The sequence below is a fragment of the Hesperophylax consimilis genome, chromosome 17, assembly GCF_061612785.1.
Source record: "Hesperophylax consimilis isolate HC1 chromosome 17, BYU_Hcon_1.0, whole genome shotgun sequence".
NCBI classification, from domain to species: domain Eukaryota; kingdom Metazoa; phylum Arthropoda; class Insecta; order Trichoptera; family Limnephilidae; genus Hesperophylax; species Hesperophylax consimilis.
Window position 1 is genome coordinate 6,117,149 of NC_142852.1, and position 72,089 is coordinate 6,189,237.

At 34.8% G+C, this 72,089-nt stretch overlaps 2 protein-coding genes and 1 long non-coding RNA gene across 4 annotated transcripts; 2 read left to right on the top strand and 1 right to left on the bottom strand.

Annotated features, from left to right (window-relative positions):
* Positions 1–11,185: 11,185 nt before the first annotated feature.
* On the top strand, positions 11,186–26,349 carry LOC149415856 (uncharacterized). Its single transcript, XM_089641749.1, has 6 exons — positions 11,186–11,281; positions 11,664–11,756; positions 21,516–21,665; positions 21,806–21,932; positions 24,861–24,876; positions 26,269–26,349. The coding sequence occupies exons 2-6, from the start codon at positions 11,690–11,692 to the stop codon at positions 26,347–26,349; spliced, it is 441 nt and encodes a 146-aa protein (XP_089497875.1). The 5' UTR covers positions 11,186–11,281; positions 11,664–11,689.
* A 2,088-nt stretch (positions 26,350–28,437) lies between these two features.
* On the top strand, positions 28,438–30,750 carry LOC149415857 (uncharacterized). Its single transcript, XR_016303588.1, has 3 exons — positions 28,438–28,795; positions 28,892–29,105; positions 30,643–30,750. It is a non-coding gene; the product is annotated as an uncharacterized LOC149415857 (long non-coding RNA).
* On the bottom strand, positions 29,829–34,353 carry LOC149415858 (uncharacterized). Of its 2 annotated transcripts, XM_089641808.1 has the most exons (6): positions 34,032–34,353; positions 33,460–33,639; positions 32,100–32,276; positions 31,454–31,672; positions 31,010–31,259; positions 29,829–30,585 (listed from the first exon to the last, which is right to left on the bottom strand). In XM_089641808.1, exons 3-6 carry the CDS (start codon positions 32,178–32,180, stop codon positions 30,575–30,577), a joined length of 561 nt encoding a protein of 186 aa, XP_089497934.1. In that variant the 5' UTR covers positions 32,181–32,276; positions 33,460–33,639; positions 34,032–34,353; the 3' UTR covers positions 29,829–30,574. The 2 variants fall into 2 exon arrangements, 1 of the variants encoding a protein (XP_089497934.1); XR_016303587.1 differs by lacking the exon at positions 29,829–30,585 and having other exon boundaries at positions 31,143–31,259; positions 32,126–32,276.
* Between the last annotated feature and the right edge of the window lie 37,736 nt (positions 34,354–72,089).

The following is a 72,089-nucleotide window of genomic DNA, read 5'->3' on the forward strand; positions in this document are numbered from 1 at the left end:
TTGGATTGATTCTTTTTCATGTGTGACATTAGTATTTGGCCTGTTCTTCGTGTTTTTAATGTCGTTTGGAGTGTGTCTTCCTGGATTGCGTCGTCCCCTAGCTGAGTTTATTTTAGAAATTGAAGACAATTTAAAAAAAATTTATTATTACTTTTAATCTTTTAAAATTATTTATTGTCCGTTGGTACTCTGCGAGATTGGTGGGTATCTCGTATTTTTTTTTTATTGTTGTAAGTTGTTCCAGATTCCCACATCTGATATTATAGTATTGGTGAATGTCCATTTCTGAACTTTTGTCCATTAGATGTGTAGGTACAAATAATTTTACACCCATTTTTCCTCTTTTGGGAATTTTACTTTTTATTATTGCCGTCTTCGGACATGATTAATGTTGCCTGGCTGTTTTCTTTTTCCAATTAATCTTTAGGTACATCTAGTCACAATGCCTGATACAAGGAGTCAAGTAAAAGAATCTGCCATGTCTTCCGTCAAGGACTCAGACATTATTGTTCCCACATCTCCGTTGGTTCCACTGCAATTATGGAATATCAAGTACGATGGCACTACTTGCATTAGGAAGTTTCTCGAACGTGTTGAAGAACTCGCCCTGTCACGCTCTGTAAGTAAGCAAAATCTTTTTTTAGGCGCGTTTGAACTTTTTGATGGTATTGCCCTTGATTGGCTGAGGGTCAATCGCTCTCTTTTTGAATCCTGGGATGACCTTGTGGGAGGCCTCAAGGAGGAATATGAAATTATCGATTATGACCGTAGACTCCTTGCACAGTTGAGGTCAACTATGCAAGCACCTAATGATTCACTTGGTACCTTTATCACGAATGTTCTCATCCTAAATAAAAGATTAAACAAGAAATTGCCTGATGTAGAAATTTTGGAAATTCTCCAGTGCAATATGCTTCCCAGATATATTCAGAAACTTGCATTAAACTCCATTCCGGACATAACTACCCTAAAAAGATTGGGCAAACTTATTGAATTGGCAGACAGTCGTTCTGACCAGAGGAAAGGTTCAAAGTCCCCTCAAACCCCTTCAACTGCTAGCATAAAGGCGCCACCAATTACAAATGCTCCTTCTAAACCTAATTCTTTCAGGCATGCGAATTCTTCTCATAAAAACATGTCTTTCAAACGTTATAACGTGAATTCCAGGGAGGAGATTCATCAGGTTACGGAGGGAAGGCTGACAGGGACGGCCGTCCTTTCGTATCCTTTTCTACACTCGGAACTGTTTTTTCTGGCCTGTTGGACTCAGGCTCATATGTTTCTATTCTCGGTAATAATTTTCATTTAAAACTTTTAAAACTTGGTGCCAGGTTGGCTAAGCTCAATAATTCATTTTCCTTAACCTCTGCGACGGGTCATTCCGTTTGCTGTAACTTGAAAATCTCGCTTCCTATAACATGTAATAATGTTGTAAAAGAGTTTATTTTTGTTGTCATGCCAGATATAAAGACGGATGTTATTCTCGGTATTGATTTTTGGAAATCTTTTAACATTTGTCCGGATATTTCTAAGTTTATGAATACGAAGGTAGTAAAATCTGCTCCTCGGGTTACTTCTGAAGTCAGAGGTATTGTGGACAAACATCACTTATCCAAATATCAACAAAATTTACTTGATAATGTAGTTAAAGATTATATTTCAATTTCTGGGGACAAACTTGGTCGTACACATTTAGAGGAACATGTCATAGACACTGGTAATAGTATACCTGTAAAACAGCGTTACTATCCGATTTCACCTCACCTGCTCCCGGTTGTACACAAGGAACTTGATAGAATGTTGGAGATGGGTGTCGTTGAATCGAGCAGTAGTGCTTGGAACAGTCCCATCTTACTTGTACCAAAGAAAAATGGCACTCACCGCCTTTGCTTGGATTCCAGACGAATAAATTCGATCTCTAAGAGGGACGCATATCCGTTACCTTACATTTCAAATATTTTAGACAGCTTGGGGGGAGCTCGTTTTCTGTCCACTATTGATCTAAAAGATGCATTTTATCAAATTCCACTAGAACGTAGTTCAAGGGAAAAAACGGCTTTTACTATTCCTAAAAGGGGTCTTTTTCAATTTACTTCTATGCCTTTCGGTCTTCATGGAGCCAGTTCGAGAATGATGCGGCTCATGTGTAAAATCTTTGGCCCAGAATTTGATGGTAAAGTTTTCTTTTATTTAGACGATATTATTGTAATTTCCAGTACTTTTGAAGAGCATTTAGCATTACTTAAACTTGTGAAACGTAAACTGTTCGAGGCGGGTCTCACGATTAACATTGAAAAGTCAGTATTCTGTAGAGAATCGCTTAAATATCTCGGTTATGTCATAGATAGTAATGGTCTGAGAACTGACCCAGACAAAGTTAAGGCTGTGGTTGATTTTCCGGTACCTACCTCACAAAAGAGTCTGAGACGTTTCATTGGTATTATATCATGGTACAAGCGTTTTATTTTAAATTTTTCTATTATTGCTGCTCCGTTACACAACTTAACAAAAAAAGAGTTCATTGGTAAAAAAAATTTCTTGGAATAATCAAGCGCAGGCGGCGTTCTCTAAATTAAAGGAAACTCTAGTCGCGGCTCCGGTTTTAGCATGCCCAGATTTTAATAAACCGTTTACAATTTCTTGTGATGCATCAAACGAAGGTTTAGGCGCAGTACTCTCTCAATTAGATGAACAAAACAGGGAACACCCTATTTCCTTCATAAGTAGATCGTTATCGGCTCAGGAAAGGAACCACTCTACTACTGAGAAAGAACTTAATGCGTTAATTTTTGCTTTGGAGAAATTCAGGGGTTACATTGAAGGGTCACCTATCCCTGTAAAAGTAATTACGGATCATTATAGTCTGAAGTGGCTAGTAAACTTAAAATCACCTTCTGGAAGATTAGCTCGGTGGGCTGTCAGATTGCAGCAATTTAACTTTATTATTGAACACAGGAAAGGGAAGGAAAATGTTGTGCCAGATGCTTTATCTCGCGATCCTTTAGTTATTTCATCTATTGTTCAATCTCCCATTATTAGTACTGATCGGTGGTACAATAAAATGTGTCGTGACGTTTTAGCTAAACCTGAGTTATTTTCTAAGTGGAAACTTGTAGAGGGAGTTTTATATAAGCATGTGCAGAGTATGGAAGCCCTGCATAAGCCTAATGATTGGAAGGAAGTTGTTCCTAAGGATCAAAGACAAGAGTTGATTGCGTTACATCACGTACCTCCTACATCTGCCCATTTTGGGATTATGAAAACTCTGAATAGGATTTGTTTGAAATTTTACTGGCCTAGAATGTCCTCAGACGTAAGGAAATTTGTATCTAAATGTCACACTTGTTTAGGACAGAAAAGTTCAAATCAGGCTGCACCCGGTCTTATGGGAGATCCTAAGTTGGTCCAGCGTCCTTGGCAGGTTATCTCGACAGATTTATTGGGACCTCTTCCCAGCTCCTACAAGAAAGGTTATAAATATCTATTAGTTGTCGCTGATTTCTTCACTAAATTTACAAAAATTTTTCCGCTGAGAAGTGCGAATGGGAAAAATGTCTCTGCTATTATAGAGGATGAAATTTTCCTAAAATTTGGCGTTCCGGATTGCATCATCGCAGACAATGGTCCCCAATACATTTCGAAAGAATTGAAACATTTAGTTGACAGATATCATGTACGTCACATGTTTTTTAACTGTAGATATCATCCACAGAATAATCCTGTAGAGAGAATTAACAGAGTTTTAGTTACAGCCTTAAGTTCGTACGTGGGAACGGATCATCGAACTTGGGCAAATCATTTACCTGAAATAGAGCTTGCTATTAACACTGCTGTACATGAGGTAACGGGTTACACCCCTTTATTTTTAAATTTTGGCAGGGAAGCCATTATTTCAGGCAAAGATTACAAATCACCTGATTTTTCTTCGGAAGATTTAACATTCTTGAAACGTGACACATGGGCTCAAGATGTTTCTGAGCTTAATGACATTTTCTGCCAAGTTAGGACGTGTTTACGTCAATCTTACGAACGGAATAAAGTTCACTATGACCTTCGTAGAAGGAATGTGGAATTCAAAGTTGGTGACATTGTTTGGAGACGCTCTTTCGTGTTGTCCGATGCTTCTAAGCATTTCTCCGCTAAACTTGCTCCAAAATTTTTAAGAAGCAAAATTATTGATAAGGTCTCGGCTGTCGTTTACAAACTGGCAGATATGAAGGGAAAGCCTATTGGAACATTCTATATTAAAGATTTAATTAGGGCAGAAAATTAATTGTTTTTATTATTATTTACAATGGGAAAAGTGAACGGGTTTCTGGTACCTACACTGATCACGTGGGTATAGGAAACTTATTTCCTTTTTGTTACCTTGTTGATTGGGAGTAATGGTTTTCTTTTCCCTGGAGAATTCCATTCCTCTTTTCAACCTGCTTTGTATGTTACTATGTCGTCATTTCTAATGATTATTATGTATCTATTGTTATTTGTGTTTTGTCTGAAAATTTGTTATACACATCTATATCTCTTAAGAGGATCCGCTCTCATCGTTATGATTATTGTTTCCCGCTGTTTTCTCAGTATCATTGATTAAGTTGTGCTTATTTTGCGCTCTACCTTACTTATTAAGTTGTCATGTCTTGTTGAATGACCTTATCATAAGCTTATGAGCTTCGAGCTTTTGTTTCACACATTAGCTTACCAGCTCTTCTGTTGTGTTTCAGTATGTTGAAGGAAATATACCTTCTATCTAGATGCTGTCATTTCAGCACTTATTTTGGAGAGTTGTTGTGGGGTTATAATGGCTTAGGCTCTTTAGCACATGATAGCCCTCATCAGGCTTACAATCAAGATATTTTTGTTGATTTTTTTATGAAAATTTCAATATCAATAGTCGGTAAGCCATTATCACATTCACAGGTTTATGGTGGTTGGTTCTCTCATGGGTTTTATGTTTTACATATTTAATCATAGTGCATGTCCTTACATTTTTCTTCGTAATTTGATTCCTTCCCTGCTTTTCTAGAGCTCGGAAAAGTATGGAACGAATCAGGTGTTTCGTCAATTTTCTACGGTATTCTTCAGTCACTCACTGGTTCGCTCTGTGACGGAAGAATATGTGCGTGAAAATAATATAATGATTAGATTAATTTCTTTATAATTTTTCTTTAAATTCTGTATTCTCATTCAATATCTTTTAACAAGAAGATTTATTATTGATTTTATATCTAATATTCATCTCTACACTACTGCCATCTATTGTCAAGTAGTACAAAACTTTTATTACCATTGCTTTTGGTTTGATTATTAGCTTCTTTCACTTGTATGGTTATACATTATTTAGCTGGTATCTTCGATATCACGGTAAATTCTTCTTATTTAAGAAAATTTCCCTTTGAATATTAATTGCATTTGTCATCATGACGTTTTACTATTATGGTGCTGCCAGACGCAAAGCTCACATCAAAAGTTAATGTACAGCGCATCATCTTTTCTACCGACACACGACGCTATCAAATATTTCTTCCTATGGTAGGAGAGGGGGTCAGTTGAATTCGAGAGCGGCCGAGGAACATAATTTCATCTGTCAAAGTGACAACTTTACTTACTGACAGCTTGAGCACGTTTTCGAAATGGATGATACTTGTCGCCTATTGCTGGATCTGTTGGACAGCTCATCCTCAGATGATGATGCCGCCAACTATATAATTATAAATGCTATTTATAAACTTTTTAGATTTTAAACAATCTGCGCGTAAATAGCGCATTTTCACATAACCTCTCCGTCGAATCAGGAAATTCGCAGTTCGCACGCCGATCGACGAAAGCGACATATAATAAATTATTGTAAAATAAGCTCAAGTCAAAGTCAAAGGGCGAAAATTTGTTTACTTCAAATTCAAATATTGATTATATTTATATTTTAAATATATGTTAAGTATGTTTGCCAAATAAAGTTTTTTTTATGTTTCTAAATTTACTAGCACACATGACGATATGAGCTAACATAATAAATAAGAAATGCATTATTAGGCTGCTTATGTCATGGCTGTCAAAGGGAACACGGAACTTAGTCGGTAGCTCCGCAATTAAAATGACCCCCTCTCCTTTTTACGGCGGAGAGGGGGACGCATAACTTTACAAATATCGCGTCGGGAGCGGTTACGTAAAATAAATTCGGTTAGCGAAGTTCAGAACCACACTTATGGCGCGTTATCTTTTTACGTGTGTCGGGTCTGTATGGGATTGTATGGCGAGCGCTATTGTGCTTTATATTATCTGTTGATGTGAGCTTTGCGTGTGGATGCACCATTATTCTTTTGTTTGGGCCTTGGAATTTATTTTTCATTGTAGGTTACCTCGCCTATTTTACAACTGTCACTTTTAGTACAGAACAGTTTGTTAGAGTTTTTAATCAGGTTTTCAACTTTAGCATCACCTTTTTCAATTAGTAAATATATTATAATTCTTGCTTGTAAGGTGTGTACCTTCTTTCCTTGAAAAGGGCTTGCTATTTTAATAAATTTTAGCTTCTTTCATCAATGACCAGTTCGGGTAGGCTAGACATCGAACATTCTCACGAAGACTTCTTCTGCTTCCGCTCATCCTACTACATATTGAGCTCATCAGGATCATCTGGATTGCTCTGCTTCTTCTTCATCGCCATGCTGTCCTACTGAACAAGTAAATCATCATATTCCCTGAACTTACTACACGATGCGCTCATCAGGATCATCTGGATTGCTTTGCTTCTTCTTCATCGCCATGCTGTCCTACTGAACAAGTCAATCATCATATTCCCTGAACGTACTACATGATGCGCTCATCAGGATCATCTGGATTGCTTTGCTTCTTCTTAATTTCGTGCTAGTGCGACTGAAGTATCACTTATCATCTTCGTATGCTGTCCGTCTTTGCTGTCCTTCTCTGGCAACCTTCTGATACTGAAATGGACGGGCTTGTTTGGACAACTTGGAGCCTGAGGTGCTCTACCACATGCACGTCGGAAGTCACATCGTCATTTTGAAGCCCCTTGCTGCCCTCCTTTACGCAACTACTGATTTATACTGCAGGAGTGGTTCCAAGGCCAGTTGGCCACGAGGTGTCAGGCGAACCTCAGACTTATGGGCATAAGTCTTTTGGCTGAGGGGGCATTGTAGCAGTTCTTCACTACCCGCTACATTTTCAAGATTATTCGGAGTGTGTAAACACTGGACTCCACTGGCAAGAAGAGAGGGGACGGCAACTCGAGCGAGCCCGAGCGGCCAGTACCAATACGGCTCCCGCCGGCTGTGGACGCAATCCCGGAAGACACAGCGAACGCTACAAACGACATTGGACGAACATTCGAGACATCGATCTTTTGGGGAAGAATGACGCAACATATTATAATCGTCTTGCTGGTCATTGCTTTCTCATCTAAATTTAACGTCATGTAAAATGATGTTTGGCGCCCTCTACTCTTTATAACAGGTCAGAATACTTTTGTCACACACACACACGTTTTCTTATGTTATTTATTCTTAATCATTTTCTAGTCACACTATCTATCATTGCTACCTATTATTAAAAAGTCCGATGCGCACGACCTTCGGTCGACGCACATGCCCTGAGATTAAATTCAATTATGAAAATTATAGAGATCTCTAGATTGCTCTGGTTTTGTACGCTGTAGAAATAAATAATATGTTGTAATTCATGACTCTTTTTATTACTACTTTTTTATCATCATGTTTCCTATTGCGGGATTATATCCCGACATAATGGCGCGCAACGTGCCCTTAACCTTGAAATCTGGTTATACAGTTAGCTAACAGCAGTGGAAGTGAATGGTTTTCTACTATGGATTTAATAAATAACGAGTCAGATGAAGACTTTGAAGAAGATTGGATGCAAATTATGGGTACATATATGATACTTAAACGACTCAAGAAAAAGAGAATAACTAGGCGTTACTGGGTTCATGAAATAAATCAAAAGAGAAGTATGTGTGGTGAATATCATACTCATGTATCCAGACTTACTTCAAGATAATGAAAGATTTCATATGTATTTTCAGGTTACTAAAACAAAATTTGAAGAAATACACGAATTTATTCAAAGTGACATACACAAGATTATTTGTCACAGTATGATCCCTGTATATAGCTAAACTCATGTCATATAGAACAAGATATTCTCACAGTATGATCCCTGTATATAGCTAAACTCATGTCATATAGAACAGGATCGATTTACCAACTCAATTAATTGTTCGTCGGTCATTTCGCTAAATAAATGCAAAAATAATATTAAATTGGCATAAATTCCGTATATGCTCTGTGACAGTTCTCGAACGACTGACGCGTGGCGTCGGGTGTTGTCTAGAAACATACTGCGTAGGCCGCGTCGGGTGGCGTGTTTACCCCCACCATGGGCAACACGCCGACCTGGCACGTCTGGATCGGGTGGCGTGTGCGCGCATGGCGTCGCGTCGGATGTTCATAGTGTGATTCTGGTCTATAGAAAACAATACAGGAGGAAACACATTATTAAAACGCGACGCGACGCCACGTCTCGACACCCGATGTGCACCGTGCACATTACCAACACGCGACGCCACGACATACTAGCAATTTCTGAATACAGTTAGCTAACAGCAGTGGAAGTGAATGGTTTTGTACTATGGATTTAATAAATAACGAGTCAGATGAAGACTTTGAAGAAGATTTGATGCAAATTATGGGTAGGTACATATATGATACGACTCAAGAAAAAGAGAATAACTAGGCGTTACTGGGTTCATGAAATAAATCAAAAGAGAAAAATTTGTGGTGAATATCATAATCTGTATACAGACTTACTTCAAGATAATGAAAGATTTCATATGTATTTTCGGGTTACTAAAACACAATTTGAAGAAATACACAAATTTATTCAAAGTGACATACACAATATTATTTCTCACAGTATGATCCCTGTATATAGCTAAACTCATGTCATATAGAACAGGATATCGTTTTACCAACTCAATTAATTGTTCGTCGGTCATTTCGCTAAATAAATGCAAAAATAATATTAAATTGGCATAAATTCCGTATATGCTCTGTGACAGTTCTCGAACGACTGACGCGTGGCGTCGGGTGTTGTCTAGAAACATACTGCGTAGGCCGCGTCGGGTGGCGTGTTTACCCCCACCATGGGCAACACACCGACCTGGCACGTCTGGATCGGGTGGCGTGTGCGCGCATGGCGTCGCGTCGGATGTTCATAGTGTGATTCTGGTCTATAGAAAACAATACAGGAGGAAACACATTATTAAAACGCGACGCGACGCCACGTCTCGACACCCGATGTGCACCGTGCACATTACCAACACGCGACGCCACGACATACTAGCAATTTCTGAATACAGTTAGCTAACAGCAGTGGAAGTGAATGGTTTTGTACTATGGATTTAATAAATAACGAGTCAGATGAAGACTTTGAAGAAGATTTGATGCAAATTATGGGTAGGTACATATATGATACGACTCAAGAAAAAGAGAATAACTAGGCGTTACTGGGTTCATGAAATAAATCAAAAGAGAAAAATTTGTGGTGAATATCATAATCTGTATACAGACTTACTTCAAGATAATGAAAGATTTCATATGTATTTTCGGGTTACTAAAACACAATTTGAAGAAATACACAAATTTATTCAAAGTGACATACACAATATTATTTCTCACAGTATGATCCCTGTATATAGCTAAACTCATGTCATATAGAACAGGGTATCGTTTTACCAACTCAATTAATTGTTCGTCGGTCATTTCGCTAAATAAATGCAAAAATAATATTAAATTGGCATAAATTCCGTATATGCTCTGTGACAGTTCTCAAACGACTGACGCGTGGCGTCGGGTGTTGTCTAGAAACATACTTACTGCGCAGGCCGCGTCGGGTGGCGAGTTAACCCCCACCATGGGCAACACACCGACCTGGCACGTCTGGATCGGGTGGCGTGTGCGCGCATGGCGTCGCGTCGGATGTTCATAGTGTGATTCTGGTCTATAGAAAACGATACATTTGATTCGACTCAACACGCATCGCGTTTCATCGGGTCGCGTCGGGTTTTAATAATGTGTTTCCACCTTTAATTTGATTCGGCTCAACACGCATCGCGTTTCATCGGGTCGCGTCGGGTTTTAATAATGTGTTTCCACCATAAAGGAAACTAAAAAAAGGCGCGACCATAGACAATATAATTCTCATTCGCAGCCTACCCCATTCATTATCCTAAAATATTATTTAAAAAAAATATATATTTAAAAAAAAATGTTTAAAATGTTGAAATATTCCATCACAACATGAAAAATGTATATGACATAGTCCTGTCCTGCAAAAATGAGCTTTAAGTATCCTTCTTTACTGCTCATTTTCTCAGGACAGCGCAAGTCAGGTAGAATCTTGTTCCAAGATGAATAATCAATCTGTCTCAAAAATAATTTAAGATTACTTGAAATTTGAAATAAATAAAGAATTATATTTGAAATCACTTATAGAGAAGCATTATGATAGAGAATTTGAACAATTGATCAAATTTCAAGGTTCATTTTAAGGTTCTGTGAAAGTCCTATACAAATTCTGTTTTCATATATTTATGGGCTAGTAGCTTGACAAAACTGAAATAGTAACAGAAATTGAAAAAATATAGCACAGAACATGAAAATTAACTTTCAAATTTGAAGAATTATGAAAATTCTCCGAAACAACCCTTTTTTTAATTACTTAATATGATATATGGAGATGGGCTTTTTACGACAGCATCGAATTTTGACATTTCTCTGCTTTACAGGAAAATGAAACACTCATTATTTTTTATTTCGTTTAAGAGTTTAATTTATACATTTATATAAGGATATTAAATTAAAGATAATTATTGGACATGTAATCTCTATATAATCAGAAAAAAGAATTTCCTAGTCCTGATAAGAAGGGCGCCACGATTCTTTTTTGTTTTGTACAAAATATAATTTAATTAATGCATTTTTTTGTTAGAAAATGATTAATGTATACTGTACTACTATTAAGAGAGGCGTATTTATCGTACCCAGAAAAATTAAAGTAGAAACTATCTGGTTCTTAAAAGGCTAGGTTCATGAAAATTTAATTATTATCTATGACTTAATTCTTGTCTATGCTTAACCTGTATATTTTTTGACAAGTGCTTTCTTCTCCGACAATTTTTCTTCCTGTTTCTACAGTCTGTTTATCCCGCCCTGTTAAACTTATTATACCATGCATTTGAGGGTTATTGGTAAGAAATAATACTAAAATTCATTGCTATTCATTTTGGTAGCGGCCGTTCTTCCAGTTTAGTTAGTGAATCATCGGGCGTTTTGTCACAGCAGAATGTTTTAAACTGTCAATATGACATCAACCTATTAAATGATTAGTATTTCAAATGCATTTTATTAAAATGATAACAAATATACGGATAACAGTTGTTTAATCACAGGTGGATTACAACGGAATGGCGCTAGAAATAGACAGTAAATAAATAAAGAGTTTTCCCAAGATAAACGACGTTTCTCTCAACCTTTGTCATAACTTCAAGGTTTTCTATTGTGTATTTTTGTTACGACTTGAGAAGCCAAATTTTAAAAACTGAATTCCGTAACAACTTTTTTCTGTTTCAGGGTTAAACTAATTACCAAAGCAGACCATGGATCTACTGAAGCCAAATACTATATCCATCAAGACGGAACCAGGGCTCCAGGAAGAAGGTGGAGGTGAAATTGCATTTTCGGATTTAGATTTCGACCACCCAGCTGTAACGAAGGAAATCTTGCAATATGCGGAGAGTACTCATACAGCCAGTTGCATTACATACGTGTAAAATATATAACTTTAAATACGGATGTCCGTAATCCATGTCTGTTTTGAAATGTCGTGCAAACAGGACATATGCTTGTTTCATCCTGTCTTATAATTAGGTGTATTGGGTATTTACCCTAAAATGCGTCCTTGCCGGAAACTACCAAAATACAGCACTATTTTAACATAATTATACTGTTCACAATAATTTGTCGGTTCCTCTATTTTCCCCTAATTTTATTGAAACATGATGTAAATTACACGTATTTTTTATACGTTAAAAATGGTGAAATTTAGTGATTTGTGTATGAACCAGCGCAAAGGATAGAAGTTTTTTATTAATTGAAAAAATTATTGTTAATTTAATTATTTGAAGGTTAAATTGTTCATTATAGTCGATATATGCGTGAAATTCGCGTCAGCCGTGCTGCTAGCGATAATTGCCTGTAGGTAATAAAAAATACTTAACTGGTTACAAATTTGTTAATATTTAAAATAAATTGTTGTATTCTCTCGGCATTGTTTGTGCAAATTAATTTCTCAATACAATGGCTGAGAAAAAAGTACTTTTGTTGCAAGCCCGACGTGAGCGAATAGTATCACGTACTCGTATCACGCAAGAGCTTATAGCGAGCATTTATGATGATAGTAAGAAAAAATATACGTTTCTTGCTAGATGTGAAAAGATAAAAGATTTGGTACAAAAATTTTTAACGGTTCATAACGAGATTGAGGAACAATTAATGTCGTTAGACAAGATTACAGAAATGTCAGAACTAGGAATCATTGCGAATAATGTTGATTCAATGTATTTCGAGATCATGCAAATGAAAAGCGTTATCACTAATAATAATGAAAATTCAATTCCTAAAACGGCAAGTAATTCGGTGATTCGTGCACCAATGATAAAGCTACCCACTTTTGATAGTGACATTAAAAGTTGGTGCTCATTTCATTCCTTATTTAAAAGTCTTATACATGACAGCAATCCATAAATACTAATGTAGAAAAATATCATTATCTTTTATCATTTATTACAGGGTCGGCACTGGCACTTATAAAATCACTGCCTCTTATTGAAGAAAATTATGACATTGCATGGAATATTCTGGTAAATCAATACCAACATTCTAGAATTCTTTTCACGCATTATGTTGATGAAATTCTTAATTTCAAAATTTTACAAAACGAGTCAGCGTCAGGTATAGCGCGGTTACTCAGTACGTTTCAAGAGAATTGCGCCGCTATAAAGGCGATGAAGATAGAAAATATATTTGATAAATTTGTTGGTCATATTATGATACGATCGATGGATCTGACAATTTGAATCCAAATTGCCCGGTGAAGAGATTCCAGGGTTGGATTCAATTTTCGAGTTTTCTAAGAAATCAAACGCGTATTTTAGAAATGTTATCTCCACATACTACAAAAGAGAAAAAAGGGTTCGATAATAACCTTCATTGTCCATTATATAAAGGTGCACATTTTCTTTCCAAATGTCGATCTTTTACATCTTTAAGTCCCATCAAAGGAGGGACGAAATTAAAACTTTAAACCGTTGTTTCAATTGTTTGAAACAGCACCATGTAAAAGATTGTGTATCAAATTTAACATTCTTGGTTTGTAATAAAAAACACCATTCAATGTTGCACATTACCGCCGAACCATCGGGCGAAAATTAACTAAGTAATTCAAGTGCAACCAACCCTGGCCGCAACAACGATTCCGAGCGTTTCTACCGTTTTGTTAGGAACTGTACAACTTGAGGTCCGAAATCCATATAATGATTTTATTCCTATTCGCGCCGTCATGGATTGTGGGAGTCAAGTCTCTCTGATTACGGAAAGATGTGCTAAGCTCTTAGGTTTGTCTATTAAGGCACATCGTATTTCACTGAATGGCTTAGGCAATTCTAGTATAAATTCTTGTCATGGAAAAACAAAATGTTTTATAAAACCTCGAATTAAAAAAAGGGCCTATTCTTCAATGTTAAACTGTCGTGATTACGGAAATCAATTCTACTCATCCGTCATATGATTTACCATTGAGTGTGACGTCACAATTTAAAAATTTAAAATTAGCTGATGAATCATATTACATGTCGGGCAAAATAGACCTTTTGTTAGGAGCTGACGTGTACTTGGATATATTTAATAGTGGCCATGAAATAATTCACGGCTATCCATTTGCTGTAAACAGTGTATTCGGTTACATTATAATGGGGAAGATGGAAAATTTGTTATTGAAATCGCCTTCATCTTTGTTGAAACAAATTCGTTAAGCAATACTCTTAGAAAATTTTGGGAAATTGAAGAAACACCTTCAATTATGACGAGTAATCCGGACGACGAATTAGCCGAAACAATCTACGCTTTGAATCACTATCGAGAATGTGATGGTAGATATGTTGCGCCATTATTAACAAAATCTGAAATAATGCCTTCTCAAAATTCGTTCAAACTTGCGGAATCGCGATTGAACAAACTAGAAATTCGTTTTAAAAGGGATCCCATGTTAGCAATTAATTACGGAAATTTTATATAAGAATATGAGTGTCTGGGACACATGACACGGGTACCTCGGAATTAAAATTCATTTTTCATGTATTTACCTCATCATTGTGTTTTGAATCCTGACAGTAAAACTATAAAACTACGTGTGGTCTTTGATGGGTCGGCAAAAACCCAACCAAATTACTTATCTCTAAATTACCTTTTATTGAACGGTCCAAAATTGCAATGTGAAATTCAACGTATGATTTTAAATTTTCATAAATATGTATTTACAGCTGATATTCGTAAGATGTATAGGCAAATATTAATTATTCCATCTCAGCGTAAATTCCAAAATATTTTGTGGAGAGAATCTCAGAATGAACCGTTTATTGATTTCGAGTTACAAACTGTAACGTACGGGTTGTCTAGTTCACCATTCTTGGCCATTCGTAGCCTTCGCCAGATAGCACAAGATGAAGGATCAAAGTATCCTGACGTTGCCAAGGTTCTATGCGATGATTTTATGTAGATGATTTGGTAACGAGGACAGAAACGATTAGCACAGCCCTAGAAATCAAACAATATATCATTGGATTGATAAATCTTGGGAAATTAAAATATGTAAATGGTTTGTAAATGGCAATCTAATACACCTTCACTTTTGGATCATGTTTCACAAGAGCACCAACAGGATGGTCATTCTTTTGATAACGCCGGAACTGATCAAATTCTTAAAATATTAGGCATTCAGTGGAATCCAACGACTGATAATTTTACCCACAAGGTCGATCTACCTTCAAATGAGATATACACAAAAAGAACAATTTTACCAACGGTAGCTCGTTTATTCGATCCACTTGGGATCATCACCCCAGTGACATTTTTTGCAAAATGTCTATTACAGGAACTATGGAAGTTAAGTGTCGATTGAGACGATCGTGATGTTCCACCACATATTCATAATACGTGGAGTAAATTTGTAAGTCAGCTTTCATTACTTCGAACACTGAATATCCCTAGATATTATAACACGGTGATCACAAGTCTTCTTTTCCTCGTAGGGTTCTGTGACGTTTCACAATTAGGTTATGCTGAAGAAGTATATTTATTAGAGCGTAATAGCAATACCACTCACATTTTATTGGGAAATCGAAGGTCGCTCCTTTGAAAACCCTGTCAGTTCCACGACTAGAATTATGTGGGGCTGTTCTCCTCACGAAACTTGTAAAGTATATTATGTCATCTGTAAAATTTGCCGAACAAATAGAAAACGTTTTTTTATTTACAGATTAGACTATTGTACTAAGCGTGGTTTAAAACGCCGCCATATTTATTGAAAACATTTGTTGCTAATAGGGTTGTACAAATACTGGAAAATACACCAAATGCTGTTTGGAAGCAAGTTGTCTCGGAGGAAAATTGTGCCGATTCCGGTTCAAAAGGGCTTTTCCCAGCAGACATTATATCTCACCCTTTGTGGTTTACGGCACCAAATTTTTTTTTTTTTTTTATTATTTATTGAGTTAGTTTATACATTTGAATATAAACAAGATAATATTTCATTTTGTAATTTTACATATTTTTACAATAAATATAACATTTCTTTTTAAATACATTCATTCTTCCTTCATTCTTCAGACTTTCAGGCATTTCATCATACATTTTTATTCCTTTGTACATTAGGCAGTTCTGTGATTTTGTTTTTTTCATATGTGGCAATCTAATCCTATTTAAATTTCTGGTTTCGTAATTATGAACATCTCTATTAAAAACAATTTCATCCTTAAAATATTTTGGCATTTGGTTGTTCATGATTTTATGTACAAAAATTAACACATTAAATAATAGTCTCTTTTTTATAGAAATCCAATTTAGCTGTTCTCTCATTTGATCTATGCTTGCGTATTTTCCTTTTCCTAGTATACATCTCATAGCTCTATTCTGTATAACATCTAGCTTGTTCAAGTTTCCTTCATTGGCCAAATACAACATAGTAGAGCAATAATCTAAATGTGGAGCAATTATAGTTTTATAAATCAGCTCTGTAGTGTTTCCATTTAGTTTATTTCTTAATCTTCTAAGAAAATTGACTTTTTTAGATACCTTCTTTAGCACATATTCAAAATTTGCTGCGAAAGTTAGTTTTGAATCTAGTATCACACCCAGGTACTTAATTTCATTTACTTTTTCAATTTTTTCGTCATTAATTGTCAATTTTAACTCTGTGTTATGCGTTTTGTTGCCTATTTCCATATATTTTGTTTTGTTGACATTCAGTTTTAATTTGTTTAATTTCAGCCATTTCGCTATATTTTGTAGGTCTTCATTTAATTTATTGATTGCATCTATGTACTCTTCACATGAAATATAGATTAATGTATCTTCTGCAAATAATCTAATTTTGCAATGTTTTATGGTTTTAATTATATCATTAATGTAAATAATGAATAGAATTGGACCTAATACCGACCCTTGTAGAACACCGAGGTTGTTTTCTATCGGTTCTGATTCTGAGCTTTCCACTTTTGTTACCTGTTTTCTTTCATGGAGATATTCTTTGAAAAGATTTAGAGCTACTTCAGAAAGACCTATATCTTCTAATTTTTCCAAAAATTTTTTCCTTTCTATCGTTTCAAATGCTCTTTTAAAATCTAAGAATGTTGCAATGGTGATTTTTTTATTATCTGTTTCTTTCTTCCATGTATCAATCACAATGTTTATTGCAGCTTCACAAGAGTTATTATTTCGGAATCCTGATTGTTCGTCACATAATATATGATGTTTTTCCAAATACTCAACGAGTTGTTTCTTTATTACAATTTCTTGTACCTGTTCGTATTTTGGTAACATATTTATCTTCTTAGGTCTAAATTCTTCACATTTTCTGGTATTCACAACTTTCGGAATCGGGATCACAATAGATGTTTTCCATGTGTTTGGAAATTTTCCACTTCTTAACGATTCATTTATTATGTTCAGTAGATGAGGTCCTATCACTGGCATTGCATCCTTTAAAACTGTAAAACTTATTCCATCTGGACTCTCTTTTGATTTGGTGCTGTTTAGAATCTGTAAAAGATATGTTTCATCAATCTCTTTAAACACAAGTTTTTCTCGGTTTAGGGGAACATTTCTCACGCGGTTGTCTTCCTTCAGTATTGGTATACTCTGATGTAATTCCGTTATGCTGTTTACAAAATATTTGTTGAAGCAGTTCTGTATGCTACCCTGTATCTGATGTGGAAATTCAATGTCATGTTTCATCTCTTTATCTTCAGTTTGCATTAATCCTTTTATGGTTTTCCACATTTTTTTAGTGTCTCCTTTTTCACAGATAATTTTATTTTTGAAGTTATCGTTCTTACAAACTTTCAGTTGTTTTGAGTATTTATTTCTTGCATTTTTGAATGCTTTCCAGTCTTGTGAGTTTCTTGAGATTTTTGCAATTTTGTACAGTATATCTCTTTCATATTGTATTGATTGTAGTTCTATGTTATACCATTTATTTGTTCCTCTTATTTTAGTAGTTTGGATTGGTATTAACTGGTCGATTACTTCTTGAAGGTTATTTATTAATGATTTAGACTTTTCATTAAATTCCATTTGATGAAGTTCATTCATATCACCCAGAAGTTCAATTAACCTTTCACTGTTATATTTTTTATAATTTCTGTATTTTATTACTTTGCTGGTTTTCGTATTAGTTCTTTTTGTGTTATCTGTAATGTGGATAAGGTTATGGTCGGTTATTTTTGGCTCATCTAGAACTTTTACATTCAAATCTAATCTGTTGGATATGACAAGGTCAATTAACGTCCTGGATTTATCCGTTATTCGTGTCTCACTTTTAACAAGTTGTTTCATTCCCGATGCTTGGATAATTTTTTTAAGTCTTTTAGTATATGTATCATTCAAATTTTTGAAATTTATATTAAAGTCACCAGTTAGGATATTATCTTCTTCTTCTTCTAGGTTTTGGGTGCACCAGTTCTCTATAAATGATAGAAAGTCTTTGGTACTTGCATTTGGAGAATGGTAAATTACTCCGTATACTCCTTTCTTATATCCAGAAGTTATCCTGATCGCTAGTATCCAGCAGTTCTTTTCTTATTTTGTGTTAGAAATAACCTCATATATTATGTCTTTTTTGATAATTATTATTGCTCCCCCTGTGTGTCTACTGTAGGAATCACAGCGTATTGTTGTATATCCTTGAAAAGTAACTTCGCTGTCTTCAATATCGCATGTTATGTGAGTCTCGCTTAACATTACAAGTGCAGGATCGTTTCGTTGAATCAGTATCTGGATTTCTTCATTATTCGCTATCAGACTCTGAATATTTAAATAAATGATTCCTTGCAGTTGGTTGCTTTTTATAAAAAATTTACCTTTTTCTTCTCCAATTCCAATTTCCTTTTGTATACTGGACATTCGAAGCTCCACGCTGGATGATTTGAGTCTAGGTTTATCTTCAACTTGTTTTTAGTATTAATACAATTATTACACTTTTCTGTTCCTCTAATAGCCTTGCATTCTTCACTTTTATGACCACCTGTACATTTAGGGCATACAAAGGAGTCTTTTTTACATTCGCTCCCTTTATGGTTGAACCCGTAGCATTTATAGCAGCGCTTAATGTCAAATGCATCAAATACTCTGACCCTTTCCCATCCAATATTTATTTTTTGCATTTGCAACATTATTCTATGTGTTTGTGTATCTACTTCCAAATATATTATATATTCTTCTCCTTTTTTAATTTCTTGTTTTTTATTACAGTTACTTCCATTTTTTGTGGTTCTTCTGGAAACTCGTTCTGAATTTTTATGTTCTGAACGATTTCTTTTTCATCCATTTTATGTGTTACTCCAACGACTTTTATTGATGGGAATCTTTTATTCGGGATCTTCGTTGTATATTTTTCACAGAACTTTATTTTTATGTCTTCCTGTAGTTTTTCAATATGCTGACTATTTCTACATGTAACAATTATTTTACCATCCTTTGCATTTTTTATTCCCATCACTCCTGTTTCAATTGGATCAATTTGTTTTTTAATATCCTCTTCGGTTTTCTCCGTGGTCTGCTCTTCTTTCGGAGTGATAATAATTTTTTTCCCCAAATTTTGGTATTGCTTATTGTTACCCGTAATTTCCTTAAGTATTCTATTTTCTCCAGAAATATCGGCCATTTTTGCTGCCATTTCGCTTATTAACCCCAAAATTGTAATTGTTTTCGGGATTAATTTATTAATTTGTTCATTGTTTAGTTTTGTCGAAATGTCATTAATGCAATTTTGTAGAATTAGAACTGCATCTGTGGCTTTATCAATAAAACTTTTAGGATCCATCTTGAGTTACTTTATTTATATCACTATTCACGGCAAAAATCAAGTTTTATGTCCGTTTATCTCAGATCACCTGTCTATTTTAATGTTTTTCTGTGGTTTTCTTCTGTCAAAACTTTTAATGTAAACTTTAAAGATATATTGCACCTTGTTTACTCAAGACAACGAAAAACCAATTATTTGAATACATTCATTTACCACTTATTTTTAAAACGATATATTGCTTGATTATTTTGAAACACCAATATAGCAACACTTTAACATAATTTAAGGACAACTTTATTGTTATGTTCAGAGTTCAATTCCATAGATTTTTTGGCTTCACCAACCAATAGCACTCTGGCCTTACAATCAATCTGACGGAGAAATACCCGAAATCAAAACACGCAACCTTAAAACGTTTTTATCATCTCAAATAGTACCTAATTCGACTATTAGTAAATATTCTTCATTTTATAAACTACAACGCGTTGTCGCTTGGATAATGCGTTTCGTAAATAATTGTCAGAAACGTCCTGGTAGTGGAAATTCAAACTCGACTTATCTTAGTTCTCGTGAATTAGATCACGATTCGCTTATGAAAATCGTACGCATCGAACAGGAAACTTATTTTTCTGTTGAAATACGTAATATGCGAAATGGCAGTCCATGTTCAACGCAAATTCAAAACCTGAAACCGTTTCTTGATAATCACGGTATTATCAGGGTGGGAGGTCGACTCAAGTATTCAAATTTTTAATACGAAAATAAATTTCCGATCTTACTTCCGAAATTCTGTCATTTAGCTTATTTAATTGTAGATTATTATCATAAAACATATCTTCATGTTAAGCCACGAAGCCTTGAATTCACTATTCAGCGTAAATTTTGGAAAGTGGCTGCACGGAATAAAATTCGCTCACAACTGTCGAAATGCATTGTCTGCCATAAAATGAAATCTTCGGCGCTTCCTCCCCTAATGGATGATTTACCTCCCTATCGAGTGCAAGAAAGCCGTGCTATTTCTCGAGTCGGTGTTGATTTCGGAGGTCCTTTCACTTTAAAAGATCACAAACGTAGGGGAGCAAAAACGTCAAAGGGTTATTTATGTCTATTGTATGAATGGCGACGAAAGCAGTTAATTTAGAGATCGTGTCCGATTTATCTTCTGAAGCATTTATTGCAGCCTTTAGCCGGCTTACAGATCGTCGAGGGTTTTGTTCTGAAATCATAAGCGGAACCAATTTCGTCGGTACAAATTGGTACCTACTCGCTATAAATAAATTCTTGGCATCACAGCGTGATGTTATTATCTAATCATCTAACCCTCCAGCAAGTCCTTATTTCGGAGGGTTATTTGAGGCAGGGATAAAATCTGTAAAATACCATTTAAAACGGGTGATATGTGAGACCATTCTAACTCATGAAGAATTTGCGACAGTTCTCACTAGAATTGAGGCCATCCTCAACTCCCGCCCTTTGTTTTCAATGAGCTCAGACCCCGAGGATGTGAATGGACTCACCCCAGGCCACTTAAACAAAATGTTTGTTATGGTCCAGGAACCATTCTTCGAAATGTTATACTTAATTTAGTAAAAAGTTTTTTTTGAATGAACAATTTACCTATGTATTTTGAAATTTAGCTATTATTAAATTTTGTATCATAATTTTTAATTGGGCGGAAATCTTGGTACCTAGCATCGTGTTACCTACACCTTTCCTTTTTATCTCCTTTATGAATATTGTTGTTGCCCATCGACCCAACTCCTACCTCTCCTATGCCGACTAAGTGAATTTGGTTCAAGGCTGGCCATGCAAAGATCCATTCTATTTTTACCCCTTTTTTATTTCAGGAAGCACTAATGTGGAAACAGTTACCATAAACGCTGATCTTGGACTCCGACAAGATGAAGCGGGGCTTACTTATATGAAAATTGACATAGACCTGCCGGATGTTAAAGAGGAATGCTTGGAACGCTTTGGAAGAATTACTAAGGCAGCAGGTAAAACCAATTTTCATTGTAAACTTGAAAACTTCGGCCCCTCCTATATTTTATAACGTTTCTACGAACTTACTTCGCTTATTTACTCAAAGTTTAACTGAATAATTTTCATCCATGTTATTTTTCAAATTTGTTGACAGATCTTCGGACGCATTTTGTGGAAAAAGGGTTCACTCCTCCCCATCGCAACTACTCCTTCTCTCCTAAGTCAAATTTCGCAACGAACTTTCTCACCCATCTAAGAGAAAAACCTTTTTCTTGTTCCAAGTGCAACTATTCAAATGCTCAAAAGCGAAATTTAAAGAGACACATGCTGACTCACAGTGGAAAAAAACCTTTTTCATGTTCCGTATGCATCTATGCGTGTTGTCGAAAGGGTCAGCTAAAAAGGCACATGCTGACTCACAGTGGAGAAAAAGCTTTTTCATGTTCCGTGTGCAAATATGCGTGTTGTAAAAAGGGTCAGCTGGAGAGACACATGCTGATTCACAGTGGAGAAAAACCTCTTTCATGTTTGGAGTGCGATTATACAAGTTATAACCAGGGTAACCTGAAGAGACACTTGCTGACTCACAGTGGAGAAAAACCTTTTTCATGTTCCCTGTGCAACTATGCGTGCTATCAAAAGGGTCAACTTATGATCCACATGCTGACTCACAGTGGAGAAAAACCTTTTTCATGTTCCGTATGCAACTATGCATGTTATCGAAAGAACAACCTAACGAACCACATGCTGACTCACAATGCAGAAAAACCTTTTTCATGTTCCGTGTGCAAATATGCGTGTTGTCAAAAGGGTCAACTGAAGAGCCACATGCTGACTCACAGTGGAGAAAAACCCTTTTCATGTTCCGTGTGCAGCTATGCATGTTATCGAACGAGCGACCTAACGAGCCACATGCTGACTCACAGTGGAGAAAAACCTTTTTCATGTTCCGTGTGCAAATATACGTGTTGTAAAAAGGGTCAGCTGAAGAGACACATGCTGATTCACAGTGGAGAAAAATCTCTTTCATGTTCGGAGTGCGATTATACAAGTTATAACCAGGGTAACCTGAAGGCACACATGCTGAATCACAGTGGAGAAAAACCTTTTTCATGTTCCCTGTGCAACTATGCGTGCTATCGAAAGGGTCAACTAAAGATCCACATGTTGACTCACAGTGGAGAAAAACCTTTTTCATGTTCCGTATGCAACTATGCATGTTATCGAAAGAGCAACCTAACGAACCACATGCTGACTCACAATGCAGAAAAACCTTTTTCATGTTCCGTGTGCAAATATGCGTGTTGTCAAAAGGGTCAACTGAAAAGCCACATGCTGACTCACAGTGGAGAAAAACCTTTTTCATGTTCCCTGTGCAACTATGCGTGCTATCGAAAGAGCGACCTAACGAGCCACATGCTGACTCACAGTGGAGAAAAACCTTTTTCATGTTCCGTATGCAACTATGCATGTTATCGAAAGAACAACCTAACGAACCACATGCTGACTCACAATGCAGAAAAACCTTTTTCATGTTCCGTGTGCAAATATGCGTGTTGTCAAAAGGGTCAACTGAAGAGCCACATGCTGACTCACAGTGGAGAAAAACCTTTTTCATGTTCCGTGTGCAGCTATGCATGTTATCGAAAGAGCGACCTAACGAGCCACATGCTGACTCACAGTGGAGAAAAACCTTTTTCATGTTCCGTGTGCAAATATACGTGTTGTAAAAAGGGTCAGCTGAAGAGACACATGCTGATTCACAGTGGAGAAAAATCTCTTTCATGTTTGGAGTGCGATTATACAAGTTATAACCAGGGTAACCTGAAGGCACACATGCTGAATCACAGTGGAGAAAAACCTTTTTCATGTTCCTTGTGAAACTATGCATTTTATGAAAAAACCGACCTTCACGGAGACATGCGGATTCACAGTGGAGAAATACCTTCTTCATGTTCCAAAAGTCACATATTAATGTTTTTTATTTATGTATTCATTTTTGGGAAATCGACAGTTTACATTTAATCAGTTTGTACATAAGTGTAATTTAGTAAAATAAAATCAATTATGGATTTCCTCCTCGTGACTTTAACTGAGACAACATAATTTAATTTTGTGAGAAAGGAACCTGAATTTAAAAATTATACAAATTTAATATTTAAATTTGTATAATTTTAATTACAAATTTAATATTTACCAACAGATTACATAAAGCGAGGACTTCTGCCTGTCAGAACGCTCCAATAAAGAGAGCGACTCAACTGCTTAACGATTCTGCATTAGCCATCGCCATTTTCAATGTCACTTACAGACAATTCAGTAACTATCTTATAACATATGTCACAAAATAGTAAAACTGCCTGTGTAAACCTTTAATTTGTATTCTTCTCCATAATATATTGGTGTATAACCGTTTTATGGAGAACATGAAAAAATAAATAAATAAAAAAAACGAAAAATTTACGAAACAATACATTTATAGCCATGGAGATTGTAGATATAAATCAAATCAAAATAGAGATATAAACAATAAAGACATAAACACTATGCACAAACCATCAGAGATATATTTTTTTATGGACCTCTTGTATTTGGTTAGTTCGCAACTGAATATATCAACCTTGGTTAATACGCTATTATAATTATTGCATAGTCTGTTCAGGCAAGAATTCTGCTTAGAGTTGGTTTTGCTATGATCAACCTGAATAGGATACAAGAGCGTGTTGAACGCGCAGGTACATTGAATGGAATCTTGTTTAGCACCTCTGGGCGTTAAATATTATTGTTAACTACTTTATACAGGAATAGTGCCTAACAATTATGATGCCTCCGTACACACAGTGAATCAATTTAAAGTATGAAGCTGCTTCTGCATAATTATTAAATCTTACAAATGACTTGTAACAAATATATTTAAGGAATTTGTTTTGGATTGCTTCGATGTTGTTTATTTGGTTTTTGTAAATTGGAGACCAAACAACTGAGGCACACTTAGGGCTGCCACCTTTCAAAAACAGGTTTCTTCAAAAACTTCAAAAATTTTTGGCAATTCATATTGTAATTAATCTTCAAAATTATCTCTGCCTTCACCATGTCCACTGACAAGTAATTTCGCTCGTCTGTCTACAAATTTCCCATTAAAGAAATCACGCGTTCAACAAAAGCATTGTTTATAGGGATTGAATAAAATATCCAATTATTTTTTGCAGTTCGGTGAAGGTTCAGGTGACTTTGAATAACTGAACCCATCGTTAATCAACAGGCAATATTGAATCACTAGATTGTACGAACTGAGGAAATACTTGATTTAATTTTCGGGTCTCGTCATAAAGTTTATCTTCGTCGACATTTTTCAAACCAAGTGATTCGACAGCTTCCACAGTATCTTTGTAACTTACTGCACTTGTTAGATCGAATTTGGAAAAGATTTTGAATACAGAATCCTCAAAATTACAATATTTCTGTAAACCTCATTGGCTTCTTTTTTTTAATTGATCCTGATCAGAAGGCCTTAAAAACTCTCATTATTTTGGCACCGTAAAATTCATCATGCAGTCGGCTTTCAACCTTGTCTTTTATGTTTCTCATAATTGGGTGCAACTCAGCAGCTGTCACGGAGCAATAGTATAGCTTCTGTCAGCATATTCATGTAATGATGAATGAAATATAAATAACATTCCTGTAGTGTGATCCTTATAGATAAACTTCCAGCGTCATTGGATTCGCCTTCGCCACACTCTTTTGCAAATTCCCGTATTATTTTATGGCATGCTGCTTCACCACGTCTTTTAAAATACGCTGATACAGCAGGCCACGACAATATCAATCGGTCAACAGCTCTCCCCAAACTTAACCATCTAGTTGGCCCATGTCGTAAAACTTTTCTGTATTTAATTTCAAAAAATTATTGTAATTCTCTCGTCCGTTTTGCACTGTTCGAAAATTCCGCATACACTTTGATAAAGCTTTGATGGCGTTTCTTCCAGCTTTGTGAAGATGGTGACAATTACAATTTGCTTTAACGACTTTGGTGTCAGAATATTTGTCATTCATTTTTTGGTGCACCGAATTGTGAGCACCATAATTCACAGATGAATTGTCTGCAGCGAATGCAGACAACAAAGTTGTGTCTAAGCCGTGTTGAAGCATGACATTTTCAATGTTCTCAAAAATCTTTTGAAATGTTTCGTTGATAAAAATAATTTTAATTAATTATTTTTAATTAATTTTATTAATTTTAATAATTTTAATTTAATTAATTTTCCTGATAAAAATCCATTATTTATTTTGAATACCTTTTTCTTGGTCAAAGTAAATTTCACGTTCCAAAATACACATTTCGCGTTTTTTTCATCTAATTTTCTCACCCATTTTCTTTACGTCTCATTTTCTGGCCACGATTGTTGTAAATTAGATTCGTACTTTTTTTCTTCGATTTTGATTCTCCGTCTTCTATTATGCTAATTATAAATCAAAACACTTCAAAACTAGGGACTTTTAATAGAAAAACGATCGAAAATAATCTATGATTGAAATTTAAAAAAAGAAAGCATAAAACACTGCTGTTTGTGCTGACTGAGCTGTGCTATTGTTTCCATTCTAATGTTTGTCCCGCAGATGTTCCCCGCCCCGCCCCTGCCCCTGCCGACCGGGGCGCGATGCACTCAGTCAGACAGTCACGGGTATAACTCCGCTTAAAAACGTCAACACAAACTGAAGCCATTTTGAAAATCTATGTTTGTTACGTCAACGATGTTTTTTTGTTTCTCGCTCACTTTACCATAAGACTCGTGTGCCAGAAAGAGAGTTCGCAAACCGTGTAATGCGTGTTCTCGCCGCTAGGTGGCCGACTCATGCTTCCCGCCATTTCACTTCCTCGAAAAAACTGTAAACAAAGTTTGACGGACGCCATTGTTTGTCATCATAACATTGCTAAACATTTTTTAATATCTGGTTGTGTGAAACAGTAAAGTTGATTTATGTGTGAAAATGCCTACCGATAAAGTCCTTAAAACGTGTTGTGTGAAAGGATGTACGGACAGAGACTATTCGACACAAGTTTCCAACCATAACCTCTGAGAGTCCATTTCGAGAATGGTGTTCAGCACGTATCATGACTACATCCTAAAAGGTATTCTATACTGCATCAGCCTATAATAATAATAATATGTTTTGTTAATTCGGTTTATGTAATAATTATATTTATTTCAGAGCGTAAAATCTCAACCAGCAGCGTACCCGTTGCTGCACAGGGGATGCTAGTAAAAAATGAAGGTACATATCTGTTTTATATTACTTAAAAGGGAATAGTTTTGTTCCTATAATATTTCAATCTTTTCTTCAATAACTATGATATATTTTTTTCCAGAAATAAGTGCAGGACCCAGTCATGTCTTCTCTGCAACCAGCAGCGTTGCTCTTGCTGCACAGGGGATGGCAGAACATAGATGTAAAATATCTTGTATAGGTGACCCATATGATCCCATAAATTCATCAATCCTAGCAAGCGAGTACCGTCCCACAGAGAGGTTTTGCTTAAATTATCCCACTAAGAAATTTGCTATCAACGCTCTTGAAATTCATTATGTCGTCGAGTATGTACTAAATCATAATTGCGAAAATTTATATCTTGTGCCCATTATTAAAGAAACCATTGCCAAATATATATGTTTTGATTGGCTTAATTGTAACGAACATAAAAAAATTTGATTTAATTCATTATCTTAATGACTGTACCATTTATAATCAATGCATGCTGTACCGATGTCAATAGAAAATGAATTGGCAAAGATACACGACCATACAATGGACCTGACTCCATAAAGAAAATGGCGGTACTGCGACATTTAAAATATGCTAAATATAGGAAGAAATGGTTGTCATAACTAATTTCTTTATAAGTTAAAACCAATTAGGACCACAATTTTTTCCTATAAGCGTCTTTTAAATATCGTAGTACTGCCATGCTCCTCATTAAATTAGGTCCATTGTATGGTTGTGGTGTATCCTTGCCAATTCATTTTCTATTGACATCTCTATAGGTATGAGTAGTAGAATAATAACGAAAAAATAAATATATAAGTCAAATATTGTTATCGTTTGTAATGTTAAGCCAAATATTCTCTGATGCGGCGTTTACATTTTTCAGTTTGGCCGTATTAGTCTGCAGCCCAATTTCAGTCTACGACTAGTGTTAATATAAAAATAGTCAAATTAGTGCAGTGCAGCACTGCAATGCTGTCCACCACAACAACAAAACATAAAAAACTTTTGTTCTGCATAAATATTTGAATTCATATTCCTTTCTTACAAAATTTAATTTACTTACGGCCGTTGTGGCCAATCTAATCTGAGCCGAATACTCGACTCAACCCTGCTGAAATGCCCAAATCCGTTTTGCCCAAAGCATTTGATCGCCACACCACTCAAATTTAAGGAAGCTAACCTCGTGGATTAAAGACGCTTAAGGAAGACCTACTTACAAAAACCGACAACAGAGCGAAATACGCGAAAGCAATCGATCTGTCATCGCTGTCATCTGTCATCAGTTCACGCTCTTGTCGGTTTTTTAATTCGAATTATGAACATTTTGAATATAGTAGATGCGGTGGAATGGGCCGATATGCTTGATAATAATATTGGATTATATAGGCGGCGACAAGACGGCGATATAAATTTTATACATATATTAAAAACGTGTTTTTTATACATTTTGAGCCAAATAGAGGATAACTTGACTTACGCAAGCGAAAGGGAAAATTTTGACTTAGGTATTCGAGTGTCATTGAATATATTTAGCACTTATCAGGTCTGAAAACCTTTTATCTAATGTTATCATGCTTTGTTTATTTCTTTTTTAGAAACTGCCCAGTTTTACCATGCAATCAATTGCTTGTTGCTTTGCGTTTCTACGCAACTGGAAGTTTCCACATAACAAATGGAGACTTTTTTAAAATTTCCCCATCTACGACCAGCAAAATCGTAAAAAATGTTTCTCGTGCCTTGGCAAGTTTAAGGCCTGTCCACATTAAATTACCAATAGGGGAAGAGGTGGAAGTAGTAAAAAGGGAGTTCCACGAAATAGCCGGATTCCCCAACGTAATAGGTGCAATTGATTGCACTCATGTCAAAATTCAATCCGTGGGTAAGTGCCAGACAAGCATGTGTTTTAGTTTTGTCTGCATGTTTTTCTGTACTGTACCAATTAAGTATTGTGTTGACCATCTGATTTCTCCGAAAGGTGGACCAGAAGCTGAAACGTTCAGAAATAGGAAGGGCTACTTTTCCATTAACGTGCAGACCATTTCAGATGCCAGAATGAGAATAAGAGACATTGTAGCAAGATGGCCAGGATCTACACATGACTCTTTCAAGGCTGCCGAGCCAGAGCAATGTTCGAGACAGGGCAGTACCCAAATGGAGCACTTCTTGGAGATAGTGGATATCCATTAAAAGTATATTTATTGTTTAAATATTCAAATACCTTTTTTATAACTTAACTTTAAAATGAATGTGTATGATTAATGGGTACTTTATATTTAATAGGTAAATGAGAGTGTATTTGGGAAGCATGTTTATGAGAATTGACAAGGTTGTAGAGATATTGAAAGAAGGGATAAATGCAGATAACTCGATTAATGGTGGACTGACATGCTTCGCTCTAAATCTCTTAACGTTCCAAACTCCGAATTGGCGCACTCAAATAAACCCTTACTTTTAGTACTACCATTACGTAGTGGAATCCAAAAGCTTGTCAATGCATTGTCATTGTAGTTCAACAATAGCTGAAAAGCGCACATTACTTATGACTTGTTCATGTTTTCAGTTGGTTGTTGGTCATTCACTGACCCATAAGGGTTGGGAAATGGAAGGTTAGGTACATTTATAAATTAAACAATCTCTTCTTGCTATACAAATGTCTCATATATTGCAATAAATGAATCCACGCTACTAGAAAAAGCTTTATTCTCTTTGTGGATGGATTTGGCAGTTAATTTACTGATTTTAAATCTATTTTTGCTGTCATGTTTCTCTAAACTGTCGGCCAGTGAAAATACATGCAGTTTTGTTAGGTTTTGATGAGCAAATATTAAATATTCAGTACTCGACGTAAAATGTGTTACGAGGTTGAACTTTCAGGAAATTTAAAAAAAAAAAACAAAGAAAAAACTGTTTTGTTAATGAAGGTTTTTTGAATCTAAACTCTTAACTGTAACCTTTGATAAAACTACAGAAAAAACATCATCCACATAAAGATTCAGCATTAAAAAACTAGGCAGAAAGTTACAAGTTTTACATAAATAATAGAATAGTTTACAGTTTATAGGAACATAGTATGGAATGTGTTAGTATGGAATGTTATAGGAACATAGTATGGAAGCAACACCAATAAACCGGAGTGACCAATCACAGGCATCCGGAACGTTGGTGTTGGCAGCTCTCTATGCCGTGAAGGAGCGCATCTAGTGGAGTATCCTTGTTCATCAGAGCGTTTGGAGTGGGAGTCGTAACCCTCGGCAACAGAGACTCGAAGATGTGGGCAACATGAAAGCAAACCAAAGAAAGATTAAAAAGTACACATAAAAGGCATTATTATTGATATTGGTCTGCGAAGCTAATGAACGATGACCAATAAACAAGAATCATAAATCATAAAGAAAATAGTTCCCACAAAGCAAAACTAGCAATTAATAGAATATAGGGAGAATTTGATATTGTTTACTGTGACATACATATATATGCACATTATGAGAATATTTGAAACAACTGAAAATAACTTAAGAAAATTGTGACATACATATATACGCACATTATGAAAATATAGGAAATAATAAAAAAAACAAGAAAAAAATCCTTTAGTGCGGGAATACTTAGCGCGTGCACCATTCTCGAGTGCTCCAGCCGAACGTGGATTTACTTGATTTTAAGGACATTCTGCAAAAGAAAACAGTATAACATTATTACAAATGTATGTTTTATTTCATATTTTAGACATATCTGCTGACACCATATCGAAATCCGGAAACACCCAACCAGAACAACTACAACACAAAACATATAAAAACAAGGAACGTGGTAGAAAGACAATATGGATTGTGGATAAGACGATTTCCGGTCTTATCCAATGGCCTACGACTAAACATCGACACCACGATGGCAGTTATAGTTGCATGTGGAGTTCTTCACAACATATGCATCAATCGTGGGGAGGAATATCCACAAGATTGGATCCACGGTGTTGGTGATGAACCCAACAATGTGGCATTCAGGAACAATGCAGGGAACAACATCGCCCATTTAAATAGAGACGTTATTGCAAATAATATGTATGTACAAGCATTATAATATTAACAATTACCACTTTCTAATTTCTTTGTAATTGCCTCCTGAGCTCTCCTCTCCAACTTCAATATATCCAGTTGGATTTCCCATCGGATTTCTGCTCGGGCTGCCTCTGCGACCTTCTGCTTCCTGGCATCACTAAGGATTTGCAGTTGTATATCCGATTGGGCTTCTTTTGAGACCCTCGCCGCATCGAGCATTTCCAGTTGGACTTTCAAGTGGGCAGTCTGCATACTCAGGAGGTCGCATTGCAAAAGAGACTGGACCTGTTTATTGTTATTAGTTAATTTTGTAGAACTCCATTTCAATTTTTATTTATTTTATATATTCAATAATTTGTTATCTAATGTATAAAAACAGTTTGATAATGCCTTCAGAGGGCGAAACAGCTGTAACGCATAATAATAATTACAAAGCAGAACTTGTTTATAATAAACTGTTTTTATACATTAGACTGGACCTTTTGCATTTGAAAGTTTTCAGTCTGGGTCTCTAATAACACTCTTTCCGTCGCAAGTTGGGTGGTAGCAACATTTTGCAGGTCACTAAAGAGCGAGTCCTTTGTTGATTTTCCCAAGCACAGTCGCCTCTTGAATGCCTTCCTTGGAACTACGGGTCGAACAGTTGATACCACTGGCATCACTGGACTTTCAGGAAGTGTGAAAACTGGATTTTCATCCTGAACAAAATATAAAAAGAATATCAAGTTTTATAACCAGCCACAAGTAATTTAAAAACAAATAATGTGTAAACCTTTCAAAAGACCGTGTAATAAAATAACATTTTACACAAGTATCTATGGGAAAATGAAGAAATTAAAATATTTTGCAGATTAGTTATTTCAAGTTATTGATGGCCGAGCGGTAAGGCTCACGACTAGCAATCCGAAGGTCGCCTGTTCAATAATAATAAATAGTATATTTGCAGTACATTACAGAGTGGAAGATACTCTCAGTATCACCCTGTTTGTTGTAACACCACCATTAAAGAATTGAAAGATGGAATGAAATGGTTTTAGCCATGCTTGGTGACCAGATTTGAATACCCAAGTACTTGTATAACCATCTTCCCCTTCCTTCCCTAATACCTTCAGTTTCACAACACACCCCAATTGGAGATGCCGCAGTCTCACCGTACTGACTCCCCGGAGTTGGGAGCAGTTGAGACACCAATGCGAACAATGCCATTATTGACAATTAGTCGGCTGCTCTACTTCCTCCCGGCTGTACCTGTTGCCTGTTGCCTGTTGATCATCTTGGACGGCAGGACCATTGCAATCAAACCTTTCAAAATAGAATACAAATATGTATGTCACGTTAAATTATATTAAATTCTCTCTATATTCTGTTAATTGCTAGTTTTGCACTGTGGGAACTATTTTCTTTATGATTTATGATTCTTGTTTATTGGTCATCGTTCATTAGCTTCGCAGACCAATATCAATAATAATGCCTTTTATGTGTACTTTTTAATCTTTCTTTGGTTTGCTTTCATGTTGCCCACATCTTCGAGTCTCTGTTGCCGAGGGTTACGACTCCCACTCCAAACGCTCTGATGAACAAGGATACTCCACTAGATGCGCTCCTTCACGGCATAGAGAGCTGCCAACACCAACGTTCCGGATGCCTGTGATTGGTCACTCCGGTTTATTGGTGTTGCTACTTACTGTTATGATCAATAATACATACTATGTTCCTATAAACTGTAAACTATTCTATTATTTATGTAAAACTTGTAACTTTCTGCCTAGTTTTTTAATGCTGAATCTTTATGTGGATGATGTTTTTTTCTGTAGTTTTATCAAAGGTTACAGTTAAGAGTTTAGATTCAAAAAACCTTCATTAACAAAACAGTTTTTTCTTTGTTTTTTTTTTTTTTTAATTTCCTGAAAATTCAACCTCGTAAGACATTTTACGTCGAGTACTGAATATTTAATATTTGCTCATCAAAACCTAACAAAACTGCATGTATTTTCATTGGTCGATAGTTTAGAGAGACATGACAGCAAAAATAGATTTAAAATCAGTAAATTAACTGCCAAATCCATCCACAAAGAGAATAAAGCTTTTTCTAGTAGCGTGGATTCATTTATTGCAATATATGAGACATTTGTATAGCAAGAAGAGATTGTTTAATTTATAAATGTACCTAACCTTCCATTTCCCAACCCTAATGGGTCAGTGAATGACCAACAACCAACTGAAAACATGAACAAGTCATAAGTAATGTGCGCTTTTCAGCTATTGTTGAACTACAATGACAATGCATTGACAAGCTTTTGGATTCCACTACGTAATGGTAGTACTAAAAGTAAGGGTTTATTTGAGTGCGCCAATTCTGGGTCTACTGCCATATACCGTAAACATAATGTATTCCTAATTGCTCCGGGTACTAATGCTGACTCAGTGGACATGTTCAGTCATCACCAAATACCAATTTGATTAAAAACAAGATATTTTAACTTACGAATTTACCATCCCGGAGGAACTTAATCCAATTGCTGCCTCAACCTTCAGCAGCACTGGATCTTCTATGTCTTGACTGGGCCCTCCACCAATTCCAAATATTTGGCAACGAACACTTGCCCTCTGTGTTCGGGCATCTCGTTTCAAGTTGTCCCACGCCTTTTTTAGAGCTGCTAGGGGTCTGCAATCATATATAAAATATTACGAGAAATCAATTGGGATGTATACAAATTCTAATTAACCAAACATTGCACTCTTCCTAGAAAGGTTACGCAGAGAGGACAGTCTGTCAAACCACTTGCCTCGCCCACAATCACACCATATATCATACATACTCTTCTGTTATTCGGACTATTAACATAGCCCTACTCAAATATCAGTTTTTTTTTTTTATCTTGCCGTGTCTTCCTCGGGCGTCCCCGACTTCTTCCACCATCCAAATTCGCGTAATAATATACTCTCCTTACACTCCTTAGTTCGTTCATTCTACGTGCCCAAACCATATTTCTTAATCGAGCTTCAATGGCATTTGAAGAACACATTATTATATGAGATAATCAGTATGTAACTTACCGGTTAATTGAGTTGCTGCTATTAAAACCGAGAACCACTTCGTTCCAAGCAGTTTCTTTAGATTTCAAAAGTGTGGCGTAATTTGGGCCGCCTGTAGACCTAGACAAAATGACCCGCGACGAGGTAACTAAATCGACAAGTCGCATTTTCTCATTTGGGGTGAAATTTTTTGAGCGTTTTGCTTTGTCCATTTTGTATATTTATGATTTTGAATCTAAAGTTTCAACTGCATAAAACGTCAAACTTGACGTAAACAAAAAAGTTAAGTCAATTAACACCTTATTTTTTACATATTAAATACGTTTGTTTTAAAAATATGAAATGTCGGTTTATGTATTACACTATTTAAAGTAAATTATCTGTATAAATAATAAATACAATTAATTAATGCTTCGGTATTAATTTGAAATGTAAAGTTTCTAATTTGACGTCATTTTTTTGTCTATGTAAATAAACAGTGCTACACACGAGGTGTTATGATCAAAATGTTAGCCTCAGGCGAAATGGAGCAAATCACTACGATCACTTAACTGAGCAGCGCCTGGCTCAGGCTCAGAATTCCTTTGATAATCCATCGAAATTGTTGGCCACAACGGCCGTAAGTGTCGATAAGGTAAGTGTCACCTGTTTTGAAATATAACGAACGCGTGAGTCAAAATTACGCATGATTATCTATTACGTTACTTTGATGATATGTGCCAAAGCTGTTTGTAACTGATTTTTATATAACCATATAATATGTTTCTAATATAAATAAGATATGCTAATTGTTGCTTTTGTACTAAAAAGGCTGATTATTGTAGTAAAAAATAAGTTTCGTATGAATGAGTAAGTGTTCAAAAATTTCGTTGATTTATAGAAGAAGTATAAAGTTTTTTTTTTCTTTTTTAATAAATAAAGGAGTATAAGTAAACTATATTTAATATAAATATTCTTAAATATGTGTTAATAAATAATCACATAAAATTTATTGAAATAAATAAATAAACCTCGACCTGCAGCTGCATAAAACATATGCGTCAATTTTACGCGTGAGTTTCTTTTCCGTACTACACAATATGATTATCTTTTTAGGGTTAAAACAAAGTGCTGTCCTGCAAAAACGAGCTTAAAGTATCTTTCTTTAGTGCTCATTTTTTCAGGACAGCGCAAGTAATGTAAAATCTTGCTCCAAGATGAACAATCAATCTGTCTAAAAAAATATTTTTTTTTTTTTTTAAATAATCTACGATGACTTGAAATTTGAAACTCTTTAAATAAAGGATTTGATTTATCATTCATCGGAAAGGGTTGTTATTGAGAAATCATTTTCAGCGTTCATGTTCGGGTTCTGTGAAAGTCCTATTCAAATTCTGTAAGTATATATTAATAGTTTAGTATCTTGACAGAACTGAAATAATAACAGAACTTGAAAAAAATCTTTCATAGAACATGAATTTAATTTTGAAATTTGTAGGATACTAAAAATTCTTCTAAGCAACCCGTCATTTAGATTATCAAATATGAAATATGAAGACGTGCTTTTTACGACGTAATCAAATTATGTAATTTCTTTACTTTTAACAGAAAATTGAAGAACACAAAATTTTTTATTTCGTTTACTTAGAATTACATTTATACATTTATATTAAGAAATTAAATTCAAGATAAGTCATGAATTCTTTATCGGAAAATAGAATTTCTTTGTCCTGCTAAAAAGGAAGTCACGATTCTTTTATGTTTTGATTAAAATATAATTTTATTCATTCATTTTTTTTCTTGGAAAATGATTAACATATATTGAACTACTACTAGGAGAGGAGTTTTTATCGTAGCCAGTAAAAAAACCGGGCATTTTCATGTGGTACTTTGTACTTTGGACAAATCAACATAATACCTTGTTCCAAAAAACTCAAAAGTAGTTTATACTGGGACCAAGAATTAAATACTTATGAGCTATTTACAACCCCCCCATGGAGTCGAATAAATATTGGCGTAAATTACTTCCTTCAGAATTTTTTTTTTCTAAATAACTGCCCCTACATGGATTTGAAAAATTACTGTGGGGAAGCAAATATCGGAAATTTTTGTGGGGAATTACTTTTCACAGAAAACTTCTATGAAAACCCCTTATCTAACTTGACTCAATTGAGTGTTTTGATGAATTTTAAAGGAATTTTGACCCATATGTGTAAAAGAAATGTACAATGGACAAAATCAGAATTGCTTGACCTAAATACCTATTCGATTAGAAACGATTTGATTTCGTTTTTCTTGTTGTGTTTTGTTTTAGGGTCACGGATTTCTCACTGTTAATAGATTAAAGATATGCTAGCGCTATAATATTTACAAGACGCAAGTCGAAAGAAGTTGTAATGTTCTTAAAAGGCCAGGTTCATGAAAATTATATTAATTGTCTATGACTTCATTCTTGTCTATGCATAACCTATATATTTTTTGACATGCGGTTTCTTCTCCGACAGTCTTTCTTCCTGTTTCTAAACATTGTTTATCCCGCCCTGTTAAACTTATTATCCCATGCATGTGATTGTTATTGGTAAGTAATAATACTTTAATTCATCGTATTAATTTTGGTAGCGGCTGTTCTTCCAGTTTAGTTAGGGAATCATTGGGCGTTTTGTCACAGCAGAATGTTTAAACTGTCAATTTGACATCTACATATTATGAGATTATAATAACAAATGCATTTTTTTAAAATTACAACAAATATACGTATTACAGATGTTTTATTACAGATGGATTACAACGGAATGGCGGTAGACATAACAGTTAATAAATAAAAGATTTACCCAAGATAAAACGACGTCTTTCTCAACCATTGTCAAAACTTCAAGGTTTTTTAATGTGTACTTTTGCTAAGACTTAAGAAGCCAAATTTTAAAAACTGATTTATATTAGAATTCCGTTACAACTTTTATCTGTTTCAGATATATTTGTTTGGGGTTAAACAAAATACCAAACTCAACCAAAGCAGACCATGGATCTACTGAAGCCAGATACTATATCCATCAAGACGGAACCAGAGCTCCAGGAAGAAGGTGGAGGTGAAATTCCATTTTCGAATTTAGATTTCGACCTCCCAGCTGTAAAGAAGGAATGCTTGCAATATGCTGATAGTTCTCAAACAGCCAGTTAGTTGTATGCTTCAGCGAGATTCTTCTGGTAGTTTCGATGGCGCTGGAATTATGCCTAGGCAATAGGCTAGAACCTTCTAGAGAATGCGCGAAATATACATAGTCCAACTCGCAAATTATTGTCGTAGGTAGCTCGCTTGGACGTCGCGAATAGGTAGCTCTTAGACAGGTAGTTGTAACCTATTACGCGATGAAATTTGTTGCATAAAAAGTCTCGTACATTCTCATCCCATGCGTTTTAAGCCGGTCGGCTTTCTCGAATACTCTAGCAGTATCGATCGCTACAAATTCATAAATATTGATTGAGAAAACACTATCTCATTGACTTAAAACTCTCTACTTACGGTGCTCTAGAGCAGTGCTCCGCAACCTTTTCTCACCTACGACACACCAAATTTCTTCCTAGAATTCCGCGGCACACCAAAAGCTAAAATATATAGATATTAAATTGATACGCAAAATTTACAATAATTTTTGTTTTTTTTATTTGAAAAGTATACATACATACATACTATTATAAGATATTTATTTTTACGCAATCTTAATAATTATTATAAAATAATAATAAATCAATGAGCGATTCATTGTTTAATTAACCTGCGCTTCTTTCAATGAACACAAAAGTTTTATATTCCGCTCGATTTTTGACAGCGTAACCCGAAGTTCTTGGTCAAGACCTTTTAAGCATGACCGCTTATCATTTTAATAAAACCGTTGAAAACCTTTGCTCACATAAATATGTCGTTGAAAATGGAAGTAGTGTTAAGAATGCTTTGACGGAAATGTGAGGATATTCTTTTTTAACGTAAATCCAGAAAACATCTAATTGATCTTCGGAGAAGTCAAGTTTTAATGTCATGTCATTATTTAAATCTGTAAATTCCACTCGAATTTGCAGAGGCAGTGCTTCCGTAGAATTTATTGCATTGGTTGCAAAAGGATTTCGAATCCAATCGTATTGTTCCGTATTAATGGAATAAAAATATTGACCAAATTTCTGATTTCTGAGGTGCTGATATAGTTTGGGCATATTTTGATTTAAAAGAAACTGACACACCTCGTGACGAAGCTCAAACAATCTAGCCAAAACTTTGCCTCGGGATAGCCAACGAATTTCAGTATAAAACAATAAGGATTCATATTCGGCTCCCATTTCTGCGCAGAGTATTCCAAAGATTCGCGAGTTTAGGGCTCTTGATTTAATTATGTTTACGATTTTAATGCATTCATTCATCGTGTTCAAAAGTTCCTCCGGTAAATTTTTGACCATCAATGCTTCTCGATGTATGCAGCAGTGTGTAAATTGTAACGTTGGATTTTTTTGTTTTACACAAGAGACAAAACCCTTTTTACTACCCGTCATTGCCGCAGCGCTGTTCCGTGTAAACAGCAATGCAATTGCTCCATTTAATATTATATATTTTGAAGAAATCATCGGTTACTTGAAAAAAATCTTCACCGGTAGTTCGCTCTGGAACCTCCTTACAAAATAAAAAATGTTCTTTAATAAAGTCCTCGTCAACGAAAAGTACAATAGCTATCAACTGTGCTTTATTTTTAATATCGGTTGTTTCGTTGATCTGAAGCGCAAATTTTTCAGCCAATAACAGTTTTCTAATCAGTGTTTCTAATATATTGTGAATACGTCTTTTAACAGCATCTGCAGACAATGAATAATATATTGTCACTGTGTATTAAATACATAATGAAATATTGTAAAATTTCAAATACATTGAATTTGACCGCGGCACACCTGTGTCCGGCTCACGGCACACCAGTGTGCCACGGCACACCGGTTGCGGAGCACTGCTCTAGAGCAAGGTTTTTATTTCTTGAAGAAGTTCCCTCAAGCGGACGTCTGAGGTCATTTTTATCTGATATTGGCCTTTAAAACTTCCATCCAAATTCCCATTTCTACATTGTTGATCAATGGTATCTTTATTCGTGAAAAATTAGTTTATTTTTTTTCAATTAAAAAAATGTTTCGTTTAATATCAATGGTACGAAGATACATGGCTGCCCCCATGTGGGTACAATTGGAGCAGTTTGATCCAGGCGTCTAATATTTTACCTAACACATGGCCCTTTATATTATTTTTTTAGCGTTACAAAAAAACACAAATCATCATTTTACCGATTACAGTGATATCCTGCCTTCGCGTGTGCTAATTTAGACTGTTAGGGCAGCCAAAATAAACTCGCGCCAGGCGCCGTTTGGATCGGGGCTGGCCATGCAAAGATATATTCTATTAATTGTCCTTTTTTATTCCAGGAAGCATAAATGTGGAGACAGTTACCATAAACGCGGATCTCGGACCCCGACAAGTTGAAACGGGGCTTACTTATATGAAAATTGACATAGATCTGCCGGATGTTAAAGAGGAATGCTTAGAACGCTTTGGGAGAATTACCAAGGCAGCAGGTAAAACCAATTTTCATTGTAAACTTGAACGATTCGGCCACTCCTATTTTTTTTACGTTTCTAGGAACTTACTTCGCTTATTTACTCTAAGTTTAGGTAATAAGTTTAACCGAGTCATTTTCATCCATGTTATTTATCAAATTTGTCGACAGATCTTCAGACGCATTTTGTGGAAAAAGGATACATTCCTCCCGTTCGCAACGACTCCTTCTCTCCTAAGTCAAATTTTGCTATGAACGTACGCACCCATGTAACAGAAAATCCTTTTTCTTGTTCCAAGTGCAACTATTCATATGCTCAAAAGCGAAATTTAAAGAGACACATACTGACTCACAGTGGAGAAAAACCTTTTTCATGTTCCATTTGCAATTATGCATGTTATCAAAAGGATCAACTGAAGAGCCACATGCTGACTCACAGTGGAGAAAAACTTTTTTCATGTTCCGCTTGCAACTATGCGTGTTATCAGAAGGGTCAACTGAAGAGCCACAAGCTGACTCACAGTGGAAAAAAACATTTTTCATGTTCCCTGTGCAACTATGCAGGTTATCGAAAGCATCATCTGAAGAGCCACATGCTGACTCACAGTGGAGAAAAACCTTTTTCATGTTCCGTGTGCAGCTATGCGTGTTGTCATAAGGGTCAGCTGAATAGGCACATACTGACTCACAGTGGAGAAAAACCTCTTTCATGTTCGGAGTGCAACTTTGCGTGTTATCAGAGGGGTCAACTGAAGAGCCACATGCTGACTCACAGCGGAGAAAAACCTTTTTCATGTTCCTTGTGCATTTATGCATGTTATAGAAAGTATTGTCTAAAGAACCACATGCTGACTCATAGTGGCAAAAAACCTTTTTCTTGTTCCGCTTGCAACTATACGTGTAATCAGAAGGGTCAACTGAAGAGCCACATGCTGACTCACAGTGGAGAAAAACCTTTTTCATGTTTCTTGTGCAACTATGCATTTTATTCAAAAAGTAACCTAAACGGACACATGTTGATTCACAGTGGAGAAAAACCTTTTTCATGTTCCGCTTGCAACTATACGTGTAATCAGAAGGGTCAACTGAAGAGCCACATGCTGACTCACAGTGGAGAAAAACCTTTTTCATGTTCCTTGTGCAACTATGCATTTTATTCAAAAAGCAACCTAAACGGACACATGTTGATTCACAGTGGAGAAAAACCTTTTTCATGTTCCGTGTGCAACTATGCATCGAACCAAAAAAGCCACCTTAACAGACACATTCGGATTCACAGTGGAGAAAAACTTTTTTCATGTTCCGTGTGCAACTATGCATGTTATCATAAGAGTAATTTAAAGAGCCACATGCTGACTCACAGTGGAGAAAAACCTTTTTCATGTTCCGTGTGCAACTATGCATCGAACCAAAAAAGCCACCTTAACAGACACATTCGGATTCACAGTGGAGAAAAACTTTTTTCATGTTCCGTGTGCAACTATGCATGTTATCATAAGAGTAATTTAAAGAGCCACATGCTGACTCACAGTGGAGAAAAACCTCTGTGATGGTCGGAATGCAACTATGCAAGTTATCAACAGGGTATCCTGAAGAGACACTTGCTGACTCGCAGTGGAGAAAAACCTTTTTCATGTTTTTTGTGCAACTATGCTTGTTATCAAAAGGGCCAACTGAAGAGCCATATGCTCTCTCACTTCGTAGGAAAACCTCTTTAATGTTCCTTGTGCAACTATACATGTTATCTGAAGTGTAACATGCTTACTCACGGTGGGGAAAACCCTTTTTCATGTTCCGTTTAAACATTTCATTTTATCAAAACGCCCATCTAAAGACCCACGTGCTGACTTATAGTGGCGGAAAACCTGTCTTTTGTTCCAAGTGCACATATTAATATTATTTTAAAGGCAATCTGAAGCGCATGTTGACTCACTACCAAAAAAACTTTTCTTGTTCCTTGTTCATCTATGGATATTCTCAAAACGCATATCTAAAAAGCCACATGTTGACCCACAGTGGCGAAAAACCTTTTTCATTTTCCAAGTGCACATATTCAGTTTCTAGGAGAGGCCACCTTACCCCCCATATAGGACATTTGTTCGAACGTATGCCGAATCAGAGCGGAGAAACACCCCCTTTTCTTGTACCGAGTGCAACTATGCAAGTTATCAACAGTGTACCTTGAAGAAAAAAAACTAACTGACAGCTGAGAAAAAACTTCTTCGTTTCCTGGCTGAAGAGAGATTTTAAAAAACGCGTGCGCACTCGCAGTTTTTTTTCATATGCGTTTTCTCGAAAAGACTCTTTGCCTGGACACTTTTCCTGTTCCTTGCGTTAACATTCACTTTCACGAAAACTATTTACAGAATAAATTTTAGTAAAAGATATTATATGTTTCACCAGAGAGTTTCCAGTAAATAAAATTAGTATAATTTTATTATGCTCAAAATATATATAACCTTGCAATTTCTTTGAAATTGTTCTGAATCGCTTTGTGTTATGTCTGTATGAATGTGTGTAAGTGCGAGCGAGATAGCATGCTTGCGAGAGCTATATAAAGCGATGCATACAAGGATTGTCCTGTTTTGTTGCAAGCAGCTCCCTAATAAATATCAGTACATAGATCAAGTATCATTATTGAGTACGACCTTCACCTGCTTCAATACACCATACATTACACATTGTAAAAGATTTGATTTTTTTTAAACTTAAATTTATGGATAAAAAAATTATTATGTCATACTACTAACACGAATATCAAAATATATATATGATTATGTGTACAGTAATGTATTTAATTATTTCTTCAAATAATATTTTTACACTTCTAAATTCACTCTCAAAACAGTAGAACTGTAGCAGCAGCTACTAGTGCGTTCTAGAATATTTTCTTTTCTGTTTACCCTGTGGAGATCGCACCTTGTACCTACGAGAATTATTTAGTTAACACGTGCTAGGTACTTCAACCGCTCGAGAACGTACTACTTAGGCAGACAGAAAAAAGTTTTATTGATTTGACTGATTTGACGATTTTCCTATCAGATATATCAAAATGTAATTATTTTTCTCTGTACAAAACAGAACCGACAAATTTTAACCTTAATTTTTTTTTTTTTTTAAGTGGGGTTTGTAAAGGCTCCAATGCCAATATAATATATTTTTTATTCGAAAAATACGGAAACTCTTTCATTAAAAAAAAAGTTGAAATGTTCTTGTTTTTGAAATTATTAGTAGTAAATTCAGATAACTACTTATTGGCTACAATTTTTCATTAAAATCTGACTTTACCAACCGCATTTAGCGTTGTTTACCGTAGTTAACATTTCAATTCTGATATTACTGAATATTTAAAAACATATCTTAATGCTATTTTTTTCAAGACCTCTTTTAGACCCACAATCCTTATAACACGGTCTAACTATTAAATTATTTTTTATTGAATATACAAACACATTACAATAATTTACAAATGTAGATATTTTGAGGCTGATTGCGAAAAAATTAGAAATTTTTAACAAAAAATTGCCCAACTCAATTGAGAAATTATTTCTCGTGTTTGAGTTGAGGAGTGTTGTGAGTCATTATGGTTTATAGGTTGTAAAATTTCACTAGTTGATGTAGCTGAAAATTAAAAAAATAGCTATAAAACTAGATGATAAATTTGATAACACTATATAATTAAGAAAATAAGAAATTTAATTACAAACTAAAAAATAAAAAATATAATAGTTATTAAACTTAGAAAAAATAAGATATAAAAATAATAATGTACTTATTAGGTACGAAATAATAGTAGGTAGGTACAGCACTGGTAGTAAATTGTTCAAAGACCGAGCTGGCAATCTTGTATGAAATGGGTACTTAATAAAATGCAACAACATTTGTGTATACATGTATGCATGTAGGTGCATACATGTACATTATTCTTTACTTATAGTTTTGTGTTCATCAATGTTGTGTTTGTCTGTAATTAGTGATAGTATCAACCAAGTTTAATTAGTGTAATTGAATTTCGAGAGCTTTGATATGAATCAAAAAAAAAAAACAACAACAATAAACGCATATTAGCACATACCTATTAGGAAGCGGATAATATAACTTTAGAGGATATGTATTTTTTTTAAATATAAAATTTTGTTTATATATATTTTTTTTTATTAATCATTAATCAATTTTCCTAAATTCATAACGTGAATTTTGGAAAATTTAATCAATAAAAATTACAAATGAGTTCATATAAACAATTATTTGAAAAATGTATCCAATGAAATTAAAACTTGTGATTACCGTTGGGTTTATCTAAAAGTTGTTTGATTTGTGATTTGAAAGTTTTGTAATTTTTTCAGTTTTAATTTTATCCGGAAGGGCATTAAACAATTTTATACCTTGATAAGTATAATGGTGTTGACCAGCACTAGTTTTACATTTATGAATTTCTAAGTTACCACGTGATCTAGATCGGTTACTTATTTTTGTAGAAATTGTTGAATTGAAATGGTCTTTATGAATTTGTAACAGTGCATTCTTTTTAAAATTTTTGTTTAAGCTAAGAACCCTAAACGAGTCAAACAGTTCCGTGGTTGGAAATATCGATGGTTTTCTTAGGATGACTTTTAAAATTAACCTCTGAACCTTTTCTACCGGTGAAAGGTTAGTTTTGAAAGTCCCTCCCCAACCGATTATACCATATTGTAATATGGATTGGGCAAGAGAAAAATATATAATTTTAATCATATTATATGAAAGGATGTTTCTCAATCTAATGAATAAGTAAATAAGTTTTCTTAATCTGGTTGCCGTATTTTGGACTTGTTCGTTCCATTTTAAGTGTCCATCTACTATGATACCCAGATACTTTATACTATTTTTGCATGTTATTGGTAAACAATTTACATAACCGCATTCTTTTTTATTTTCACATTGTGATGAATGGATTTTAATGGTTATATTGTTTTCAAAAAATTTATCCTGCAAAGAGAATGGGATGAAATATGTTTTCTCGGTATTTAGTGAGAGACAATTTAGGTCGAACCATGTTTTGAATGTGTATTTATTGATATTGGCTATACTCATTGTTTCCTCCCATGATTTTCCTTTTGTGATAACTACAGTGTCGTCTGCGTAAGATATGATATCTCCAACAATGGGAAGAGTGAACAATTCATTTACATATATAATAAAAAGGATTGGACCGATGACAGTTCCTTGCGGTATGCCAAAAGATGAGGTTTTGGGTTCACTAAGGGTATTATTGATTTTGACATATTGGAATCTCTCTTTTAGGTAACTTTGGAACCATGATAGTACTATTCCGTCCAATCTAATTTGTTTTAGTTTCTCAGTGAGTTTTGAGTGTGATATGCTATCAAATGCTTTGCGGAGATCAATGAAGATTCCAAGACACTTTTCTCCATTATCTAATTTTTTCATTATTGTTGATGTCAATTTAGCAATCGCATCCTGTGTACTGAGATTGTCCCTAAATCAGAACTGGTTGGGGCTCATTATCTTCTTATCTTTTATGTAGTTGTTGAGTTGTTTTTTAACAATTTTTTCATAGATTTTATCTATATTTGATGTGAGTGCTATGGGACGGTAGTTAGAAGTGTTTTTTTCGTCACCAGTTTTAAAAACAGGGGTCACAATAGTCTTCTTATAGTTGTTCGGGAATATGCCCTTCTTCAGACTAACATTTATTATATGAGCAATTGGTTTGCTGATTATCTCACGTACAGTTTTTAATGTTTTTACAGTTTATTTTTATTTTTTTATTATCAATATAAAGTTTTTTTTTACAGGTTTTTTTTCGATGTCTGTCTCACTAGGATAAACCTGAGTCGAGACAGACTTATTTGTTACATGAATTATTTTTTACTTTTTTTTGATACATAAAATATTTCAATACATTGAATGACATTGTGAAAAAGATAAAAAAAAAAAAGTTATGTTGTCGTAGCCAGGGCTCGCTGATCCTCGTAGACTTATTATAGCGTTTTCAACTTCTTTATCAGTTACTGAAGCCTATGTGTGGAAACCTTCTTCAAAAGTTGGGTTTAGCTCTGGTTGTTGAGTTTGTTTTTTGTCTAGGATAATATTACTAGCAAGATTAGCGCCGACATTAACAAAATAATCGTTAAAGATATCACCACAAAGTTTTGGGTTTTTTTCTGTGTCAGTATTGATTCCTTGATGAGTAACTTCTTTTGGAAATTTTTGTTTTGTGCTTTTGTTGGTTATTGTTTTGATAATTTTCCAGAATTTTTCATTTTTGATATCCTTGCCTCGTTTAGGGTTAGCAAATAATAGGATAGTTATGTGTTTGCCCTTAGTTTTGAAAGAGATTTTAAGCCTTATGTATACAGAAACTGTATAAAGGTCAGTTTCCAAATAGCTTGCAATAAATTTTATTTTAGAAACAATGTTTTTTAATTTTGTAAACATATTTTATTGTGATTTGTGTTCAAGGTTCCGGATTTCCCACAGCCAACAGGTTGAAGATCTGTTGGCCCGAATATTTATAAATAAAGAACGTTAAATTATATGATTCCCAGTTGTTATTTCCTGCTGAAATTAAAAACTGTGCCCAAAACAAACAATTGGTGAACTTATTGAAGACTTTGCTTACTGAAAATATTCGCATACAATGATATATTATTCTAAAGACTTTTAAAATTTCATATTTATGTTTTTCATAATTTTACTTTTGCTATATTTCTGTATTTTTTTGTTTTATACATATAATGTTAAAAATGTAACTGTAAATTCAATATAAAAAGATTTTATTTTTATTAATGTATATTTTATTTAGTTATAAAATTTTACATCTTTTACCTAATATATTATTTACTATGACTACTAAAATATTATTTACTACTTACATACTAAAATTTGGACTTCACAACATTGATACATAATCCACAAAAAACTACAAGACTTTTAGCTTCCTTAACAATTACCGGGAGTTCATTAAACATTTTAAAACCTTTATAATAAATATTGTTTCGTGTTCCGGATAAATGTGTTTTACGAAGCCTAAAATCGTTGCAGTTTCTCTTAGGATATAAATGAACTGTACTATTAATTCTAACATTCTTTTACATATAGTCAGGTAACATTTTATTTTGTTAACTTATAAATAAACACTAAGGTATTATAAACTAATCGTTCCCACACACAAGAATGAGTTGAAGTTGCATGGTTTTTATTCTGGTGTACCTGCTACAACACAGTATTGACCTCATGCCTCTGTTCTGGATTACTTCCATTCTCTTAATTTGGGTTTTGTTACTTAGAAATATTACACTTGTAAAATAATTCAGATGGGATGCTACAGTGGTATTGTTCGAAAAACGAACAAGGGTTGGGATAGCCGTACTTTAAAGGGCTATTCCATACAGGACATGTGTTTTGTATTTATGTTACAGGTGTTTGGAGGGAAATCTATCATGCCGCGAAGCAAAGAAGGAAAGAAAAGAGCTCCGGTAGATGAAGTTTATTTAAAAAAGGCTATTCAGGCTGTAATCTCAAATGACCCAGAAAAGAAAATGTCCTACAGGTAGGCTACAAAAGTGTTTGGAATAAGTAAAACTACCCTACTGAGATATGTAACTAAATTTAAAAGTGCGGATAATCCCAATGAATCAGCGTACTGTTCACCTAAGTACGCGGTAAAGCAGGTATTTACAGAAGAAGAAGAAAATGGCCTAGTGACCTATATTAAAAATGTCGCCCGCATGCAGTAAGGAATGACGATAAAGGGTGTGAGACTCTTAGCTTTTGAATATGCTAGGGCTAATAAGAAAAAAATGCCTGACAATTGGAGTGAGGAAGAAATTGCCGGTGAAAAATGGATGAGGGGGTTTTTAAAGAGGCACACAGACTTGTCAGTTCGAAAACCAGAGGCGACAAGCTTGAGTCGCATGACAAGCTTCAACAGAACCAATGTCGAGCTTTTTTTAAACAATATAAAATACGTCCATAGAAAGTATGGACCTATTACACATGACAAAATTTGGAATTTGGACGAAACGGGCCTCAGCACAGTCCAACAGCAATCTAAAATAATTGCCCCAAAGGGGGTAAAACAGATAGGCAGTGCTACGTCGGCAGAACGAGGGTCCAGTTGTATTTAAAGATACACTGTGATTTTTTTATGCATATAACATATTAAATAACAGAACAAAACGTGTTTTTTAATAATTTCGGAGCTCTCTTTGCGAATTTTTTATATCGAGCGAATTTCATATAGTTAACGTTTCGGCATAACTAAGGTAAATATATTATCTTGAAAACTTAAAAGAGTTAAAGAGAAACTTGTTATAAATGAATTTACTATGGGCACCATCGAAGCCGGAGTCAAATAATTAGCAGAAGCTGGGCGTATTATACAGGGCCCGCTTATACTGCAGATAGTAGACAATTGTTCATCCTGAACAGATCGCAAGCTCTCACCACTGGTCTGGTGCCTCAGAAACTGGCGGTCTGTCTTACTTACTATGGGCACCATCGAAGCCGGAGACAAATAATTAGCAGAAGCTGGGCGTATTATACAGGGCCCGCTTATACTGCAGATAGTAGACAATTGTTCATCCTGAACAGATCGCAAGCTCTCACCACTGGTCTGGAGCCTCAGAAACAGGCGGTCTGTCTTATTTACTATTGGCACCATCGAAGCCGGAGTCAAATTAGCAGAAGCTGGGCGTATTATACAGGGCCCGCTTATACTGCAGATAGTAGACAATTGTTCATCCTGAACAGATCGCAAGCTCTCACCACTGGTCTGGAGCCTGAGAAACAGGCGGTCTGTCTTATTTACTATTGGCACCATCGAAGCCGGAGTCAAATTAGCAGAAGCTGGGCGTATTATACAGGGCCCGCTTATACTGCAGATAGTAGACAATTGTTCATCCTGAACAGATCGCAAGCTCTCACCACTGGTCTGGAGCCTCAGAAACAGGCGGTCTGTCTTATTTACTATTGGCACCATCGAAGCCGGAGTCAAATTAGCAGAAGCTGGGCGTATTATACAGGGCCCGCTTATACTGCAGATAGTAGACAATTGTTCATCTTGAACAGATCGCAAGCTCTCACCACTGGTCTGGAGCCTCACAAACAGGCGGTCTGTCGATAAGATGTACCTTGACAAACAGATTGCATTATTTGGATCACAGACGTCACTCCTTCCTTTCCTCAAAGCCAGACCCTCCACACAGCATAGCCAAAGTTGACTCAGGAAAATGGAGTTATTTATTTTAAACGATTGGTAAGTATACAATATTTCAGACTAGAAACAAAGGACAAATGATAAAAATACATGAAAATGTAGCATGTTCAAAATGGAGAACTGCAGCTAACAGAGCACTGAACGCGCTACACCACGCTGGGAACCAGTAGATATGGACAATTCGGCCACCAACCCATGAATGGTAAACATCATAAAATGACTGTGAAATAAAATCCCAGTACACTTTTATAATAATAGTTGTATAACATAGTTCATAAACATAAATCAATATTGACATATATCTCATTTGGGCCTCTGAAGGTAACTAAACGTGAATTTTTAAGCCTTCGGGCCTTGGACAGATCTGACCGGGGCGTCAATACATTATTAAAGTATTTTTACTTTTTTTTCTATAATGCGTAGATATGTGATATGTTCGTCATTAGGAAGATAAATAATTATTCTTCACAGTTTGGAATTCCAAAAATTTCTTGACTTGTTGGTAAAAATATTTAAAAACTTGAAGGGAAAATAGATTTAATTTTCACAAATACCTTTTTACTTATACCATGTAGAATCAACTCTCGAAGTTAGTGCACTTTACCCCCGGACACATATAGGCTATTAAAAAGGGTATTTTAAGTAAGAAATCTTTCGTTTAGTAAAAATATGGGCTATAATATTTTTATATAATTTGGGATTTCATAATGTTTTGCTCTTACCTATCTAGTATACAATTTCTCCTTGTTGGACTTAATTATTTATGTATTCATGCCTTGAAAGCTTTTACATGTGTACATTGTTGTTTAAATGTATACATTGTACATGGTAAGTTGTTCAGGAGGACATAACTAACTAACTAACCATCACGCCGTTTTCCCGCAGGGGTAGGCAGAGAGGACGGACCGCCAAACAACTCGGTCTTGGCACACACTTCTTGCCTCATTCACATTCATACATCGTCTCATATATACTCTTCTATTGTTCTGACTTCTGACATGGCCCGACTCAAGTATCTGATTCACTTGGTTGTGTAATAATAATATTTAGGTTTTTTTCATGAAAATGTATATGTTTTTTTAATTATTGTAATAACTGCTATAGAAGGATTAGGGAGATATAATTTTACTTAAGGCGACATTAGGCTCTAATAACAGAGGTTTGCTCGAAGATAACATTTTAATTATTTTTGATGAACGTATTACTAAAATCTCAAATGCTTCTAGAGGGATCCTTATGTTATATTAGTTATTTATATTTAAGATTAATAAAACAGTACCATGCCACTAAATAATTTGATATATACCGCTTTAAACATTTTATAAAACCCTTTTCAGCTGTAAAATTAGCGGTGAGCACCAGATTTTATTTTTCTAGACGATGAATTAGTAACTTCCCGAGGGATCCCTCTAGAAAAAATGAGATTTTAGTAATACGTTCATCAGAAATAATTGAAATAAACCCTGACGGAACGATCGATTTTCCAGCACTGCTAGGGCAAAGTCGACCGTAGGTCCGTCAATAACGCCGGGCCGAGCGCCGGATATTGTTTTTACACGACTTCATCACTTATGAGAATCATACTTAATTTTAGAGATTTGATAGGGCAAATTCGCCCTATCAATTCGAATTTTGTTTCATCACTTTCCATGACTTTATATCACTTTTAAAATGTTTGTTGAATAGTCAAAGTGTTGATTTATCCGGTCACCTCTGCTGCCATAGGTAGGAGAGGGGGTCACATAATTTTCAAATACAGACCACAGCGTATTTTTAAGTGTCACGGGTTTGTATGGCGAGCAATATAGAGTTACACAAAACTTATAGCATAATCTGTCACCCCCTTAAAAATAATATGATGTTATTCTTTGTAATTTACATAAAAAAATCTTGTCTTTTAAACACCATTAATCATTAAAAATAACTTAGCATAAGATTATTTTATCTTTTAAATCTGGTATTGCATAAGATTAGCATTCGGTAATTTTGTAATGTTTATGCTGCTCTTGATGTAATAATGAAATCTGCACATTAGTGCATCAATAATAATTATAAAAATGTAAGTTTTGTCTACTAAAAAGAAATGTTTTTATAATTTTTTCAAAATTTTCAATAATTTTCAAGATTACAAAATAATAAAGATAATTTTTTTTTTTACAATTAAGACTTTTGTTAAAAACATGCATTTAAAAAATTGGGTTCCATGATAACTCAACACAGTGACAATTCAACACACCTTTAAAAAGTGATATTAAGTCATTAGAAACGATGAAATTTTTTTTAACATAACCTAACCTAACCTACTTAACCCAGTTAATAAAGATTTTGTTTCATCACTTTCCATGACTTTATATAACTTTTTAAGATGTGATGAATTATCCGGTCACCAAAAAATTGTGTTACCGAAGTTGAAGATTTAAAATGGCAATACTTGGATTTCATCATAAACTTTCTAAAATTATCTTCTTTTCTGAAGTCTCTATGGATAAACTGTTAGCTGTCACTTTTGTTGGTTATGTTATTTTGCTTTACCCTTTTTGTCAATTTCTACACCTTGGACGAAAGAAATCCTTCAACCTCATTATAAAGTTGTAGTTTAACAGAACTACCAAATCCTTACGTAAAAGCATGGATTCCGCCGCTATCAAGTTAGAACCAGGCACAAGTGCGGAAGAGAGTGTTGCGGTGATATTTACGGAAATCCATATGGAATATCCTTTTGTCAAAAAAGAAAGTCCGGAATCCATTTCCGAAGATAATTCAGGTATTTTGTTGTCTGTTATTGGTGCATATCTGTTATACAGATGCAAAATACAATCGAAAATGTAACTGCAGATTTCTTGCTTGGCTATATCAACATGCTCATTCATACCTATATATCGATCTTACATACGCTATTCTGCTTGGTTATTCTTATGAGGTACCTAACACCTCAGGAGAGGGTTACACATGAAGATGTAGGTACTATAATATCACCTCTAGGTCGGGCAACGTTGTAAGAGTGATCTGGGACAAGAGCATTGGCAGGGACATCTGTAATTGGTTCCTAGAAGAGGCCTTTATTAAATGTTTTAATTTTTTTATTGGTAGGGCATTCCACATCCGTGCCATTTTTACAAACACCATCCGGTGAAACGATCAAATCGACAAACAGTAACTAAAAAAATAATAACAAAGAACAATGACCTCGAGCTATAAAACCTTTAGTTATATTTTCGATTATATTTTTCGACTGTATCTATCATCTGTTCCATTTTATTAGTATTTTTTAATTAACAGGTGAAATGACTTTAACGGAACCTTCATATCTATAGGGGGTCAACAGCAAAGCAAGTGGAATTTCATATACTGAAATTGATCTCGAGGTTCCTGATATTAAAAAAGAAAACTTTGAACCTTTTGAAAAAATTCACCAACCAACGGGTAAACCAAATTTCCCTCATTATATTTTTATATACTCGCATATCCAGTATTAGGTTTAGGCTTGCTAAAAAAGATAACCAATTGACTGTTAAAATCGTCCCGTAAAGGCGCTGGAACTACATTCTTGTATCTCACGGTTCGGTAATATTTCTGATTTGAAACTTAAATTACAAATGAACCCAATCGGATTTTCTACAACTAAATTCAGTAATTTCAGCAGATTAGCCGAAACAGTATCTGGCCCACAAGTATTTGATGTCTTGAGGTCATCCATCATTTTTGTGGCTTCTTTAGGCATTGTATCTTGTCAATTTGATGTTTTTCCAGGTAGCATTAATGTGGAGACTGTTACCGTCAAGTCAGAAGCAGGACCCCGAGATGAAGATGAAGGTGGCATTCCTTATATGGAAATTAATATAGACCTGCCGAATGTTAAAGAGAAACGCTTAGAAAGCTTTGAAATAATTACTCAGAAAACAGGTAAAACCGATATCTTTTCTTCGTGCCATCCTAATTTTTACCTCTTAGAATTAGCTGTACTTGCTTATAAACTTTCGTTATCCGTAATTATTTCAGAATTGTTTACAGATCTGAAGAACTATCCTCCGGAAAAACGATTCTCGTGCCCCCATTGCAATTTCTCTTTCTCTAATACGACATTGTTAAACATACACTTGCGCACTCATACTGGAGAAAATCCTTTTTCATGTTCCAACTGCAACTATTCATGTTCTCGAAAGGAACAATTTACGATACATATGCTTACTCACAAGGAAGAAAAACCTTTCTCATGTTCCGACTGCATCTATTCGTGTTATCATAAGGGAGATTTAAATAAACACATGCGGACCCATAGTGGAGAAAAACCTTTTTCATGTCCCGACTGCAACTATTCGTGTTCTCAAAATGGACATTTGAAGAAACACATGCGGATTCATGGTGGAGATAAACTGTTTTCATGTTCTGACTGTAAGTTTTCTTGTCGCCAAAGGGGAGATTTGAAGACGCACATGTGGACTCACATTGGAGAAAAACCTTTTTCATGTTCCGAATGCAGCTATTCTTGTTCTCGAAAGGGAAAATTAACGAGACACATGACGACCCATGGTGGAGAAAAACCCTTCTCATGTTCCGACTGTCAGTTTTCATGTTATCAAAAGGAATATTTGACGAAACACATGCTTACTCACAGTGGAGAAAAACCTTTTTCGTGTTCCGACTGCAACTATGTGTGTTACAGAAAGGGAAATTTGACGAGACACGTGCTGACTCACAGTGGAAAAAAACCCTTTACATGTTCCTACTGTAACTATTCATGTTCTCGAAAGGGAAATTTGACGAGACACATGCTGATTCACAGTCGATAAAAACCTTTTTTTTTAAATTTGTGTTTAGATAATTATTTTTAACAATGTCTTCCACACTGGGATTTCCCGTGCTAGGAAATACATTTTGTTGTATTTTATTCAATTAACCTTTTTATATAATACAATTCCTACTACACTGGTTAAAATGTGTGCTTCCTTTTTTGAAATATTTTAATTTCTTAAAACTTAGAGTTTACAATGTAGATCTTTAATATTAGTCCAGTCAGTGGGGGATAAAAAAGGGCTCCACCTTGCAAAAGGTTAGGTAGTAGCGATTTTCACATATGTTGTTATGATTGGGACTCTAAAGAAAAAAAAGTTTTCGACCTTGGGGGGGTCGAGCTCGACCCGCCATCTTGGATTGAAGGTGCCAAAATTTGGTTTTTTCAAAATAATTATGAAGTGGTCATTTTTACAACCAAATTGTTGGAAGCAAACTTAAAGACAACTAAATTACCTACATTTTTTGTAGAAAGTTTTTTTTTGTACGTCTAATAGGTAACGAGTTACAGCGGTTAAAAGAAGAAAATTTTGACAAAAAATTGTAAAACTCCAATTTTCTTGATAAATTTTGTTGATAAAAAGCTGTTGGATTGGTTTTCTCAGCATTGTCCCTTCCCCAAAACCAATTCACTTCTTTCTATCAGTACTGGAATTGTCGGGGATGAAAAGATTAATTGTCATTTATCCAGAGAAATAGGTACCGAGAGGATGTCGAACATGGTTACCACGTCTGAAAATTTTGAATCTATAAAATTTAAACGTAAGGACAAAGTTATTCTTTTAGTAGCAGTCAACAGCAGCAAAGGTCGGCGAAACAACTATTCCCATCAACCCGCAAATGTTGTTACAGAGAATGCGTATTGTGAAGAAATCCGACGAAGAATTGAAGGATTTCCTTAAATTCGAACTCGCCCCATTTCCTTTGTCGCTGAAAAAGGAATGCACAAAGGTACGAAATCATCATTTTATGGTGTTTTCGAACAACTTCCAGAAGGCGTGCAACTTGAAGGTAGCAAAAATAATGTTGTGGATGGAGGATATCTTTTACATAAAGTTGTATGGAATCGGAATGATTATTTTGGGTCAATTTGCGACAAGTACGTTCACTATGTAAGAAATCACTATGGATCACATACAGTCATTGTTTTCGATGGATATCCGCTTGATGATGGTGAAAAAAATACGAAAACCGCAAAAAGACTTCGCCGATTGAAGAAGCACGTGCCTGCAGATGTTTTTTTCGATGAAACAATGCCAGTTAAAGTTTCAAAAGAACGATTTTTAGCCAATGAAAATAACAAAGTCCGTCTGATTTCGATGCTTACAAAGCAATTTATACAGGATGATTTTACAGCTAAGCAGGCTGAAGAAGACGCTGATGAGTTGATTGTCAATACTGGGATTTCCTTGTGTTCATCATATGACGCTGTTTTCATTATTGGCGAAGATGTTGATCTCCTAGTTCTGCTGACAGCATTATCACCACCCAAAAGTAGTATATATCTTCGCAAACCCGGGAGAGGCAAAACTTTTGAAATACTGTATTCCGCGAATAGTGTGAAATACAAAGAGGCGGCTGAGAATATTCTGTTTCTTCATGCCTTTAGCGGCTGCGATACAACATCGTCCTTCTTCAACCAAGGAAATACAAAATTTTGTTCAAATATTGAAGACAATATTAGTGATTTCTGAACGAAAATCTGAAACAGAAAAATCAGAATCAGTCCCAGATGTGACCGTTTTCTTTTCTGATTTTTCTGTTTCAGATTTTCGTTTAGAAATCACTAATATTTTCTTCAATATTTAAATATTACAATTTGAGGTTTTACTCAATAAAGTTATTCCGAAAAATAAAAATTTTGTTCGCTTGTGCAAAACGACACAAGACTCAATGCCATGATAGGAATCTTCAAACAACATGATGCAACACCAGAAGACATAGCAGTTGCAGGAACACGCTTTCTTGTTGCTTTGTACGGGGGTGTCATGGATAAGGAAACCTTGGAAGAAGTCCGCTACAAACGTTTCGCAAAGTCGACACCAAAAAGCAAATTCAATCTTGCCTCTTTGCCACCAACGAACGACGCTGCATGGTACCATGCATTTAGAACGTACTATCAAGTCCAAAAATGGTATGGAATCCAAAAAAATCCAGAAAACTGGGGCTGGAAACGTGACACCAACGGGCTTGTTTCAGTAAGAATGACAAATAAACCAGCACCCGAGACTTATTTTTTTCATGCAATTGTAAAAAAGGATGCGGCGTTGCATGTAGCTGCAGGAAAGCTGGATTGAAGTGTTCTATTGTATGTGGGTGCTGTAATGGTCAAACATGCCGAAATTCGCCAGAGGTTCACATCGATGTCGAGGACGAAGAAGAAGAGATTTTGTCAATGGAAGCCCAGAATCTCAGTATCACAGGCAATGAGTTAGATCAGTGTTCCGCAAAGTGTGCTCCGCGGCACACTAGTGTGCCGTGGCCATTTGTAAGTGTGCCGCGAGTCCCGCGTCACTTCTCACAAAGTGCTCTGTAAATCGGTCTTTACTTTTCTGTGCGGCGCGGCGGCCGGAGGTGGCGTGGGTGGGACTCGATCGCTGCGAAGTGGCCGTGTGCTACGCCGCTACGCTACATTATCACGTGTGCTACACTACATAAGTGGGGTGCTATTGCTACATTATCACGTGATTGCGCACGAGCTATCGGGGTGCATGCGCGTGACAACATAACATTACGAATTACGACGGCAACGTTGCGCCCGCTTGTTTAGTTTAGTTAAGTTGACTTTTTTAATTGCAAAAAAATACCCCATATTACGTGTATATAATGGATAAATTCGTTAAACGTACCGCAAGTTTGTCAAGTGAAACTAATGATTCCCAAGAAGAAGCAGAGTCAACAAAGAAAAAAACCTAAGCTTTTTGATCGGAAATATGATGAGAGCTATGTGCGTTATGGCTTTATATATTGCGGTGACGAATCGTGCCCAATCCCAAAATGTCTTGTTTGTGGAGAAACTTTGGCTAATAATTCGATGGTGCCCAGTAAACTTTCACGACATTTAACAACTAAACACCCATCGGTGTCTCAAAAAGATAAAGCCTTCCTTCAACGTATGAAAGACCAGTCTAAGAAACAGGTAACTCTCATGAGTTCGTCTTTCAATACATCAAGCAAAGCGCAAAAAGCAAGCTACGTGATCGTTAATATGCTGGTTAAATCGAAGAAACCTCATTCTCTGATGATGTTGGGGATTCTCTTGGATGTTTTTTTAAATTATGATGACATGCAGCTTTTGTAGTTTAACCTCAAAGTTCGCAGTTATTCGTAATAAGCCTAGTCAATCCTATCCAAAATTTACCTTGTTTTTTTTTCTTTGGTGTACCGTTAAAATTTCTTGATTAGTTAGGTGTACCGTGAACATAAAAAGTTTGCGGAACACTGAGTTAGATGATGACATTGATGACGAAGACTGTTAGTAACATAATTTATAGTAACATAATTCATAGTAATGTAACATAATTTCGAAATCTACCATCGCTGGTATATCTGTGGAGTAGATCTACTGGGGATACCACAATAAAAAATGCGCCATGTTCTCTACCTCATGGTGGTGTGGAAATGAGTTCAAAATTATTATAATTATGCAATGAATAACCCGAAAAAATTACAAAGTTGGGAATTTCATCATTTTTTAGAAAAATATTCACATTTTTGCCACTGTAACTCGTTACCTATTAGACTTACAAAAAAAAACTTTTTCCGAAAAATGTAGGTAATATAGTTGTCGTTAAGTTTGTTTTGAACAATTTGGTTGTAAAAACGACCACTTCACAATTATTTTGAAAAAAACAAATTTTGGCACCTTCAATCCAAGATGGCGGGTCGAGCTCGACCCTCCCAAGGTCGAAAGATTTTTTTTTCCTTAGAGACCCAATCTTAATAACATATATCAAAATCGCTACTACCTAACCTTTTGTAAGGTAAAACTCCCCACTGACTGGACTATATAGCTAATATAGATATTTTAAATTAAACTTTTATCACTTGGATATTACACAGGTTGTTTCACTTCAATCAGTCTGTGTTTAGATTAAATGTTCTATAAATTTCGTGTCTACCTGTTTCCCTGATCCATTGTTTTATGAATATTTGAATATTTATTGACATTTGTAAATTGTGTAGGAGATTAGTACTCTGTTGTAAAGTTTTATGCTGTAGGTTAAAGAATTTCCTGTCTTCGTTTTTGCTTGTTGGATGTATTTTTGATTGAAATATCTTGTGATTTTGAAAGGTACCTATGTTCGTTAGTAGGTCAAGTGTGTCATTTTGTGAATACAAATAAATATGCTTTTGGCATAGAGTTGTATAAGTGACGTGATGTTTAGATTATTAAAAGTCACAAGTTCCGATAATTACTTTGAGAAGTATTGTCAAGATGGCTTTTTGCATTACAATTAAGGGATTTAATGTGGCATTATTTGAACTTCCCCATCCAATTATTCCTTATTCTAATTAAGTTTGACAATTGGCCATGTAAATTCTATTTAGTTCTCTTTTGTCAAGAATGTTTTTGATTTTTTTGTAAAGTATATAAGTATTTTAATTTTATAGTTGTTTTCTATTCATTTCAGATTTTTATCGATTTCTATGCCCAGATACCTTATGTAGTTGACCTTTTGTAATGACGGACAGTCGCATAGACGTTTTATATCTTGGCAATTATGGATTTTTATATTTCAGTTCGATAATTCATCTTCCGTGTTGCTTATTTTGAAAGCAATTTATTTGTGTGTGTTTAAGTTTATCCATTCCTTGATATTGTATAAATCAGCTACAGCTTTGTTAAATGTTTTCTTCATTTGTGAGGATAACGGTGTCACCGGCAAAACTTATAATTTCACCATCTGTTTCTATATTGCAAAGTAATCAATGTAAATTAAAAACAAGATCGGACCCAAAACACTACCCTGAGGCAAACAAAATTTATTTTCAAGTGGTTGGCTAGTGATATTACCAATTGTTATAATTTGTTTTCTATTTGTCATATAACTCTGGAATAATCGTAATTTTTTATATGTGATTCTTACGATGTCAAGTTTTTTTAAAAGGGTACTTGTAGTTTGGTGTCAGAGGCTTTTGAAAGGTCGATGAATGTTCCAATGAATTTTCTACCTGTATCTAGATTTTTTTTAATGTTATGATAACTAGTACAATGGTGTTAGATGTACCTCGAGTTTTCCTAAAACCAAATTGATTTAGTGATAGTAAGTAATTTTTTTCAGGGTAAATTCATTAGTTTACAATGATTGTTTCTAAAACTTTTGATAGGGTATTCAGAAGTGTGATTGGTCTGTTGTTACTAATATTCCTTTGATTACCTGATTTATACACTGGTATTTCTCTGCCTTGTTTAAGTAATGATGGGAATAAACTTTCAATAATGGATCTATTTATTAGGAATTGAATGGGAACTATGTTAGCTCTGTAGTAATTTTGTTTAGCCGATTTAATAAGATAATAGCAAATGTTTCTATAGTTTTTGTAGAATAGTTTTAGGGAAAGGTAATAAGGCATTTTTTTACTTGTTGATGGAGTTTGTCCCTTTTTCTTATACACTTAACCGAATAAAACTTATTATTATATTACCTATTTAACTTAGTTTTTATTTCATCACTTTTCATGACTTAATATCACTTTTTAGGCGTATTGAAAAGTCATTGTGTCGAGTCATTCCATTGAAATTGTTTTAAAGTATTTTATACTAAGAAGTTGAACATTGGTCAGTCTTATGGGTGTGATTTTTTTTTTCAATATAATACACTTATGACGAAAATTTTCCTTTGTTATGATAGTTCTCAAAGAACCCACAACGCATTAAACTTTTCGGGTCCAACACCACTCGCGATTTAGAAATATCACAACGCCGATTGCTAACAATAATTCATTCGTAAATATTGGGAAAAACGTTTTATTGCCAACACTTCGAAATGGATTCTTCATAATCTATAGAACCATTGGCATTTAAAATTTCAAACGCATTTGTCACTTGCGTCCGTTTCTCGTTTTTAAGAAAAAATATTTGAATATAAGGTAAACCTTAATATATGACTTAATGCCCATTTTGATAAAACAAATTGTAGATTAATGTATTGGGTCACATACCTTGATAACGGGGATTTGCCCCGCAGCTCACATGGGACCCTTCGGTCATATTTAAATGTATCATACTTCGAATAAGAACTACCGAAATTGCATTCATTTTTATCACCGCACATTTTTATTGGCTGCTATCTTTATGTATGATCGCAAGATTCAACCCGAACTAAATGCAATCTAGACAGTTAGATAGAAGCTACATAAAAATACATAGTTGTTTTTAATGTGCGACATGTATTGACATTATCTGCAAATCTGTAATGATTTTTTTTAAACTTTATTTGTTCTCATTTCTTTACACATATAATACATAAAAACAAATAGTATAAACGAGAAATGAAAACCCACTAAGGCACTGCCTGAGTGTGGGTTATATAAAAACGATTACTATATTCCCAAGTACCTACCTAAAGTATTAATTAAATAAGTACGAAAAGGTTTTTTTTTTAGTTATTATAAAAAGTAAATAGAAAGCAATATGTACTACAGTTTAGAAAGTTACAGAAAGTTAAACTCCAATTTGTAATATTTAATTATTGAAGACAGTATTAGCAATTTCCAAACGAATATTTGAAATAGAAAAATCAGAAAAATGTGCGGTGATTAAATAATAATAAGAATTTATTCCAGAATGAAGGCAATGTTTGTAGTTTTTTTTTCGATATTAGTTTTTTATTTAGATAGGGTCCCATTAGCTCAGTTAATAGAGCAGTGCTCCTGCAAGTGAAGGGTCCTGTGTTTGAATCATAGATGTGACTTATCTTTTTCTGATTATTCTTTTTCAAATATTCGTTTAGAAATTGCTATTGCAATATTGTCTTCAATAATTAAATATTATATGTAATCAAATGAACCAATGTAGCAATATGTATAAATATATATATATAGTTTTTTTACTTGCTGTAACCCTGTCTGTATCATTCTGTCTGTGATAGAGAAACAATGGTGCGTTATACTTTTACGTCCCACATATGGCACTGTTTTAAACAATGATATTTAACACCCATAGTGGACTAGATAGCCGACCTAGCGGCCATTGCCGTAGGAATTTGAAGCCATCTTGAAAGAGTCAGATCACGGCGGGAATTCAAAATACATGCATTCTATCGTACATTAAGAACATATTTGTTTAAACACCTCTTTATGAAATGTATACTTTATTTCTAATTAAATATTGAGTAAATGATTAGTAAATAAATAAACGGATTATTAACCGACTCACGGAATGTGTGACAAAAGGCTTTTCTAATTATGGTTTTAATACATACCGCACCATCATTTTAGGACTCAAACTTTGCCAAATATATTCAAATAAGTTATTGTGAAAGAAAAAGGACTGGATTTGACAAAAGTTTGATTGGGAATTGGGAAAAGAGAAAAAATGACGTATTATATACTAACAGGATAAGCTCCTGGGTTTTTATTAGAAACTAGAATATGTACACTCATTTTTAAAAGCAACACAACTAAGCATAGCAAACACTGTTTTGAATGGTAACAATTATTTTATAAGCAATAATAATTAGCCTGAAACACTCATCCACATTGAAAAATCTCCTGATAAAAGATACATGACGCCAACGGGACTTGAACCCGTGTCCTTTCGATTTCCGGTCGATAGCTCTGACCACTGAGCTATGGCGGCTTATTTTTTATCCGCGAAATAATTCAACATATTATACTAGTGTTTCATTCAACAATTACTGCTTGTTATATTTTTTCACCTGAAAACAGCCAACTTTATTTTATTTGTTGCGTTGGCGTCATGTATCTTTTATCAGGAGATTTTTCAATGTGGATGAGTGTTTCAGGCTAATAATTATTGCTTATTAAATAATTGTTACCCTTTATGCAATCCATAAAAAATCTTGTGTTAAACATTAGTTTACCAAAAAAAAATACTGTTTTTAATGATTTCTGCTTTTACGTTGTACTTAGAAAGTTTACAGTGGGATAAGACAATATGCTGCAATAACGTATATAGTCACATAAGACATAGGCCTAGCCATAGTCATATAGTTACAGGTTTAAGACTGGTAACGTAAATAAATCAGGATTTACAGATGTATTGTAATAATTGATAGGGAGTGACTTTCTTAGGCAAACATAAGTTACCGCTCAGATTAAATATTGGAATACCGGTAGGCCTATATCAGTCTTTGCCTAAAATTAATGTAAATAAAACATTATACAGTACATATATATCTTATAAATATAAACAAATCAATGTAGATAAAAAAAATTGAAGGCAATATTACCTAAGCAATTGGAACCTGATTATATTAAAAAAGTGAATTTGCACATAGACCTACATTTGCTTCATAAAGACTTGTTCAGAGCAGACAATTTTCAAAATGAAATCCTTTGAATAAAATCAAAGGCGGCTTTGCGGCCAGCACCTAGGCACTGGGCGCTTCTTTACCGACACCGATGTTTGCGGCTACATCTGGTCCAGCTTTGCCGGCAACATGGTGGTCCGCTTGACAACAGGTCTCCAATCCTAAATATTTCATTTAACCTGATAAACCAATTCTCCACTGTACACAAGCAGGCAAATCACGGCTGACCTTTACAAGATGGCGGATCGGCTCTTCAAATCACTACGGGCGCTGCTATACGGGAGGTAGGGTGATTGGCGATCTAGTCCACTATGGGTGTTATATATCATTGGTTTTAAAAAAACATGTTTTTTCCTGTCACAGGTGACATCTTTATAATATAAGTATATAAAACACAAGAGTATTCAATAAAACATTAAATAACGAATTAAATTCGGCTATTTTGTTAAAAATAGATAAATGTTATTTTAGCTAAGTTCCAAATAATTGCATGACATTAAAAAATTGGTGTAAATTGGGCAAACTTAGTGTCGTACAACCTTCAGTATCACAGCAACCATGCAACCATCTACGTTTAAAGTTTTTCTGCAATGAATAATGTTTTGTATACATATGGCGATGTACGAAATAAGGAAAAGACTGTCACGAAAGAAAATACGGTGTTGGATTCTCGGATGGTAATGAAAAAAGCGTCTGGATTAAGCTTTGAATAAGCATATGAAGATCCTGAAAGCTATAAAATCTAAGTTCGTGTTAACTTCTTTTTATAATTTAACTGAACAAATTTTCCGACAACATATTGGACAGGATAAAAAATGTCGGGAAGCATTGCTACAAAAATTGAAACTCTAAATTACGCTAAGATATTTAACAACTGGAAATAGTTAGTGTTGACGTAATATGTAGTGATTCAATATTTTTGCATGAGGTGCTCTGGAATATTATTTCACTAAATAAATGTTATTTTTCAAATAACATCTTTTACAGTTTCCATTTCCACGGCTCTAATAATTTCCTTGAAGGGCGCTTCAAGGGAATCTCTGTTTTTGTTCTGAGGCTGCTTTAAATCCCAGAGACACTCGTTTTGCTGGTATTCATTGATAAACTATAAATTTTAAACAGCACCACAGCGTTGATTTGTTATTTTCGATGGTAAAATGGTGGTAAAGCTCTAAGGTAATTACAAGGAACCCATACGTCCGCTTAGCTGAAATGCTTTCACGGCACTAGTTGTCATAAATAAACCACTTTCCTAGTTGCATCACATTTTTACACTACATAATTAGTTGCATTAGTGTGTGATGCCATAATTTCGCGGTGGCGCGATTCTTATTTTGTTGCTTTTAACTATGTTAATACGTGATACCAGAAGTGCAACTAATGTCATGAAATAACTTGAGCGCAACTAGTTACGTAGCGCGGTTCTGCATTTCAGCATGCAAAATACTTGACTAAAAAATATCTGTATCAAAACTTATCAACAAAAATTTCACAAGCATTGTAGGTATTTGCTTTTGAAATGACAATATGCATAGTTCTAACCAGATTGTCATTTATCCAATTCGCAGCTCCGTCTCCAAACTCCACCTTGCTGAATAAGGATTTGCAATGAAGAACAAGGACAAGAACACTTTGAAAATTTCGAGTGCATTTGTTTGGGCTAGACCAGAAGAAGAATTGTAAGCAAGTCGTTGATGTTTATCGTGTGTATAATATTTACCTATATTGAAAGTACTTGTACATTCGTTGTGGCCACAATTATTACCCCGAGCTATTGCGGTGGAACTCATGTGATTGTGTTGTGCTTGCACTAACTTTATTATGATGTGTGCTTCTTTGCGGTCAGTGATTGGCCTCCCTTTTTTTCTGCTTTCATAACTTATTTCGGATGCGACATATGGAATGATTAATTTAACTGCTGACTAACTAACTGGGTTAAACAATGTAAGGAATATTATGTAAAATAAGCCCTTAGAAACAGGATGAAACGATTGAAAGATGACGAAAGCATGCTTGTCCACAATGTTAGGTTGTGTAAATAACATAGACATAATAAGTCATAGTATATAATTATTTTTTAATTAATTCATTCGAGTAGGTACTGAACATAAAGATCTGAAAATACTTCTTCACTTTACTAAGAGGCCGCGCTTAAGAACAGATTTTTGAAAATTTTTAGAAAATAAGGACTCACTTAATACGCATATTTATTTAAAAAATACTTTTTATCAGGTAGACAATAAAGAGCAGTAAGTATTTCTGTTTCTGGAAAAGGAAAATAATGTATTTTATAGCTATTTAGCTAAACATACGATAATTTTACTTTTTTCTCCACGTCTGGTTTTGACATTAAAATATAACAATATTCAATTTTTTAAAACACACTTTGTGACGAATCAGTTGTATTAATTGAATACATTATTTTTTATTGTACAAAGTTAAACAAATAAAAAAAATCACTTTGTAAATGAATAAATATAACTATGAAATGCACTGGGAATCTTTTTCTCAGCTGTGAGTCAGCTTGTGTCTCGTCAAATTATTCTTTCTAAAACACGAGTAGTTGCACTTGGAACATGAAAAAGGTTTTTCTCTACTGTGAGTCAGCATGTGTCTTGTCAATGTTTCCTCTTGACAACATGAATAATTGCAGTCAGAACACGAAAAAGGTTTTTCTCCACCGTGAGTCAGCATGTGTCTTTTCAAATTTTTATTTCGTGAACATGAAAAGTTGCACTCGGAACATGAAAAAAGTTTTTGTGCACCGTGAGACACCATGTGACTCGTCAAATATGTCTTTCGTGAACATGAATAGTTGCAGTGTGAACATGAAAAAGGTTTTTCTCCACTGTGAGTCAGCATGTGTATCTTCAAATGACCCCTACGAGAACATGAGAACTTGCACTCGGAACATGAAAAAGGTTTTTCTCTACTGTGTGTCAGCATGTGGCTCGACAGATAAGCCTTTTGAGAACATGAATAGTTGCACTTGGAACATGAAAAAGGTTTTTCTTCACTGTGCTTCAGCATGTGTCTTTTCAAACCTCCTTTTTGACTACATGAATAGTTGCAGTCAGAACACGAAAATGGCTTTTCTTTACTGTGAGTAGGCATGTGTCTTGACAAATTTGATTTATGAGAGCATGAGTAGTTACAATGAGGACATGATAATCGCTTTTCAACAGCATGCGTCTTCAGATCTGTCGATAAATTTGAAAAAAAAATTCGAATTAAGGCTCAATCGAACACAAAGCTTAGATAAGCGCAGTTAATTCGTCAAAACGTAAACGTAAGTTAAATAGGAGAGCACGAATTGATAAATCATACAATGAAAATCGGTGTTACCTGCTGTCTTGTCAATTCTTTCAAAACGTTCTAAGCATTCCTTCTTAACATCCGGCAGGTTTATGTCAATTTCCATATTAGGACATCCCCTTTCATCTTCTTCTCGGGTTCCTGGTTCCGCCTTGATGGTAACAGTCCCCGCATTAAAGCTACCTGGAAAAACAAAATAATAATTTGTACATTGATAATTTATACGAAACGAAACATAGTTTTTAATTAAAAAGGCAATAACCGTAAAAATAACGAATAAAGATACCATTGATTAACCACGTAGATGCAGATTTTGTATAAAAGTCTTTAAGGTCAATTGACGATAACATAAGAACACAGACACACTCACTGACAAATAGGGTGCATCATCTGGGTAACAAGTAAGGGGGTACTATTGAAATATTTATTGATTCCATTAATTAAATAAACCATAATGTATATTAGCACTTTTATTATTATTTTTAAATATACTATAATAATAATAATAATATTGGACAATTTTTATAGCGCCGCTTTTGTGAGTTATCACTTCAGGGGCGCTTATTATACTTGTCATCACAATTTTACTAATATAATTTTATTAAAAAAAAAAATTGTGTATTCATAGATCTATTTTGTACCTACTTTATAATCCATTACATCTATATCCTGTTAGTTTTTCCTATATAATACAGATATTCCACAAGGTACACTGCATCTTATTTTATTTTGTTTATTAATCTTAAGTTAGCTCACATCTTCGTGTGTGCTAATAGTTTTATAAACATATAAACATGTACATTGTTTGGCAAACATAATCTTTCTTTAAATATTTCAATAAAGTCACAAAAAAGAAACATTAATAATTGAGATAGACATATTTTCTTAATTCATTTTTTAACTTATTAATATTTTCTATCACAGCAATTTCCTTCGGGATTTTGTTATAGAGTTGAACGGCCTTGAATCAATTTTATGTAAAAACCTTTTTAGGCGTATAAATAAGTTAATAAGAAAGCCCCCAGATCTCCCCAGGGAACGATGTTTCAAGACGGTTTTTTTAAGTCGATGGAATCTAGCATCAATAAACGTAATTTAAAGTACAAATACAAGTGCGTTTAAAGTATTCTACTTCCTTATTTCATACTTATTTTCGTATGAAAGAAGAAAGTTCCCGCACCTAACCCAGTAAAATAACACTTGAAACTTACATCATGTCCCAAATAAAACGAGAAGACATTTCAAAATGGACTTGGATTCCGAACATCGAAATTAAACATCCTACATTTTTAATATATTCAATGAAACTAACTGGCTGACCGAGTACCATATGCATATTGCAAACATTCCTTCTTTACATCTGGGAGGTCGAAATCCATATCCGTATGCGACATTTCACCTCCGCCTTCTTCTTGGGGACCTGGTTCCGTCTTGATAGATATAGTCTCTGGATTTAGTAGATCCATTGCACTGCTGTGGTAACGTTTGGTAATTGGTTTAACTTCAAACAAATATACCTGAAACAGAACATAGTTGTAACGGAACTGTAATTTGAATGAGTTTTTAATATTTTTTACGGTTGGAATATTCTGTCAAAACAATGAAGTCGTAGCTAAGACACTTATTTGGAAAAAAAAATGATACAAATTGTGACATTGAAGTAAAGACAACGGTTTAGAGAATCGTTGACAATATTCTGGTAACTCAGTATTTATATAATATATCTACTCGTATATCTAAAGATAATTGGTTATTCCGCTTTTAACAAAATATCGGTAATCCGTATATTTGTGATTATTTTGATAAATGCCTTGGAAATACTTATCTTAAAATAGGTCGACGTAAAATCGTTAGTTTAAACGTTCGGCTGTTAAATGATTGCTTAACTAAATTGGAATAACGACCGCTACAGAATTTAAAAGGAATGAATATAAACAATCGTACTTACCAATAACTATCACTAGTTGAGATTATAAGTTTAACGCGTCGGTTGAACCGGTACCCCCGAGACAGTAGGAGGATCCAGGGTGTATTGGTTAAACAGAGTTTAGATACAGGAAGTAACGACACTGTCGGTGTAGAAAGCATGGCTCAACAAATTTTCAAGCTATGCATAGACAATAATGGAATCAGAGACAATGATTATAATTTTCATTAATCTGGCATTTCAGATTCATAATAATATTATATAAATTGCGTCTTATTTAAAAATGGATCGTAGATCGTCCACCTGTTGAATTTAAACTAAGGCAATCTTGAAGTTAAATTCGTTGTCCATAACTAGATACCACTAACTAGACACTAGACTAGTGTTTCCTTTTGTCTTCCATTACCTGGTAAATTTATATTTTTTCTTCAAGTGATATCAAAAAGAGTTTGTATGAGATACTGAATTTCTGTAATGAGGTGCGGTGTCACAATATTTTCGTATCCGTGAACAAGGGCTGAAGAATTTCAGAGAAAAAAGCATCTATGACTGCACTTATTACTGTTATTAATTTGAGTAGTGCTGAGTCAACCGCTTTGCACCGCCACCTTCCCGCGACCCACCGGGGTGTGTATCCCCCCACTTGGTTCATTTATCTCCGCACAATGTGAATGTGTATATCATGTATATTCAGGTTAAGTACTCGAATGAGATGTCACGAATTGCCGCCCTTTAGTCTTACTTTCGGTATCTTCAGTATTTTTATCTTATATTTCGGTCTAGTAGGTACCTAAGTATAATTCTTTTAACGGTAAACTTTCTACTCTTTCTCACGTCTAAAAAAAATGAGAAAATTTAGCTTTTTGTTATATTTTTCTCGTAGGAATATTAAGAAAATTTTACTGGTTTATTTTTGCCGGGCACGTTTTATAAGCAAGTTTTTTTTATCAGCTGTCTGAATGTATTAAGCACGTTTGCAAAAATCATTATGTTGGGTTGCCAAATCTACATTGCCACAGCGAAATGTACAACTTACTTCATTTTTACACAAAATTTGTTTCAATAATTCTGTGAATGTATCCGATGTATTTCTAATTTCAGTTGTTTTTTCATTATGGAAATTGCATTCATTTCGTGGTTTTATGACAGAACTTTGAATTTTATGATTACCAATATAAATTTGAATTAAACAGAACAACTTTATTCGTCTTAAGCATTAGTTTTCCACATAAATATGATGATTTTTTTATGAAAAAAATGGATTTTAGAAACATCACACAAAGTGCGGCACGCGCCCCGTCGTGTGATTCGCCAAGGAGCGCCCGCCGGTAGTACATCAGTAATGCATATGAATGAGGTGGTTGAGGTTGAGGTCCCTCATTCATACTCTCAAATGTACACTCAAAGTTATTGTTGAATTTGTAGGTAAAATTGTAATTTTATATTTCGCATTAGTCCCAGCGCCCTTGAGGTGATTTCTCACGAAAACGGCGCTATATAAATTAGCCAAATATTATTAATATTATTAGTCAGAAGTACACTGGAATATGCATCGCCTATTTGGAATCCACAAAACAAACTTTACATAGATAATATAGAACGCGAAATATAAAATTACAATTTTACGTGGATTACTGAATATTTTACTTACACGTAGCACGAATTTATAGTAATAGTACATTTGAATGACAACGAATTTGTAAGCGTTTCATATGACGTTAAATTTATAAAATCTACATTTAAACTGAGTAAAAAATACAAATAAGTTTCGTACCTTCTTCAAATTATAAAGAAATACTCAATAGTTGAATATTCCTAATGGAGATTTGAAATCTCATAATATTTTCCCTTATTCCGTGAAGTCATTCTTCAATAGAATGAAAAATTAAAATAATCCATCCCCGCGGATATCAAAACCTGGACACTAAACCAATAAACCAAAATAATAAATTTTAATCACATTTTTAATTCACTTTAAAGGTGAACTTACGTAGGTAGTACATCAAGTTGAATATATGTTTGTAACTCACTTACACTACACAGGCTTTATATTGTTATCACAAAGAACTTTAACAAGCAATATTTTAGACGCGAAATGATATAATTTAACAAATTTGGGGTGTCGCGGTGGACAAAAAACAAAATATTTATGTAGGGTGAAACAATACGTTCTAAAAATTATTAATAATAACAATAGTAATGAAAATAATAATAAATCTCCGTCAGTACAGGGTGTTCAAGTAGTCGAACCGATCGACAAACAGAATTACCTACCATCTATAGCCCTCCGCGATTCCGATGAATTCCACAATAACTTAAATGAAATGAGATTAGAACGACATGCCAACTATAGGAGCAGAAGCTTGCGATTGGTTCCTGGAATGCGCGATCCCTTAACAACAAACTAAAGGTGGTGGACGATATTTTCATATGAGACCAAAAACTCCATATCCCTACTGTCACAGAAACTTGGCACAAGAACAGTGATTCGTACTCAACTAAGAGACTCCGAGCTTTAGGGTATGTGGTTCTTGAAGAAGCCCGACCTAGTGGGGACCTACCATCAAACAATATCTCACATGTGAATCACGGGGGTGTCGCGATAATAGCCCACCAGGATTACGACTAAACAAAGTAGCTATCGGTACATTTAACACGTTTGAGTATATTGGATGCAGGGTTTCTTCTTCAGGAAGGTCGTTCATGTTGTGCACCCTTTATAGGCCCGGATCGAAACCAATGTCTGTCAAATTTTATAACGAGTTTTCACAGTTTTTGGAACTTTCAGTCGGACTCTCCGACGCACTCATTATTACAGGCGACATCAATATTCGTCTTGAGCGCGTGACATCACCAAACACTGTTAAATTCTTAGAACTATTAGCCAGCTTTGGATGCCACCAATAGGTCGACGTCCCAACTCATGATGCTGGTGGTACATTAGATGTACTAATTTAAAAAAACAGTGATCCACCGCTTTCAGCAGATATTCGTGATATAGGACTGTCAGACCATCGGCTTGTTTGCACTGATATTTATTTTAACCCGCCTATAGTACCATACACAACAATTGTATCAAAGGAATGGCGTAAATTTAGCCTTAGTGATTTTCTGGAAGAGTTACAGACCTCTCTCTTATGTACACCCAATGTTTGGAAGAGTTACAGACCTCTCTCTTATGTACACCCAATGTTTGGAAGAGTTACAGACCTCTCTCTTATGTACACCCAATGTTTGGGAAACAAAGAATGTTTGGGAGACAAAGGAAAGATAATGTTAAATAAGTGTTAATCTCGAGTGACCTACCAGGTAAGTATTGTACTGTTTATTTTTTCCATAAATAGTTAAATAATAACATAAATCACTGTAGAAATGTATTATAAGTTTGTACAGCGCCCTTAAGGTGATTTTGCACAAAAACGACGCTATACAAGTCGTCCAATTTATTATTTTTTTTTTTACTCTTTTCCGATTTTATGTCCGGGTTAAATCTTCCTCACGGGAAAAACTAAACCCTTCCACACACTTTTCCACAAATGATCATCTAGTCAATCAACATTATGCAAGTGCATTATATAAGCAAAATAAATACAAGAACAACACGTCAACTCATGAGAGATCAAATGGAAAAATAATTCACCGAATCCAGATATTTTCATATCAGAGGGTTCGGCTCGGTAGAACTCCTAACAGGGCCTATAAATCCTACTGATCCCTCAGCATAAATATTTAAAAAAATCTTTCGTTATCCTACATGTATTCAAAATGACCGACTTTTGCATCTTTATATATAAATTTTTTGATAGATCTAATACCTACGCCTAAATTTGTAATGAGAGAGCTAGGTATATTGCCAGTAGTACATTATTATTATTAATTTCGGCGACCATGACGTTTCCCGCGTGGCCGTGAGCGAAATGTCAAACTCTAAGCCAATGAGATCTGTTATTTTTTTCTAAAAGAAAACGGAGTTGGGCGTGTCGGTTTCAAATGGGTTTCAAGGCCAGACCCATAAATAAACCACTCACTATCATCGACATCTTCGGGCTTTTTGTACGTAGCATATTGGTCTTCAATTTAACCATAAATATGTGAAGAAAAAAAATTGCGCGCAACAAAAATACGTCACACACCATCGACGAGGATAAAGGAAACTAAAAAAAGGCGCGACGATAGACAATATAATTTTTATTCGTAGCCTACCCCATTCATTATCCTAAAATATTATTTAAAAAATGTTTAAAATGATGAAATATTCCATCACAACATAAAAAATCTATATGAAAAAGTGCTGTCCTGCAAAAATGAGCTTAAAGTATCATTCTTTGCTGCTCATTTTCACAGAACAGCGCAAGTCAGGTAAAATCTTGTTCCAAGATGAACAATCAATCTGTCTTAAAAATAATTTAGGATGATTTGAAATTTGAAATCTTCTAAATAAAGGATTTGATTTAATATCATTTATAAGAAAGGGTTGTTACAAAGAATTCGAACAATCGATCAAATTTCAACGTTCATTTGAAGGTTCTGTGAAAGTCCTATTCAAATTATGTTATTTTATTATTATAGGCTAGTAGCTTGACAGACAACATGAAAATTAACTTTCAAATTTGAAGAATTATTAAAATTCTCTGAAACAACCCGTCATTTAGATATTTAGATTATCAAATATGAAATATGAAGTTGTGCTTTTTACGACTATATCGAATTTTGACATTTCTCTGATTTTAACATAAAAATGAAACACACCGTATTTTTTATTTCGTT

Excerpts from the sequence above, each read along its gene's own strand:
- LOC149415856 (XM_089641749.1), top strand. The coding sequence starts at position 11,690 with ATGGATCTACTGAAGCCAAATACTATATCCATCAAGACGGAACCAGGG. Across the intron at positions 11,757-21,515 it reads GCTCCAGGAAGAAGGTGGAG|GAAGCACTAATGTGGAAACA; the intron begins GTGAAATTGCAT and ends TTTTTATTTCAG. Across the intron at positions 21,666-21,805 it reads AAGAATTACTAAGGCAGCAG|ATCTTCGGACGCATTTTGTG; the intron begins GTAAAACCAATT and ends ATTTGTTGACAG.
- LOC149415858 (XM_089641808.1), bottom strand. The coding sequence starts at position 32,180 with ATGGCATTGTTCGCATTGGTGTCTCAACTGCTCCCAACTCCGGGGAGT. Across the intron at positions 31,673-32,099 it reads CTGCGGCATCTCCAATTGGG|GATGAAAATCCAGTTTTCAC; the intron begins GTGTGTTGTGAA and ends TATTTTGTTCAG. Across the intron at positions 31,260-31,453 it reads AAAACTTTCAAATGCAAAAG|GTCCAGTCTCTTTTGCAATG; the intron begins GTCCAGTCTAAT and ends AACAATAAACAG.